The sequence below is a fragment of the Apteryx rowi genome, unplaced genomic scaffold, assembly GCF_003343035.1.
Source record: "Apteryx rowi isolate R43461 unplaced genomic scaffold, aptRow1 scaffold_717, whole genome shotgun sequence".
Classification (NCBI taxonomy): domain Eukaryota; kingdom Metazoa; phylum Chordata; class Aves; order Apterygiformes; family Apterygidae; genus Apteryx; species Apteryx rowi.
Genome location: NW_020451002.1, coordinates 273,070 through 341,702, shown reverse-complemented (window position 1 = coordinate 341,702; position 68,633 = coordinate 273,070). Strand labels below are relative to the sequence as shown.

Genomic DNA, 68,633 nt, shown 5'->3' with positions numbered 1-68,633 from the left:
CCACACACACACCTCCTCGGTGAGGGAGGGTCAGAGCTGTGGCGGCTGTGAGCGACCACCGAGGCTCGCAGCGCTGATAACTTGTGTTCATTTTGCATCTGCGTTCTGTTAATCTCAAATGCTCTAGAAGATTCATCTGCCACCGCCAGGTAGGTGAGTGCCGTTCTTATTTCCCAGGCCGGAAAGGTGAGGCAAAAAGAATCTGCTCACCGTTTCATCATGTTATAAATTAGTTGCTGAAACCAGGAAAGAGCTGCGAAGTTGCCTGCTGGAGTCACCTAAGTGCATCTTTTAAATCATTAGTAATTGCATTAGTAATAAAGCACATGTGAACATAAATCAAGAATCAACTTGAATTTTTGTCATTTTCTTCTGTCTGTGGGATGTCTCTTCACAGGTTTTACAGTTAGTTAACTTCCACTTCCCAAAGTATCACTTCAGCGCGGGAAGAAATGGTTTGTATAAGAAATGTTACCTAAAACAACTGTGCAAGTCTAGACCAGATTTTTTTTTTTTTTAAATTCTGTGCTGTTTTCCTAGTTTGTTCTGTTGTTTCTGGGAAAACATCAGACAGCTTCTCACTGGATGATGCTTTCAGCAATTGGTTAATGTTGCCTTTGAAATAAGGCAAGAAGTATTCTTCTGTGTGGTGCTGTGATATTTCACTGTTTCATGTCTTTGGCTAGGTTACATGTTTTCTTTTTTCCAGGGAATGCTGACACTTTATTCATGAGTTCCTTCCCAAATACCTGTAAAGCCACCTCAACGTACTTCTTCAGTGCTTAAAACTCTTCTCTGCAGTGATTACTACAAAATGTCCACACTGATTAGGCAGCTGAATCTCTGTGGTGATCGTTTCATGCACACTGGTGTCTTCTTGCTGTTTAGCATCCTCTTGTTCATCTTTTACTTAGTTAGTAAAACCTTTCAAGGTGCAGTAACTTCTCCTATATTTACAGCACCTCATACAATATTGGCATGCCTGTCAATAATTATTACAGTTCAAATAAATGTAAAAAATAACTAGGGAATATATCATGGACTAGAGTTCTTGAATTTCTTGCCTGATAATGTTTTCCCATTGAATGGGATGTAGTTTAGTCTTTTGTAAATGAGAGAATGATGCTACCAATGTCCATTTAGACATTTTAGTTCTATGAAGCACTCATGTAATATCACAATAGACTTTAAATACAAGCAGTTGGTGTATGATTTAGAAAGCAAACTGCAGTTTCCACGTTTTTAAATAGTTAAACAAAACTATTAACATCTTGCATAATATACAGAGCTGAAGTATTACTTCAGCACCATTTAAAAGTGTCTTCTTCACTGCATATTTTCTCTTAGAAATCCATCCACTGATGTATTATTGAGGCTTGTTCCTTAGCTTGTTTAGAATCAGAGCATCCAATAATAGACTACTTTCCTGACTTCATCTTGCTACTAAACTATTGGTCATTGGTTATCTCCRTTTTCCTCTGAAAAATAAAAGAGTACCAGTGAAATGCAATCAACAGCATGCACCAACGGAATTCTTACAGTAGGTTATTTAACATAGGTCGGATCAACCCTAAGAAAAAATCATATTCACTTAAGCTGGTCTCTCTTCTCATCTTGGACACATATACTGCAGTTAGCATTTTCAAGCTGTAGTTTTATGATGTAAAAATCTTCAGCAGTGTTATCAGTTTGTGAGATTACAGCTCTTCCCAGTCACTGTTCTGCAGTGTGCTACCCAAACTCTGTATGCAGTTGTGTTGTGAGCTCCTCCAGCTTAAATCAAAACCCTTCAACACTGGGGGTTATTCTTTGTCACTTCCCAAATCCAGTTCAAAGTGCTACCATGCTGTGCTGGTCTTACTGGGGGAGGGAATATAGCAAGTGATAAAGGAAAAGGAAATAGGAAAATCTTCCACTGGTAATCTAAACCTGTCAACTTTCAGATGTCATGATGGTTTCCCAGGAATTTGCTCCTGAAAATGTTACTGTGTAGAATAGAGAAAAATAAAATATTTTAGCAAAATAAAATCTTATTATCCTAAAATAAAATTAAGGGCCACCCTGGCAATATTCTCGGGGAAAATGTAACATTTTTAAGAATGGAAGATTTGGCAAAAAATAAAAAATCCCCCAAGTTAATAGACAGTATTATTAGTATTATGATTTCTAGTCACCTAGTAATCGTATACTGTGTGCTTATGCCATTTGCATGTTGCAATATGCACTTGCTTCTTTCACTATCAGCAGCAGAATAGGTGTATCTAAATCAAAGCTGATTGTGTGTGTGTTGGGGAGGGGGAGGATTAGTTAAAGATCGCTGACTGGAGTTTAGCCACCTTACCTATTAGTAGCATTTCATGAATACATTCCTATATTGTGTAGGAAAAGTAAAAACATAAAAAGAARCAATATTTGTAGAAAAAATATACTGCATTTCAGTCATAAATAGTTGGAATCTGACATAAGGCATGTGTACAGGTATGCTTTAGTGAATGTATTTTGGTTCACCAGAATGGTTTCTTCCTCGACAAGAATCACAGAGAAGCTACAAGACACATGGCAGAAGAGTGGAAAGTTCTAATGTGTTGTCGAGAACTGGAACTGCTTTCAGGCTTGTTTCCCTTCCTGATGATGGTGGGAACTGGAAGAAGAGCAAGAAGCTGGATTCCCAATTGTTGTACGGGACAGCAGCATATTGGAAGGTGGGAGGGAAAAACAAGTGGTTTATGTAGGAGAATGGCTTCCTGAGATGTCAAAACTGAATGAAAATTTGAATTCTTACTGAGCTAACAGAATGGAATTCCCTCCTAGCAAGCAGGTCGTCAAACGGAATAGATATATGCACAACTAAGTCCCTAGCACTGGAGCATTTTCGAAGAGGTCATTATCGTATTCCTTCTGTCCTTCGTGCTAATTAGAAAATAGTATTGATAGCTGTTTTTTTAAGGAAATTGCTGTTTTGTGACAAACAAAGTTTAGGTCAATTTCGAATATTGACAATCTGTTTAGAGGGAAAAAAATCAATTACTTATTTTAACATTTTTGATTATTTTTGTTTAATATTTAAATATTTTTATTTTCCTAGTAATTACATAAATATATACGTGTCATTTAATTATAGCGACTTTACAGAATGTTAGTTCTGTGGGAAATAGAAACCTTTGTTATCCATTATATTGAAAAATATGATGAGAAGAAAAACATGAAAATTTCAGGTTTTCAGATAGACTGTTTTGAGATCAAGACATACCATATTCAAAATAATATAAAATTGCAGGTCTTATATGCTTGAGAAGAATTCATGGTCTGTGTTGGGGTTGTTCATGCACCTCCTTTCTCCCTTCCTCCTCCCCTATAAGGACAGAAGATGGGGTGGGGTAAAGTTAGCTGCAACCCTACCTCAGTGTCCCCCTTCTTTTGGTAGTCAGAGGAGCTCAAACACCGAAGCAGATGGATCTTCTAACTGCTAATTAGAGAAGAAAACTATGTTCCTGGTTTTCATGTCCCCTTTTCAATTGGATGGATGTTTTGAAGCAAAATCTGGAAGGATAGCATAGCAAGGTAAAATGGTAGAAAATGTTTTAAATTTTTTAAGTTTAAAATCTCATTTAAATGTTTGCATGAGATTATCACATAGAAGTCTCATATATTTGATGGAATGGGATAAAAAATGACACCTCCCCAAAAGACCACTTTGCTGACAATGCTTCATTTGGTGCTCCCTCTCTGATAATTGAAATGAAGAGATGTGAACTGAAGTTGCTGTTTTTGAAGTAATCAGTGAGGATGGCCTGTGATTCTGAAACTGTATTGAAGCTGCAGATATCCATGCATGCCGTAGTTAAGAGACTGAAGAAGCTAGCTGAGAATAGAAATCTGTGGCACCAATAGATTCTTTCTCAGCATTTGTAGATGACGGTACTAATAAAGGGACTTGAATAGTCAGTGTCTAGTGCTGACTGTTATTCAAAACAAATATTTAGCTTCAAGTTTACATCATCGAAAGGAACCCAAGATAAGACTTGAGCAAAGTAGCATGGCCATGGTGACCAAGAGACAGCAACTGGGTACTGTTCTTATTTCACTGTGAATGATCTGAGTTTTGTGTGAGAATTTTTTTCTGACTCTGCTTTTCCTCTTTTCTGTCAGTGTCATAGCTGAAATCACATTGGACAATATAACTAGTCTTAGAAACCTGTCTCTTAGTCATATGAGTTGTTCCTGTCTGTCTAAATCCAGCAGAGAACCTTTACCAGACTGGCTAGAAGAGCACCTTGGAGTTTTCAGTATTGTAATCACCTACGGTCTAATCTGGCCACCTTGGATATGATGGCCTTATAGTGCTCACGAGAACTGGTTATGTAACGGTGTGATGACCAGGGAAGATGCAATCTGTCTTTGACATCAATAACCAGAAATCCTAAACAGTGGAACAAGTTTGAGGAGAAAAACAGCTACTATTTTCTGTCTTAATTTTTTGCCTCTGTTTAAAAAAAAATAATAATAATAATAATTTTTTGTTTCTCCTGTGGCAATCCTAATCAAGGGGCAACTGTGTTTGGCTTATAGTTATGCCGGGATCTTTTCTAATATTTAAGAGAGTACAGAGCATTCCATCACTGATGAGAGTTGTTTTGTAAATAACTGAGGGCTAAATGAGATTTTGATGCATATCCATTGGTTTCAGATCCAAATTGGTGAATCTGGTATCCATCTATTTTATAAAAAGGTCAACATTTTAAAAGAAATATTTTCTTGTATCACTCTTCTTTTTTTTTTTTTTAGGGGGGAGGGGGAAGGACTTTAGCAGAAGTGGAGGAAAGCGCTGAAAATTCTATTGTCAAGATAAATGGTGACCACTGTGTCCAGATGCTGTGCATCCAGATGCTGAGCCCATAAATATGAGACCAACCTTTGTGCTAATACACTTTGTTCCTGGCATTGTGGCAGATCAGTGATATTTCTAAAGATCTTCTGTTTCATAACCGAATAATTTAGATCAGTAGGGACCTCTGGAAGTCATCTGATCCAACCCCTGCTGAAAGCAGATCCTATTAGATCAGATTGCTCAGGGCCATGTCCAATTGAGTTTTTGAATATCTCCAGGAATGGAAATTTTGCAGTATCTCTGGGCAACCTGTTCCACTGTTTGACAACTGTGAGATATATATTTTTTTCCTAATATATGATTGGAATTTCCCATTTTGCACCTTGTGCGCATTGCCTTGTCTTCACTGTGTATCTTCAAAAAGTGTCCAAATTCACCTGCTCTGTACCACTGTGTAGCCAAAGACAGCAAAAAGGTTCCCTCTCCCCTTAGCCATCTATGCTTAAGACTGGACAAACCCATTTATTTCAGTATGAATAAATTATTACAATTCAGACGTTCATGGTTGTCTTTCACTTTTACCAACAGATGAGCTTTGACTAAACTTGCATATTTCTTTCTGAATCATTTGCTTCTACCTCTATCTGATAGTTACTTTTCCTAAAGCCTTGGCTATACTTAGTTATTGGTCAGGGAACCTACCTGCATAGGATTTCATGGAGTACTCATTTTGTGGTCTTGCTCTTAGTCAGGAAGGAGCATCTTTTGTATACACAATGGTCAGTTCCATTTTTAAAATTTGTGGACTGTCCTTCTTTGCCTTTACTTTGGGATGTGTGGGGGATTTTTTGGTTTTTTTTTGTTTTTTTTTTAATTTATGATGTTACTTGGAATATTTGATTTATGAATATTGCAGGTTTCTATATTTCTCAGTAATTGAACTCATTAAAAGAAAATTTTTGAAGAATTTGGCAGATCTTATGTTTCAAATGTCTTTATAAAAACAGTTAGTTCCTAGTGTCCAAAGTGCTCCTAGTCTTTATTAAACTATTATTGTAATGAAATTCAGATATGTATTTTAAAGTTGGTGTTGAAAATTTGCTAAAATAGTAGAAATTCGAGGAAAAATACTTACTTTCTTGATTGAATCTGCCCAGAATAGAGGAAAAAATAAATGATATAATTTTAAAAATTATGCTGTTAGATGTTACAGCAATGTTGATTGTAAATTTCCATAGGATACTGTTTCAAAATTAGCTATTGAATTATTTTTGACCTGCCATACTATCGGCAACTAATAGTCTGAGATTGGAGGATAGAATAGTATCAAATGTGTTAGAAGTTGTATTGGATATTGTATCATGCATCTTGCTTTAAAATACTGCTAGAGAAAGGAATCTTGATTTTTTTTTTCCCCCCCTTAGATGGAAACTTGACTAACAAGATTTCCTCCTTGTGCACTTTTATTGGCTCTGATGAACAATGAACTGACATTTTCCATTCAAGGAGGTAGATATATGCAGATGCAAATGCAGTCTCACCATACCCATGAAATGAGTTTGGGTTTATTGTTAAACTATTAATAGTGCAAAATTGCTATTAAATATTCAAGAAAAAGAAATTAAGTCAAAGATAGGTTTCAATGCATACAAATTTTTACTTTCTTCTGTTGTGTATGTTTTAAAAACAACTTCTGATTAGCAACAAATGTGTAATATGTAACAGTGTTGAATACTTCTGTGGGTTTTAACTATGTTCTCTGTAGCTTTCAGCTGGTGAATAGGAGATAGTTTACAGCAGTCTTACATTACTTTGATTATCCTCCTTCACTGCAAAGTTGTTTAATGAGTCTGTGTTTTACAGAGTAAAGTTCATATCCTGTAGGTGTGAAAAATATTTGTAATTCCTAAATTGAGGATGATGTTTTAGAAGACATCTTCAGCTAAGCTGTACTTACTATATGGTATAGATTGATCTGTAGAATTTAATCTGAACACTTTCTTAATGCTCATTTAATTTGCCATGTGTAAACTCTGCCAGTAGTGTATTTATAACTTTTGTGTTGCTGAGAATAATATGATATAACCTTGAGATGAGAAGAGATACATGTGGGACTTGTTCTAGAAATGTCCACATGAGATGATTTTCCATTTACGATTACTAGTTGTGATCTTTCTGTTAACCAGTTTGAATCCATGTCAGTTTTAATGCAATGTGTTGATAGAATTGCTTTGCAGAAGTCCTATGAAAACAGGCACTGAATAGCAGATATGTAATTTTGGGGGTCATTTGGCAAAACCTATTTTCCATAAAGCAGTACTTATTACACTTTAATTTTGCAGTGCCCTTGAACTCTCTGCTAAGTATCCCCTATATTAGCTTTTCAGTAATTTCTCCTAAGATCAGTGTCTAATGTTCCTGGGACTGCTCTGATCATCACCTTCTCACTTCTTAAATACTGGTGCTAACCTTTCTTTGCTAATTGCTTTGGAAGTGATCTTGACAAGGCTTTTTTCTTCTTGTGGTTCTTCTTGATTTTTCTTTTTTCTTCAGCCATAGTATTTGCCTTTCTACTATGAAAACTGAATTTTTAAGTGAAATTTGTAATTGCCAAGCCTGTTCTTCTCATCTTCTTTGACATCTTAATGTTTTCCACAATCCGGTTTTAGTTTGTAATCTCATTAATTTAATGCTTTTCTGATTAATTAGTTAAAATAACCTCAATCCTAACTTCTTCCTTATGCTCTTCAGAATGCTAGTCATTGATCCAGTTTGTAATGTACTGGATCACTTCAGTAGTTCTGTTATATACTTCATTATGTTGATTGCTTCTAAGTGCATGGCATGCTGTTTTGACTTTGCTTTTGCTGATGTGGGTATACAGCATGATATATTACAAAGTTTCCCTGTAAAACTGATTTCTGTACTTCTATGAAGCTGAGAAATGGTAATTTAATCAAGCATTGTGAAAAAAGTCTTAATTCTTGATATACTACTGGAAGGAGCTTGATTTCTCTAATTGAGAGTTATCTGAGAATTGGATTAAAGCAAAAGATTTTTGCTTTAATAAAGTTGTAAATAGTCCTTAGGTGAATATTYAAATAACAGTGAGCTACCTGTTATTAAAGGCTACAAGGCTTTTTTAAAGGTATTTTTATATTTTAAGAATTCAATTTTTTTTTCCAACTGTCTTGTTTTCAGTCCAACACAGAAAGCTATTAATAACCCACTAGCTATAGAAGCTGGAGACAAAAATGATCCACCTGGTATTTTTAACGGTGTCCTCTGAAATACAGGATGATCCCTTTAATGCCCTAATGTGCTTTGTCATAATGAGTTTTAATAATGCCCTAATCCCAGGACTTTTGATGCGAAATGTGTGGCTATGCTTCCATGACTGCTGATGTAGATCTGGATCAATTCCCAGTAAAAGTTTCCTCTGAATTAGGTATGAGCTGATATTCACACTGCATCTGGATTTGGAGCATTCAGTACAGTATTTGTTTCAAGGTGTCCTAGTGGACATGTTGTTTGATATACTGCACTGAACTTCCCATTCACTTACCTTGTGCACTGTGTGACAGTCTGGATATCTGCATGTTTCTTGAATCAGGAGCATTGTTTCTTGCTTACCRTGGACCATGTACAGTGAAATAAGTACATTTTGAGGAAAACTACTTATAGCTGGCTACATTGCTAGATGTTTTCTTTGATGTAGATGTGAACATGTATCTTCCTTTTCTGTGCATTGTCTTGCACTGCAACAAGAGGGATGATTGGTACAAATGCAGAAAGATAGTAATGGAAGGAAATCTTCATAACAGCAAAGGTAAGGTTTGTGGAAACATGTGCCAAGATCAGGAAGATGACTGGTATAAAATTACCACTAACAATTGAAAAAAGGATTGCTGTGGAAGCCAGCAAACTCTAGTCCTCATTATTCTGCTGTCAGTCAGCCGCAGCAAGTCAATTTGGGAAATGATATATTCAGTTTGGGAGGCTGTTCATAGTGCTTGAAGATATTGGACAAACAGAAGTCAAAGCAGCCTTTACTCACAGGGGCTGACCTATCTGGTGAATCTACTGGTAGAATACCTCTATCTTCTTATTCTCTGACCGCACTAACAGGAAAGATGTATTTTTCTGTTTTACTTCTGGCCTTTATGGATTATCTTGAATGCTTTTTTGCCATCGCTGCTCGTTTACGTGACACGTAAACTGTCTTTCACAGGTCTTCGCTGGCAAAAAGCATGCCAGTAGACTGAATTTATTTTTAGGATGAAGCTAGGGTCTTTGAATCTGCCTGATACTATTAGCTTTTGAAGTAATTCAGTGACAACTCAAGCATCTGCTACTCCCTGAACAGCTGCTGAATGACAATGGAATATAAATTTGGTCAGCTAAAGGCAAGGTGCGATACTCTGTCAGTTTTGAAGCTGGCTACTGCTTCTTAACAGTTACTTGATTTCCTGCTATATGCTCCAGTGTGTTTATGAAAAGATGAGCATAAACAAGAAAAGGCTGGCGTATTATGCTAAGACAGGTACTGTCAGTGTCTACTGCAGCTCATCAGTGACATGCAGAAGGACTGAATTGTAAAAGCTACCTTGACATACAACTTCATGCAAAATACTTGACTGCTACTTGCTGTGCTGTGACACAATGTGATGATTTGAAAATAAATTATCATTTTGTATGTCTCTGCACCTCTGTTTTCTGCAGTTTACCCACATCTTTGATAATGCAGCTTCACGTGCCTGGCAAATATATCCTGATACTGTTGCTATATATTTTATAGACATGCTGACCTCATGGATGGAGTCAGAAACCTATGCTGCATCAATAAAAAAAAAATGTCCTGTCTCAGGAGGATGTTAGGGAGAGGTTACAAATGTGGAAGACGACGTGTGATCATGGATTATTTAATAGAAACTATGGGCCCTGCCCTACTTTGTTACATGGAATTCTCTGGTATAAAGCACTGTTGCTTCCATATCCATACTTTTCATAATTGCTGTTGCGTTAGAGTCCAAAGTAGCTGGGATAAAGCATGTAGAGACTACATGCATAGAGGGAAAGGAGTTGCATTGTGTTTAGATACTTGTCTAGAGCTGGATGGTAGTTTGGCAAGCAAACCAGCCAGGCAGACAAGGTGTTGGAATGGGATATACTTCAAGGATAGCTTGATGTAAACATGGCAAGGCTACATCTTCCCATTGGTAAGAACAGCTCTTGAGTACTTACCCCAAAATGGCAGCAGACTTTGCCTGGTCAGTTTTTGGGTCCTGATTATCTTTTCATGACACCTGTTTTTTAGAGAAATGACTTTTCTAGCTTTGTCTCTCACAAAGGTCTGGTGTTCTTATTTTTCTCTTCTTCCTCACAAGAAGCAAATTGCCCTTCAACAAAGGCAAGATGCAGATGCGCTTGCAGAAAGTCTGTTGTATCAAGGTTTATAATTGCATTCTGATCTGGGCTACAGTAAAGTTTCTCATGAGAGATGAGGACAGCTATGTGATCCTCTTGACTTTCTCATGTACTTGTGTCAAGTTCTGAGTCTCAGTTGTGTACTGTATCAGGTTCCTAAGACTACCACAATAATGTGTTAAGAGTAGATTTTTGTATATTGCTTACACTGACTTCTGGAATAAGTCTTTCCTCTCAGCCACACTGGGGACAGTGCTGGAAAATATCCTCACTGACTGCTAAGTTTCCATAATGATTGACTTTGGGTATGTCTAGTAGATAACACCTGGCTGTTTAACAGATCTAGTATTTGCAATCAATGTGGTTTGGTAGCAGCCGGAAAAATTCCCAAGGCTGGTGAACATGTAAACAGACAAAAAAGCAACAAGCTTGCTTGTTAAGAAAGATGGTATCCTTTTTAAGAAGTTTGAAGATAGGGACTTGCAGTATTGATGATGAAAAGGGAGCAAGAATAAAATGATGAAATGATTTATGGGCTGTCTGATACAGGTCTAAGCATAGATCTCTGGAGGTGCATAGTATCAAATCTAACATGCATCTAAAAGAGCTTTTAATGATTTTGACATAGCATAGTACATTTGCACGGTAGTCACATGGCCATGAAGTTTATGATCTGTTCATAGGTACCTGAAAATGATTATTCTCTTGTAAAATCATAATCTGCTTTTCATTGTCTAGATGATATATAAGGATGCAGAGTAATTCCTGTGAAGAAAAAGTAGTTTGACTTTGTGTAAGGATCCTGGGTATGAACTTTTCTAAAGGAAGAAGAACTCAAAAGAATTTTCAATGTCTTTAAGATAACATTCTTGCCTCTTCCAGGAGTTTATATCTAGCTTCTAGGATTTTTTTTTTCCCCCGTTGCCCAAACAATGTCTTATTAATGAATAGTTTCCTCATTGCAATAAAAAGTGATTCACAAAAAAGTGGTCATATCTTAATAGCAAGTGATATAGGTCTGGACATAATCTAATTCAAGTTACACCTGTGCAAAGAACAAAGTTTGGTATATCCTGAAGTAACTAAATTAATGCTATGCCTCTGTAAACCATTCTGCAGTCTTAAGAACTGAAATGACTTTGACTTTTTGTATCTCATCTCAGAGTACATCTCCGAAGTGAAGAGTTCTGAAATTAGTGTTCACTAAACTGATTAAAAAAAAAAAAATTAGTCTTGGAGTAGGAAGATATTCAAGAAAAGAACTGTGCAGTAATATGTGGGGAAAACAGAAAGGAAGATACCTATTTGAGATATATTAAATTTTGAAAAAAGTCATTTTTTTTGTTAATTAGGAAAATTCTGTCCTGTTTGAAAGGCCAAAACCCACTTATTTTTACTTTCAGGGAAGCTTTGAATTTTAAAATTGTTTGTTCAATGGTAAATGATTGTTTTTGGAGTAACAGATCTATTTACTTTTATGTTGATTCCCAAAGGATAAGGTTTCTTGAGTAAGTATCTTCATATATGACCTCAAGAATTTTACAGATTTTCCCAAAATGTTCAATACAGATACCCTAAAAACACAGAATTTGAATAGAAGAGTACCAATGTAAGAAAATAATTAGAACCCCAAAGTACTACTTAATTGTGAATTGGGTTAAAATTTTGAGGAGTCTTTGTGCAAGTTTTCTGTAAGAAACTTTGAGTGCTTTCTCCTTCAGAGTTGTCTTGGAGCCTGGTAAGAATCATTCTTGTTTGATTGCCTGCCTCCATCATACCATTAGCTGAAGCTTCAAGCTTAAGGCCGAGATCTCTTTTTTTTAAAGTGACATGGGATTTTGAGACAATTTGAGTATCTTGGCCCCTAAATAGCTCTTATGCAGATTTAAATTCTCATTAGCCAAAACTGCTAGTCATGCTGGACAAGGGTTGACAGTTATGCCCCATGTGCAGCATCCAATATGTTCTGACCCTGCCTTTTAAGTGATAATATCTCTTGCTGCTAGTAAAGCAGTCTGAGAGCAAGCAGAACTCTCCATCTGTTCTTAAAAAAAACAACATAAAAATTACAGGGTTTACAGCTATTATTCCTTAAAAGGTTATGTTGGTATTTGGATCTCTGTGGGTGTCAGTAGTATTGTTTGATAATGTGGTGTAACTGGTAACCATATTTTCCTCTGGAAATGTCTCTGTCCTTATAAATAGTTCTCTTTAGTTCTAGTCTTCTGTATTGGGCTATGAGAAGACATGGACTGATCCAGAGGTATTTGTGTCATGCCATTGATGCTGGGACATCTGATAAAGATAGTAAAGTGGAGTTTTTAGTTCCTGAGATAAATTTCTATAGTTTCTCAATCTGTTTAGGACAGCTATTGTTTTTATGGTGTGTTTAGTTCTTACGTCCAATGTCTTAGAGTATTTTTGGTAGGTGTTGGTTACTAGTTACAGGGAGACAAATACCTCCCAGATAAATGGGTGCTTGACATACATGAAATGACAGATGATCCCTTTGATCTGTTTTGCTACCCTGAGTAAAGACTTTTCTGCAAAGGGATTTTGTCCTTTTACATTATTTTTCAAGCCTTGTGAACCACAGGTAGGCATTTACTTGCTCAGATATAAATGCACCTTCTTTTCCAACTTCCTTTCTTCCCTTTTTTTAGGATGAGAGACTGTATTGAGATTTAATTTAGGGCTTTGAGTATAGGGCTGAGATACAGGAATGTTTGGTGCTGTTGCCATTAGTGTGTTGCTTAATTGCTCAGTGTGTTGATTTATTCACCCTTGATGCCTATAATAAATATTTCACGTATAATTATCAAGCATTAATACTTTCACATTGCCAGTTATTTGTAGTAATTATATAATGAAACGACTTCTGGGAGCGAATGAATAGCAGTACATTTTGACTGACAATTGTGTGTTTGCTAATAAGTAAAAAGGGGGATAATGCTCTGGGTCTAAAAAATTGCTAGACATTTTTATTTATCTTATGTGTATGTTGTGTATGTAAATGCATATATGAGAAAGAGCTGGGTGGATATGTGTCTGCATATGAAAACCTATTTATTGGTAAATTGAATGGATTCCTAGTAATGCAAGTTAGTTACTTTTTGTAGGGTAGAGAGAAATGAAACTGTGTTATGTAAAGTGTATATTCATGTTTTCTAATTTTTTTTCTTTTCGTATAGACCCGTGATTGTGAATCCATTTGATTCTTATGTTTTGTTTTTAATATCTGTTGATGAAAGGTTTCATTTTTCATGGATCTTCATCTTGGAAGCAATTAAAGTTCACTAGCCATGAATTCAGACATAGTAATAAATATTGAACACATTATAAATGGATATTAAATTAATTTGAAATACTTCATTTTAATTCAACTGAAAATTTGCTTTTTGTTTTATCAGCAAACACATATCTCTTCATGGTGCAAGCTCGTGGTATAATGTTGAGAGAAAACGTAAAAACAATAGGACACATGATCAGATTGTACACTAACAAAAATACTACACTGAATGGCACAGGTAAGAATATTTCTTATTTAATTTTATTTTTGAAACAGCTTTATGAAAGAAAAAAATGGCATAGCCTGATTATGAAAATCTAGACCCAAGTCCTACTTCTCTGTAACTGGAGTGAAGACAAAATAGTTGCTGTTTATCAGTTTACTTTGAAACTTTAGTAGGAAAAATAAGTTTGTCATAGCTGTAACAAAGATATCTGAATTTAATTGTTGTTATTTTAGTGTTGTATTTTTTTTTAACTATGTTGTTAGGAATTTGTTATTTGAAAAGTTTATGGCAGTCACCTGCATGATGATATATTACAAAAATCAGTGGATACCTTAAGTTTTTACAAAAATCAATTCTTCTTTTTAAGATTATCCCGAAGGAAACAATTCTAGTGACTGTCTTGCTCAAACAACAATGTATCTTCCAGAAAACTTCACTTACTCTCCTTACCAGGCTTGTCCAGAAAAGCTGCCTTACATGAGTAAGTTTTAAACCAACCTTATGTTTATCTAGTAAATTGGATTGCATTTAAATAAAAATGGGATTACTTTATATGAAATGTAATTGTAAACCAGTGGAAATACACAGCAGAAAATAATGAATAAATTATATTTGAGAGTGGACAACAGTGCTTAGCAGAATTCTATAACTCTTGTATTTTTAAACCTCTTGACCTCTTTGCTAATCATCTAGTGATTTTTTTAAATTTTATTTTCAAATCATTTTATTTTTTAGAAATTAGATAATACTAAATACTTTTAATAATACATGGGATTACAGTACCTGTATAGAAAAAGCCTGTTCTGAAATGCATATTTTGAGGAAAAGTTAACAATTTCTTTCTGGAAATATTTTTCCTAATACAAAGATTCATGAGACAGAAACTAGTTCTCGAATCTTCATCATATGTCTTTAGGCAATCATAGTTACAACAGTATAAAAGAAGCTGAACAAGATCATGTAGTGAAGGGAGAGTTGATGGTGATAAGAAAGTTCTAAAGCTCTAGTACTTTCATAAAAAGTGAAAAGTTGTTGATTTCAGGAGAAGGTAAAGTTAAGTTTTTCAAACCTAGATGTTTCAGATCCCAAGCATTATGTGACCCTAGTTCTTATGCAACCTTATGCCTCAAATGTAAACTTTTAATTCAATTTCATAATTCAGCATGAAACTCCTTAACAGGTGAGTATTTTCAAATAAAAGAATTAAGTACTTTGGCACCGTTTTGTTTTGTTGCATTTTTTTTAAAACCAGTAGTATCACAGCTTTCCTAAGTAACAGTATCCCAGTGTAAATGGAACATTTATTAGAAGCAGGTGTTGTGCCATTAAAACAGTTACACAAATTGAGATAGAAAGAGATTCTTGATGTAATTCAGTGGTTTTAACCTGATTTAATAAAGTGACTGAAAGACAGTTAGTGTGACTTTTCTACCTTCAGTTTCTGTAGACTACAAAGCGTACCTTTGTTTGGAAAACTTCTTAAAAATGAGGAAAAAATACAGTTCCTGTTAAGAACTGTAAAATTTCATATAAATTCCCCTATCCTGCAAGCTTGTCCTTCCCCAGAAAAGAAAATTAGGTTCAGACAAAGCCCTGGGCCTGGGCATTTGCACTCCTCAAGTTTGCGGAGAAAGCAAACCTGCAAGACCAGGAGGTGTTAGGAGACTGTGGATTTGAACATAAAAAGGAAGAGAAAAATGGCTCCTGGTGGCGATTGCTTTATCTTGTCCTTCACAACTCGTTTTTTGGGAGATTTTTATGTTGAAGCTTTATAAAATTGCAGCTCCTTGTATAAAACAGTGTTCCTCTTTAGGAACTACTGTTGACATGTGAGTTCATTTACTTTTTCTCAAGAGTTTTTTCTTCTCTGTGAGGAATTGTTGTTACATTGTCTGAGTTGCTGTAGGTTGCAAGGGGTGATTAAGTAAAATTTTTTTTGTGTCCTATATTTGGAAGAAATCATAACTTGTGTCAGTAATGCATGGAATTGAGTTATTGCAGATGTTTTATAGACAGACTTCATATTATATTTTCGAGGAAAGTTCTAATAGCAGCATTAGTATAGATCTCAAAGCTAATTAGTTAAATTGAAATGTCTCATTTGGTGTCAGAATGTTCCAACTAGAGAAGGAGAATCAACAACTCTGTAAATAAGTGCAAATGTGTTGCCAGAAGTGATTGTTAACTAGTATCTGGCAGTATCTGTTATGTTAAAATGTTCATTTTTAGTTGTCATATTTAAAACCAAATGACTAATCTACTGCTTTATACAGGAGAAAATTTGGAGTAGTTTCTAAAGATATTTGGGACACCTTTCAGAATCCTTACCTTGTCATTTAGGCAAACACCTGACTTAAATTGTGGGCTGTCATTCAGCATGAGCAAGTATGCAAATAATTATTTAATATATTAATTCAAAACCATATCATACCAAATGATGTTGCTGACAGCCAAGCATGTCACTGAATTGCTGACCTTTTTTTCTTATAAGAAAAACATGTATCTTACATGTCTGATCAACAAGTAAAGAAGACAGGTTTAACAAGTCAGTAGCTACAAAGAAGAAATTATTTTAGTTTTTTTGAGGACTGATGCATGTGGTAGAAATCCTTTCTGTATATCAGCATAGGAAGAATGCTTTCCAACTGAATTTTGCTTTACTGCATTAGTAGTAGGAATGTATTTTGATTAACATTACTACCTAGTTTTACATAATGATTTTAATTCACTGAGATAGTACTGATAATAAGCAATTCTGTTTTCTCCAGTGGCTCGCTTAATTACTACTGTATTTCCAAAATACAAATAATTAGTCCATTGTCATTTTTAAAACACCATGTGTTAAGAGTTCACCACAGAAAGTGCAGATTTTTATTTCAATATTTCTTATTTGGGGGGGTATTTTGTTTATAATTTTTAATTTTTAAGCTGTGGTTCAGATATGTGAATTGTTATTAAGCAGGTTTTTCAGATTTAATGTTGGTTGTCATGCTTTTCAGAGGAGAGATTCTTGCAAAATTTGGAATTCACAAACTTTATATTTGAAGTGCCTACCTATGTAGAAGTCAGCTGGAGATTGTTTCAAAAGCTCATATTTTCATTTTAAAACAATTTTGTCATAACAGAGTGCTTCTACAGCTTCTGTGCTACTGTTTTTAGCAACAAAAAAGTTTGTTTTTCTTGAGCTGGATGGGTATTTAGAGAACAGTTGTTTGCTTTGATGGTGGAAATATACGATCTAGTAGAATATAAAATTGAATATAGAATATAAACTTGAAAAAGATAATTTTCCAAATAGATTAAGTACTTAATCTACTATTAGTATCATTATTAAACCTAAACTATACAGTACTATTATTAAACATTTGATTTGAAGTATGTGAAGTAATTTTTCATGTCATCTTAGCAAAATCTAAATCTGGAAGTTAGTTAAATTATTAGGAAAACCAAAACTGGCAGCAACGCTAAAAGAATTTTTTTTCCCTATTGTTTTGAATGGAAAAAAAGTTTCCATTACAGCTTTTTTAATCTCAACATAAACATTAATCCAGTGAACAGCACAGTAGAATTGCTTATTACCTGTGTTTCATTTTAATACCTCCACCTCGTTCTATAAACTTTATCTCTTTCACTGTAAGGATACAGCCATATGTATAAAGATACAGCCAAAAGTATGAATCAGTTGCTGTTGCTCATGAGCTTACTTGTATAGAAAACTGTCTCTAGCCAAATAGCAATTAGCTACAGTGTGGTTATAGCTTTATTTCAATTGCTATATGGTGAGCTATAAGGAATATCCAGATCACCTCAGTACCCTGGGGTTAAAAATACCTACACCATTTCTATACAGATATTAACTTTTTTTTTTTTTAATACTAGTAAAAGTAGTCCAGAGGAGGAAGTTCTGCTCTCTCCAAATGTTGTGTATGCTAGTGTACTGTCAAATAGTTAAGTTAGTCCTAATTTTCAGCCTGTGTTTACTTTTTTTTTTCTGCAAGTTAGTCTGATTTTTGCTTGCCTTTCTCCATTAGATTTGGCAAACAGTTGGTTACCATCTATGTACTGAATTCTTCTGTCTTGGAAAAGACTTACATTTTTGTCAGTGTAGATAAACCCAGTTCTCTGAACCTTTCTAAAGTACATTGTTTCTAAACCTGTTGTCCTTCTTGATTTTGTACTGTAGACTTTCTCTAACTTGATTTCCTTTTAAAGAACCATAACCACCTAAAGCCTGATAGCATTAAGGAAACAAACAAAGCCAGTAATCACCTTCTCTGTCTTTCATAGAACACCTGCTAATGTATTCCAGAATGGTATTTTCCATTTTTGTAAAATTGCATTGCATGTTATTGTCTCATATTAATGTGTGAGCTATTATAAACCCTCAAAATCTCTTTCTGCATACTGCAGCATAGCCAGGTAGCTCCCATTTTGTGTGTATGCTTCATTTCTCCTTAACTAGCAGTCCATATCTTTCTTTTTTTTACTTCACTGTATTGATTTCTATACCTATCTCCAATTTGTTGAAATTATTTTGTTTTTGATTCTGTCTTTCAAACTGCTTTCTGTTTCTTCAGCTTTCTTTTTTTTTTTCAAATYGTATAAATTTATTTTTTAATGCAGCATGCTAGATGTGAATGGAAGTAGGAAATACTAATACTTGCAGACCAAGCTTGAGATGCCTTCTCCTGCCTCCCTCAAACTGACAATGAAACATCACTGATTTTAAAAACTTCTTCAATGAGTTCTACACCTTTTTGTTGATTATTATATGCATACCATATTTTTCTCTGTATTAAGTAATAGAATGTTGTGCTGATGTGTCAAAAACTTAGTCATAAAGCACAGCAGATTGTTTCCCTCTACTCTGCTAGGCTGATTACCATATCAAAAAAAAAAAAATGAAGTGGCTTTGATATAATCTATTTTTGAAAAAAAAATCATCCCCTTTATAATATTTAAAAAAAAACCCTGATTTTATAACAATTTATTTCAGAAGAACTTTTTTTACCATAGTTATTTCTGTAGCATGTAAATCCTAAGTGCCTTTCCTTTAAAATATATATATATATATATATATATATATTTATATTGATCATTTTCCTGTGTCCTTTTGGTAGTACTAATCTTTCAGAGATTACTATGGCTAATTTTTAAATACTCTGGAGTGTTTAAAACTCCCCACCAAATTAGATGTATCTGCCTTATCTAAATATTCTTTAACCAGTCCTGGCCTGGGCTCCTATCTTTTTGTTATATTTAAACTCAGCATCTGGTCACAGCTAGGCTTTTCTCAGAAGACCAAGGCATCTGAATCCTTTGCATCATGTGTCGTTTGCTTCCTTTTCTGATGTAGTAATTGACCTTTATTTATCTTTATTTTCCTATTAGATTCTATAAATCGACGAGAAGATTTTTGTTTCTTTTCTGTCTTTTGGTAACTTAAATTGATTTTGTGGTTTGTGGGTTTTTTTGTACCTTTTTATACTGTATATACTGGTCTTTTGTTGTATGCCTTAGTTTCTATATTTTGTATGATTTTTCATTTTCAGGTTATTGAAGAGTTTTGAATAAAACTGCAATGATCATCATATATGCTTCTTTTTTAACTCTGTGTAGGATTAGCTTGTTCTGGGATATTTTTATACAGTCTTTTTCAGGAACTGCCAATTTTCCTTCTCCTAAGAAAACGTGGGTTGTTTAAATCTGCTTTTAGAATATCTTTTCCTTATGCTGCTGTTCTTGATCCTTTTCAAAATTGCCTTCTACATTTATATTGACAATTAGTTCTACATTAGTAATCAGATCCAAACCTAAAATGGCTCTTGTAGTGTCTTCTACTGTCTTCTGAAACCAACCATTATTCTCCAAAAATTTAGACCTTTCCAAAAGATTTAGAAAGTTAGTCAGTTCAGTGTTACAACATGAAGCAATCACAAAATACTTTTCTCCTGTACACATGGATACAGGGGAGAAAATGGGTGCAATTTCTTTGTGCCTTTAAAACTCCAACCCTCTCCAAAAGACTTCTGAATTTTAAGAAAAAATAAGTAGAATATTTTATGAAGTTCAAATAGTTATTGCAAGATTTTTATTTGATGTTCTAATATAGTAGTTGCTGAAGAGCAATTTGAGCTTTTGGTTACTGGGTATTAGACTGCTCTTCTCCCTGAATTTTCATGATTCCCTCTGCTTTTCCTTTTCAGGGTAGACTATTTACTCTAAATCATTTTTTCTTGTTTTGAAGTTTATGCACATGCATAAGCTAAGTGATACACAGCTCTTAGTTGTCAACTAACTGGAAATATTTTCTCATAATAAACAATAACTTGAATTTTTTGCTACCATATTATAGTCTATACTCATTATCTTGCTTTTTTTTTTTCTTTTTTTTTTCCTCTCTCTCTTCAGTAGGCATCTGCAAACGGTTTTCCCTTTGGGCTAATTAGTTCTATCAGTGATACTTCTCAAATCAATAGTCACTTGCTATATATTGGTCTGATGCAGACATTGGTGAATTAATAAGTGAAGGCTGTTCATGAACTGTGCATAGCTATTTAATATTTAAATTGAGGAAGATGGTTGAGTATAGTAATGGTGCATCTCCTTTTGTGTCAAGGTGCAGGCAGGAAGAATTTGATTATCAATTCAATAGTGCAGATGGTGTGAAATCATTAAGAATGATACTTAAAATAAAAGGTGACTTCCAGTTTTCTGGAAGAGGTACAGAGTTCAAATTATTTTGCTTGTTTTACCTCTGAAATGAGGTAAGTATTTTGTTTGCAAGATTTGTATGGGGAAACACTGACATTCATTCTGTAAAAGCTAAATATTAAGAGGAATGCTATAAATTGTCTCTTCTTTACCTGTTGGTAGTATAAATAAATTCCTTATGTTATTTGGCTATGATATAACTTAYAGAATTAGATCTGTTGTCTTAATTGAAATGAATAAATATAGCATATCTTCCTGTACTTAGGAGGCCTTATCAATGTGAATATGAGTGAAATTAGTTTTGATGAAATTCAGGAAGTGTTTTCAAAAGATTTAGACATTAAACCAGGAGGACACTGGAAACCAAAAGACTGTAAGCCACGATGGAAGGTGAGATAATGTTTCTTTTCTTTTTTTTCCTTTCCTGTATGTATACAAGAGTAGTTGACAGTTGCAAGCACTCAGTCTTTTACTACTATATATTTTATATGTATATAGTATACTATAGTATATGTATTATATGCTGTTTGTGTTCAAGAAAAGATTAAAGCTTGGAGAAGAACTTGAACTGGATTGTCGTGAACTTTTAGAAGTTCATGAACTTTGTTATTTTATCATGTGGATATAAACTTCTGTCCTATGTGTACGTTGCTTAAAGTGTTCTTAGAAGCAAATGAACATACAAACAAAATTTTATAGCTTTCATTTCAAAATTATTCCTTCTTTTTTTAATTGTTTGAGCTAAATTCCAAACTGCTTTCCTAGTGGGAATGAAAATGCTGTAAAATATTAAGCCAATTTGAATATAAAGTTGAAAAGTTTATGTAAGTCACAGAAGACTTATCTGTATTGAAATATTAAAATTTAAAAATGTTAATATAATACCTTGACATATATAACTTTTTGAAGGTGGCAATCCTCATTCCTTTTCGGAATCGCCATGAGCATCTTCCAATTTTTTTCCGACACCTGATACCTATGTTGCAGAAGCAGCGGCTGGAATTTGCCTTCTATGTTGTTGAGCAGGTAACAGCATTTACTTGAAATGTGACTCTTCAAGATTCCTTAGTAAAGAGGTTTTGACATTATCGTCAAGATTTGGATAAATCCAAAATTTAACAAATTGTTACTCTGCTGTTTTAATCCATTCAGTGAAAAAGGAAAGTTCATCTCCGTTCCCTAGATTAATCTATAGCCAGAGAGACAYTGCCTTTCTTTGAATACAGGGTGATATTTTATAGCTGATAACACTGCTCTGTCAAATCTATTGCCTTTATAAGTTTTTCATGGTGAAAAAGTATTAGGTTTTGTGCATAAAAATTGAAAATGGTCATTTGCAGAAGGCCATTTTACAACACGCACTTATTTAAATCCAGTCAAAGCCAATAGCTTTAAAGTATATACTATCTGATTAACAAAAGTGAAAGGTAAGGGAAATGTCCATGATATAAAGTTACTCACTAGTACCTTGGCTAGGAGTCTCTTCAGAAACAAAGAATGGATATGGAGGGAACCCCCCCCCCTTTTTTTTTTAAGGTGTTGGGGGAGGGGGGGAATTCTGCAAGCCACAATCAAGGTGCGAAGTAGCTCAGAGTGTTAGCTTAAGGACCATTGTTAACTGTACAAAGTAGGTAGCTGTTCCTTAAAGAAATTACTGGTCTTATTTTTCATGGGCTGTCTTATGCAATATTTTCAGGTGACAAAAATGAAAAAAATTGCAGAAAATAAAGAAAAGGGTCTACTATATTCTATTAAAAAATTGTCATGTATAATGCATTTGTTATATCAAAAGGTCTTGTAAATTATATGGCTTTTTCTGAGCTTAGAGAAATCTTAATTGTTCCCAATTGAAATGTGGAGATTTAACTTGTACTAGAAATAAAAAGAGTTGAATCAAAGTGTTAAGATCTCTAGGAAACTGGAAGTATGTTCTAGTGTGATGTTAACTATAAACATGTAATCAAGTTATAAGCATTTGCACAGCATCTGAAATTCTTAAATAGTCTGTTTTCACAAGAAATGAAAGTGTTTCATATTTAATATGTATCAGCATTTCTTTAACTGGTAATGTCATGATATACTGATCAAGAACACCCATATATTGATACTTTAGAGTTACTATTGCTGCAAGTTGCAAGTGCTGTTAAGTTTTGTGCAAGAGCAGACCTTATAAACTTTTTAAATCAGAAAATGCAGGTGATGTAGTTGGTGCTAACCAGAGTTGTTGTTCTGGTTAGAGGAATAACAGGCATCTTTCTCAGTGTTTTTTTATATGATGGATGATATACTTCTTATATTATTGGAGTAGTTTCTCTTTGTTCTTGATTCTTAAAATTTCTCATTTGTTTTGTGTTTGAAGACAGGTACGCAACCTTTTAATCGTGCAATGCTCTTTAATGTTGGCTTCAAAGAGGCTATGAAGGATGTTGTTTGGGACTGCATAATATTTCATGATGTGGATCACTTGCCTGAAAATGACCGAAATTATTATGGATGTGGAGAAATGCCACGTCATTTTGCAGCAAAGCTGGACAAATACATGTACATGTAAGTAATTAGCTTTATTCATATTGTTTCTTAAAGACCCAGAAACATTCTTAAAGTGTGTTTTAAATCTGTGATAATATCTACAGGAGATGAAACCAATAATACAGCCTCCTGCCATAGTCTTTATGTAAATGAATATCTGATCATATAAAAGGAAGACTTAAGTTTAGTGACTRTATCTAGATGTTGCTAGTTTAAAGATATTATTTAATATTTTCAGTGTTTTAACTTGATGACCCAATATTTGTAGCAGTGAGGTTAATCTTAACAAATTATGGCTATCTGTGTCAAGAGGGAAAAATTTGTCTCGCTTATTAGAAAACTTTTCTGGTTACATAAGCTTTTGCTGTGTTTGTTAACAAAGTTAAGCAGATGATAAGAAAACAAATGACATTTGCAGCAAAATATCATGGGAAAGTTCTTAATTTTCTCATAAGTGTACAATATATTTATGGTTTGTACTGCTTTTTAAACAGAAGATTTCTCTATTGCTTAAACCATTTCATATCTTGTATCCAATCTGTATTGAAATTTGATGAATGTAGTTGGTCCTGCAGCTTCCTTACCTCTGTTCCTTCTGCCATTTCATATTAATGGTGTTTCAGTTGCTTTTTTTAATATTCTGTGAGTACTATCTCAACACTCTTTCAAATCACTTCAGATCATGCTGCAGTTTGTTACTTCCTTCATGTGGRTATTTGCCATCCTAAACATGTATTTGTGAAGCTGATCAATTTTAATATCTGACAGATCAAAAACTATGCATTAGAGATGTGACTGCGTATTTAGACTTAAGGTTGTCAGTCACCTAGCAATCAAAACTTAAAGGATTTTATTTATATATTATATATTATATATTATTCAAATATAATATATATTATATAATATATAAAAATATATATATTTAAAATCTATAAATGCTCATGTGCATGCGTGCGCACACACATGTGTGTGCACACATATATATACCTGCACACATAAAAACCTCAAGCAATTCCGTAATCTGTTATACCCTGGGTTTTTCAGAACCCCTGCAATTTCAGTTAAATATTGGAAGGGATATATAGAAAACTAATTTAGTAACAACCTTCCCTAAAAGCTGTTAAGATTTTAGTGAACCCTCTATTTTCACAGAGATCAAAAATTACATGGCCATTTACAATGGCCATTTATTTTTTTTCCCTGCAGTTGTATGTCCTTTAGTGTCCACAGTGGCTATTGTGGCCTAAGCAATGGTAAATCTTTCTGCAGATAGTCCTAACTCCTTGCGGGTTCCAGATTTGGAGGCATCAAAATTACATTCAGTTACTTTTATCTGATGAAACTGCGAGTTGTTTCTGAAACAGAATCCATTAAAACAAGTGTAGCAGCTTCTGGGAGAAGGACCAATGTGGTCTGGTAACTACTCTTGTAAATGGCCAAGATGGAAGTAACTGCATTGACAGTATTTTCAGAACTGGAAATCACACCACCGGGGCCTTAGTATATTTTGTTATATAGCTATCTTGGCACTTCATGTTGGCCAACTACTTATTATATTTAATAAGTATTTATTAATAGTCAGTGTATGTGTACTGGCAGAAAGCCTATGTATTTTCTTGATTGGAAAGTTTAGCTTCTGAAAACTGCAAAGCTCAGGGTTTTTATAATAATACATATTTTACTGCAATTGAGTATGTACTATTAAATGGTTGCATTTTAATTTTTCACAGTTCTGTAGAATATGGACATGAATTCAAATTACTAGATTGATGGATTACTTATTTTTTTCAATTGCATGAAGGGAACTTTTTCAATAGAATGGAGTCAAAATACAAAAGCTTGAAGGCTTCACTTTACTTTTCATTCAGCTTTAGGTCTAAAGCAACCATCTGAAGTATGCGGTAGACTTCTGTTTCGTGTGATGATACTAACTTGAGCTACTGCCTAATATTACCTTTTATGCAAATCAGACAGTACTGCACACTTTTATTTAGTTTCCTTATGTCTTTGTTAATGCCAGTGATCTGTGAACCAGCTTTCCTTGGTGGATACATTCAGCATCTGTTCCTGTCCTTAGTTTGAATTTTTTTCATTCTTTTTGTTTTATTGAAAGGAATCTTTTAAAGAGAGGTTTACTTATCTAGGTTCAGCTAATAATAAAAAAATGTACCTATCATTTTCAGTCTTCCTTACAATGAGTTCTTTGGCGGTGTAAGTGGACTGACAGCAGAACAATTCAAAAAGATCAATGGGTTTCCAAATGCCTTTTGGGGATGGGGTGGAGAAGATGATGATCTTTGGAACAGGTGAGTGTTCAGTGCTTATGTCTTTCTTACCATTCTGTGATATCCACCACTTGATGGTGATTAGATTTTTTTTTTTTAATTGTTTTATTTTTTTTTGCTTTAAATGAACAAATTCCAACATTTTAAAGGGTTCAGTTTAGAAATATCAGAACATACTATTTAGAAGATATTCTTTCTTCTTGGCTAACTGTGGACAGTTAGCAGGCTTTTCTGAGATAGGTCTAATAATAGTATTAAGCATATTTATGCTCATTCCTTCTATTCCTCTGTGCGTTGCCTTTTGATTTTCATTTCCAGTTATGTTGCTGCTAACATTATGGAATACCATCTCACAGACTATACAGTAAACTTGAATTTAAGTATCTTTCATATCTTAGGAGCAGTGTCCAATAAATTATTCTGTCACTATATTGACAGTCACAAATTGGACAGTAAAACTCACTGTATGGATATTAGTAACTGCTTACAGAAAAAAAATTTTTCCAGTTGTTTTGGGTTTTTAAAACTAGATGCCTGTATGAGTTTGTTTGTTTGTTTATTTATTTATTTTAAAGGACAGATCTTGCAAGCATAAGTATAAAAACGTACTATTTTTATATTTTCTCATACTGTTGTGCCATCAGAATAAAGCAGGAAACACTAAATATAAAATGATTAATATAGCACACTTCACTGGTTTTGCCAGCTTTATCAGTTCCGGGCATAGGAGTCTGTTGTTTTTTCTCTGACAAAAAGAATCAAAGAACAACACTTTTGGGTTTTGTTTTTGTTTTTGAAACAGAGGAACTTTTTTATGAAGAGAATGTCAGTGAATGCAAAGAATCAGCTTTAAAAGATTTGATGCGTATTTTTTACTCTTGCTATGACTTTTAAAAACATCTTTTTAATATTCTTTATACAAATGTTTATATTTTATACTGTAGGGTTCACTATGCTGGATACAATGTAACAAGACCAGAGGGAGATTTAGGGAAGTACAAATCCATTCCTCACCATCACAGAGGTGAAGTCCAATTTTTAGGACGGTAAGAGAAACAGAATACTGTTCAAATACTAGAGCTAAAGGTATAAAGATTTTTATCTTGTATACATCTTCTACACATAAAAGTAAGCAGTCAGTGCCTGTCAGTACTACTCCTTTAGTGCTAAACTCAGTATTTTCTTAAAACTTAGTATATTTGGCTGTGTGGGTTTTGTTTTATTTAACCAGGAGAGAGACTTGAGTCTGTGTGCCAGAAGATACTGTTATCATACTCTCTGAAGCAGAATGTTATTGTTCTGTTATTGAAGAATACTATTGTATTGTAATACTTCTCTGTTCAGACATTAGTGTTGGAAGGGCTCCCCTAGTTTGTATATTTAGACATTCTTCAAAAGGAAGCAGTACAGCCTGTGTAAAAGAGACTTTAAAGCTCAAGAATTGGTTTCTTCCATCATATTTCTTTCTTTTCTTAGAAACAGGTCCTGTTTACATTCACCTGACCTTTTTATTTCTAAATTCCTCTCTTTTGCTGCAAAGATGCAAAATAGTTTAATTGGCCAGTAGGTTCTGGCTGCCCTAAAGTAGAATAGCAGCCAGAATATAGTAGTTGAGATATACCTAAAAGTTAAAACATATAACACAGAATAAAAGGTTTATAGTGAATGTTTAAAGATAATTAGAAATACTGCTTGTGTCATCAGTGGCTGTCTCTTTCTGAGAACATCTTTATTTAAAAATTATGAATAAAGCAGAAAGTAGACACAAATAATGTACGCTAGAAATAAATACATATGTGACTTGAAACTAAAGTGTACATATCAGTAATCTGATAACATAAAATTTTGGTTTTTAATCAACTCAAATTTAGATGTTTTCAAATGTAGGAGACAAGGTTAAAATTAAAATAGATTCAGACATTTAAACATACAGGTATGCACAGTGAAGGCACCTAAATCTTCTCTGACCTCTGTAGTGATGTATTAAAGCAAAAGAAGATGAAGAAATTGAATGTCCTTTAAAATCGGTTTCATTTGCAACCACAAAAATATATGCATTAATTATCTTCTGTCCTTATCATAACTTGTGTATGTGAATATAAAATGTAAGTGAGAATCTGATGTACAAAAAAAAAACCAAAAAACACCTCTTGCAAAAAGTAACTGGCTTTTAAAGCTCAGGTAGGTAACTTGGTAATTTCTAAGTACTGAGAGATACTTTCAAAATTTAAAGCATATAATATTTCACAATGAAATGACTGTTAGTGTCATACCTTAACATCAGTTAAACTGTTACTTCCAAATCTTTCTCATGTTTTCTCCTTCCAACTCCCTCTGCAGATACAAACTTCTGAGGTATTCCAGAGAACGTCAGTACATTGATGGGTTGAACAATTTAATATATACTCCTAAAGTATTTGTCAGTAGGTTATATAAAAATATAACTGTAAATCTCATACCAGAACTTGCTCCCATTAGAGACTATTGATGGAAATGGAATGACAAGCTACGCTACTGAAGTAAACATTAATACTGAAAGCTACTAATAGACACTACAGACACTATAAAAAAATAAAAATAAATAAAAAACAACAACAAACAGCAGCTTAGAATTAGGGATTTTTGACCATTTGATGATGCATATTTGGGATGAGAAGTAAAATGATTGTATGTACCATGCATTTTGTTCTGAAGGAAAAGCCAGCAGCTACCACTCAGATGTTTACAGCATGAAACTACTGTCCAAGCCTTCGTTCTCCGTGTTCTCTATCTTAACCACTCAATTAACTAAACTGCAGAAAAAGACCTGTAGCTTGTCTGGAAGTTGGGAGAGAGGCCTCCTCTTCCAGGAATTTTTTATACTGCTCCCTCCCTTCTTCCCATCCCTGTATTTAAATGAATGCTTTTGTTCCTTTTTAAACCGTGTTTTGTAAATATGTGATGTAAATTAATGTGTGTACATTGCTTTTAAATTGCTCAATATTTTATGCTTCAGTATGTATTCGAGTGTGTTCTTGTTTGAATTCTATAGGAATGTTTTTATTAGCATGAAAGAACAAGTGTAAAATATAAGTATGCTTAAAAAAGGTTATACCTTATGTGAAATGAAGGAAATATTCATTGTTGGCCAGCTATGACTGTAAACTGTTATACTAGTTTTGAGCTTTAGGCCTCCTGCATATCTATATAAAAGAATCAGTTTCATCTATGAACTTGCAAGAAAGCTTTTAACTTTATTTATTGCCAGCAAGATCCTACAATTCTCTGCCTACCATCTAAATCATATTTATATGCATATTGCATGTGTATTATGGAAAATCCTGTGGTAGTTGTGTATTATGATCTACAGGAACTCTAACTGCTTCCACGTGTGCCACTGGTGTCAGTGTCAGGGATTTTAATGCCTAAAACAATGTGTCTGGGTGCGTACGGTATTTTGGTATTGTTCTCTTTATCTCTCTCTCTCTTTTTCTTTTCTTTTTTTTCTTTTTTTTATCCTAGTAAACAGCACTTTTATTCCTCCAAAATCAGAAGAGCCAAAAATGTATCTTCATTGGAAGAATATTAAAGTTACATTTTTAAGAAAATAATAAAACATAGTCCTAATGCTTGCAGTGTGGGATTTTCAGAAACACACAGTGTTGGTCAAACTATTCCACTGATTATGATGGTATAGTGGAACTGAAATTAGGCCAATCCCAAGTGCTTTTTAAAATTCCACCTGTAATATATTAATATAGTTTTTTAAGGGCCTATTCTAGTAGAGTGCTGCATACTTCTATGATGCACTAAGTATCCTCAAGTCTATGACTTTCAATGAGATTGAGGTTGCACAGACCTACCAAGGATAGGTCCTGTCTGTTTCTCTATTTTTGTGGTGTTAAATGTATGAGCAATTAGGCTCTCTCCTTGGTTTAGAACGAAAACCGTATCTTCAGATTTTATGTTTGCTTGTAATGTTATGTTACCTAAAAGGATTCCATTCCTAAGCATTATTTTTTCCTAATATTTTTATACGTCCCTTGTTAATACTAAGGAAATGGACTGAATTGTTTATTTTCTATGTTAAGGCAAAGATATTGACCAAGAACTACTGAACTGTTTTGTTTGTCACAATTCAACTCTTTAAGAACCAAAGACTGACCTCTGCTCCCATGAAGAACGGAAAGCAGTACGTGATAAGGATTGTTTATCAATAGAGTGTTCTGTAAGAGTGTTGACAAAGAATACTAACTTTAACTCATTACTACGTGTTGGTCTCCTGAAATACTGCCACAGATAGTGTGGTGCTGTGTGTATTTGAGGGTTTTTTTGCCATAAACACAGCTTTTTTTCTTTGATATCCCAGCAGTAAATTTTGCCCTTAGCCATTCTTAAGTAAAGTTATAGCTTATTTTTAGACATCCCAAGTATTTTATAAAAATGTAATGATTTGACTGAAGTAGTTAAGAGCAGATTGTAAGGTATATTTTAAACCATATCGAAATGACCTTAAAATCTATTAGTTATCTAATATGCTTTAGCAATGATGTAATGCAATGCAAATAACAAAAAAGTAAATATAAAGTGAACAAAACATCCTTCAAAAGCATGCTTAAGTGGTTTCATTACCTCCTGATATATTTTTCCATAACTGAGTGTATAGAATATTCTGAGGCATATGGGTAAATACAAAATAGTTAATATACTGTATGAACAATTATATCCTCAAAATAAAATTGGTCTTATTTCATAACAGACTAATACAATTCTTTAAGAACTGATGAAATTAATAATTTTTAAATCCCTGATGTAATTTTGAAGTGATTTCTGATTTTCAGTACTTACGATTTCACACCTTTGATTATGGGACGTCTTTCAGTATTGTAGGTCTGTTCCTTTTTCTGAAGCATGTTTTTGTGCCCATTTGTTAAGAATGTGGGAGGCATTCTGTGAAATTAATGTGCAATTTTTATTCTAGTGCGTATATATATATATGTATATATACATATATACATCCTATATTACACATTAATATGCTGTAGCTGAACTAATATAACTTTACAGGTCTAAGTGATTAATCATGTGTGGTCTTAGAAAAATGTGATTTAAACCAATATGTGAATGGATTATGACATATAGCTCAGTTATCTTTAACATTTTAACTATTAGAGCCCCAGGGTGACATATGTTAAATTATGAAATGTTAACCAAATATTAACCAAAATATCTTTTATCACTTTTTTTGGAAATTTTAAAAGTTGCCATCTTAAATTACACCAAAATAGTGTATGTATACTACCTGCTTGAACTCAGTACTATTCTGTAGTGAATTTTAACATAGACAGTGCCTTCAAACAAAATAAATGAGATGCAGAGCTAAGAGTTGTGCACATTCCTTTTGATATTTTCATAATTCTTGTAAAATATAGAGAGAAGCCAAACACATTGGCTTTTCCATTCCTGACAAGGCAAATTAAGTACGTCTTCTCTTCAAGGAGATAACATGGAGAAGACAGAGGAAGTATTTTTCAAGATTCTGAAGGCCTTGCAAATTAACAAGTAAAAATGTTACAGAAACATTGACAGTGGAATCTAGCTGATAAGCTAAGACACTTTTAAGCCCACCTGCTGTATTTTAAATTTAAGAAGAATATAAAACAAAAAATCCATTTTGAAATAGAGATCATATTGAAAAACAAGTGCAAAATATATGTTCTTTTTGAATCTTGCGGGTCTATTTTTCTATCATTATGTTTACTAATGCTATGTTATAGTGGGTTACTAAGGAGCCAGTTATTTAAAAATATTAAAATGACACGCTGCATATCAGCAAGAGGAAGTGTACTTAAGATTATTTTATTTGTAGAGGTTATGTAAGGTAGGCTTAATGAAAAATGCACTGAAACAAATGCTGGGAATTTCCTGTGTACTATCATAGGGGTTTTTTGTTTTGTTTTGTTGTTCATGAAAATGTTTGTACTTTTTTATCATTGTCTTTTCTGAAATATAATGTTCTAAAGATTGTGTTGGTTTGTTTATTCTGAGGTTTTCTGTAGGGCATATGTTCATTTTATTTTGTATATAACCAAAGTGCTTATCTTTCCTAGTGTCCAATTCCTTTAAGTGACAGCAAAAGGGAGGGGAAGTTGGCCAGCAAATACATCAGGTTAGGCTGTGATGGAATCAAAGCATTAGGTTAACTAGTGTTTTCCCTTTATTGGTATTTATATGCTTTGCATCTACCTTCAGCTTTTGATTTTTCTAGTCTAAATGACTCAACTTTTTTGCCTACTTTTCCAAGGTATGCTTACTATTGAATGTTCTAATGGCTCTTCCCTATGCTTAATTTTCTTTGGAAGTAGTTTTCCTTCGATATGGATATAAAGAATGTGAAATAGAAGGATTCATCACTATTTCTCTTGACATTAAATCAGGACTTGATTTTTCTCAGGAATCATCAGTTATTCTTTTTACCTGTTCTTTGTATCTTTCATTTATTACAGAAGTGTCTAAAGGTTAGAGGTGTGCAAGTAATTTTGGGGAGTACTTAAACTGGGGGCAAGAGTACTTGCAGAATGCTATGATAATTCACAAATAAACTTCTACAAGTATGTTTTTGTTGCATATACTTTTGGCTGTATCGGATATGGTACTCCTTGAAAGTGTCACCAGTTATGGTATATTAAGAAGCAGAAAAGGGGGGATTTCAAATGTGTAGCATCTTTGGCATCCTTAAATGATATTCAACCTTGCTGTCAATTGAAAGCTGCTTTTGCATCCATATCTTCAAAAGCTGAATTGGGAGATGAGATTATTTATTACTTTGCGGCATCCTGAGTACTAGTCCCATGTTATGGGATACAGATTATGTTAAGTGGTAGTTTGCATTTCCTGTACTTTTCCTTATTATGAGACACTTTTCAAATATATTCTGTTCACTCCTTTGCAAGAAGGAATGCAGTTTATTAGCTTTATGGAAGATTTTGATTTGTTCTCAGAATCTTAGTAGTAGCATTTTAGTGCATTTGTTCCAATCTTGATCCATTTTTGCCATCTCTAAACAAGTGTTTCTCTGAATGCTTTTATTCAGAAGAGTAGTTGAAAAGAAAGTCAACACATGTTCTTTCTAAAGTTAATAAAATCAATAAACCACTTAATAGTTACTGTTAGTGCTTTACTATGAAAACTGTTGTGCAAGTGCTAATACTATTGCAATAGTCAGAAGTTAAGTTCTTATCACTTATGGAAATTTTAATTTACAAATCTAAAATTTCATGTTTAATATCAGTTTCTATTCCACTGGCTCACTAACTACTGCTGTAGTTGAGTAACAAAAGAGACTGAGGAGAGTAGCAATGGTATAATGTCAGTTACCAGCATCGTTAGCTGTGAACACCACTTGGAAAAGAAGAAACAAATACAAGACAAGTGAGAAGTATGAAACAGTGATATCTATTTACAAGCCTGGCTGGAATCATTCTAATCATTTAATCTGACCTCCACAAAACTTTGAAAATATCTCTTCTTGTGGTGATGGAACGACTGTGACTGCCTGTCATACACTTTTTCCTGTGGTTAAATATCCTTTGTTAAAAGCATACATGTCGTTTAAATTTTATTATTTATTGTCTTATCAAACACACTTATCCACACTGAGCTTTTCTTTATTGGTTCTTTATTGGGCTAAGCAAAATATGATGCCTACTGAGGCTCATTTTCAGGAAAGGAAGTTCTTACACCCTAGATTAAATTTATTTCCAGTGTGGAATATAGACTTAAAAATTCTCTTGATGTATAATCAATTTACCTGCCTTTTGTAAATCTTGCACCTCTCTTATTCATTACCTTACTCTCTTATTTCAGTTAACATAGAGGGCAAGACTGTCCAGCATTAACCTTCATTATTGTCTAGAATAAGAATGTCATCTCTTATCCACTTCAGGGAGGCAGAAACAAAATTTAACCCATGTGCTTGCTGCCTTATCCCCAAGAAGATGAAGAATGTCTGTTTAAGCAGCAGTTGTAAACTGCTCAATTATTGGTGCTCACTGCATCTGTCACAGTCCAGTAAATAAACAAAATTGGACTGCTGCTGTTCTGAAAGATGATGTGGAAGGACTGATGCTGTAAACGGGAAGGGAGCAGCCCAAAGAGTACAAAACCCTGTATCTGGTCCCAGTTAATACCAGGTTTGGACCACTCTCATCTCACCAATTTATCTGTTCCCTGCAGATTAAAGAGGTCTATTATACTTTGTTCTGTTCTAAACTGAGGATCCAAGCATTCAGAAAACGGTTCACACTTCCATTATCTTTAAAAATCTAAATAGTAAACTTTGTATGCAGCTGTAAAATGCTGGATCTGAAAAGGTAGGAACATCCTCTTTCCAGGAGACCTGAGAGTAGTCCATCTGTTCTTCAGGTGTCTCAAAATAGTCTTGGAAAGAACCACAGGCTTAAGTAGAGGCAGAAGAATGGAAAATCTTTTCATAAATAATGCATCTAAGAGCTCACTGGAAGTTATTGAGGAAGCTAGTAACTAGAGTCTTTCAGGAGCATGTTGTTACAGAGCTTTGAGATTGTGCATCTAAAAGCATTAATAAAATATTTTAAACTGAAAAGTAGGTTGAACACATGCAATTATTAATTGATGATTACACATATATGGTTATTCTTTGCAAGTGAAAATATGGAAGAAAATGAATACTCACATCAGCATATTGATGGAATGGGTTCAGGCCCAGTCCCTTTCAGTAAAAGGCTGTATCAAACTCAATCTTGTATATCTGTGTTACAAATTGTTCTTTAGTTGTGAGCTTGTGGAACTCTCCATTTTCACTGGTTTGTCTAGGTGATGGCAGAAGAAAGCATTTTTATATTTTGTTTAAAAGCCTGAGAAAAGTGCACTACTTAATTGAACTTGAATGATGATGTGTAGCTTAAGTAATATGATGAATAACTCTAATGATCTGGAATGGCTTATGTCTATCTGCATAATGGATGCCTCACAGAGCTTGCCTTGGCATTTACTACTTCCATGATCACCACTGAAGATGGCTGCCTGCCATGTTACTACTCTGCATGGTTTGAAGGTAAGCCAAAAGCTGATGTTATTGTTCATAGACTCCTGGCAGAGTCTTGGAGTTAATGAAATGAACTTCCTCCTACGAGAGTGTACACAAGGAGAACTTCACTACTTCATTAAACAATGTGTAAATTCTATGATATACTTACTATGCTTAGTAAATAGGATCGACTCCCTTGATTCCCTTCCATAGTTTTCTTCCTTTAGTTGAGTACACCGATTTATCAATATAAATATTCTTTTCAGTCAGCTATTTGAAATTTGAGACCTACTGTTTGAAGTTACTCTAGGTCAACCTGTAGTGTAGCCTTACAGAGTTCCCTGATGTTTGTATTCATTAGTTGGTCTTCTGTCCTCAACAAACAGATGATTTTGTTTGATTTACAGATGCTAGCATTGCTATCTAAGGCCATTAGTATTGGCTTGAAACTGTAGACCTTTGAACACCAACCAATTTGTGATTCTAGAACCAATGTTGAATTCTGTCTCTCTAGTATATCTCTTGGTTGAAACTTTATATTTCTGTGAAATAAGTTAAATAATATTAATATTACAATCAGGTCATCCTCAGACAACAATGTTGCTAGTGCCTGATTTTAGTAGGCACAAACCACTACTTTAAGTTCTTGCTGCAGAATTTTCTTCTGAACACATTTTATTCAAATAGCATGCAAAAAAAAAAAAGGAAAAACTGAGTATTATTTATGTCATTGTTCCAGTACATTATATAAAATCTGTGCTTTAATATAGCTGATAACTACGAAGTCATAGAACACCATTTTCATCTTCAAAAATGCTCTATAGTCAGCTACGAGATTTTTTTTGATGCATTCAAGTATCTCTATTTTTTTCCTGGTCATGGTTTAACCATTGTTAGATAATTTCCATTTATCTAATAAACTTTCTCAACTAAAAACAAACATATCTTTAGTTGAGAACAGTAATATTTTGGTATAGGCTTTGGGAATCGATTGTTATTATTCTATTGTTTGCAAACTAATAAGGCTAGAAAAATTTCTGTCTACCTTGAAGTTAATCACTTCTTTGATTTAGTATTAACATGCTTTTTCCACACCTCATCCTAAGGTTACTTTGTTCTTTGTATCAAATGTTAAGTATGTTTTTTAAGGCTCCAATGAAGCATCCAGCTGTTCAGCCCAGTATCTTTATATAAAGCCTCTAAGCTTAGATTTTAAGTTAAGTAAACTGAACACCCACTTAACAGAAAATTATATGTGTTTCCACTGATAGAGTATGTGTGAAGCTATCTCCTCACCTGAGGGCTGGGAGGGATTTTTATTTAAGCAGGGCAACATGAACAGATGTGGTTTTCCTCTCCTGCGAATATATGTAGTCTTCACCTTAGCTACTCTTTTAAGGACACATTGAGAACACTGTTGCTTCTTGCAGCCCACTGTTCTGCTATACCAAAGAGCCACTTATGTACAGTTTTTTGTGGACGTTCTACAGGTGCATCTGAGGCTTGGATGCCACTACTGAAATTCCTGCAGTATATCAACTTTAGCCCTTAGGTATCCACAAGAATAGACTGTTAAGAGTCATGGAAAGGTCTTGGGTAGGACTATGCAAATATCTCGGGGAGATGAGTGTGGGAGTGGAATGTTGGCTGAATAGAGAAATACATAAAAGAATGTTTATTTTTGATACCCATTAACTTTTCTTTTTTGCAATTTCCTTTCATATTATACTTCTTAAATAAGTAGAAGTCACCTCTGAGTTTTGAAAATATTAGTATTTAGTCAAATTGAGGGCAATTTCAAAAGAAATCATCTTCATTTAAAATGATACAATGACTTTTTTTTAAGTCAGGGCAATGTTTAGACATCTGGGAGTTATTGGTGGTGGTGGTGTATTTGTATTTGTTTTAATTTTAGACATAAAGCTTTTTCCTTGACAGAGAAGCTATTATCCCAAAATTTTCTTGTTTTGGCTGGTTCCTTCTCCTTGAGACACAAGTGGCCACCAGTTGTGTTGTGTGATATGTTCAACATAATTCCATGTTTCCTTTTTAAAGCTGTAGTCTTGTAACAAATGAAAATCCATTTTGAAAGAAGAAGTGTCCAATAACTGTAGGATTCTCAACCTGAGTCTTTAGTTTCAAACAACTGAAAGAGTCTGCCTGACTCTTCTGGGAATAATGCAGCGGTTCGTCAGTTGATACTAAAAAATAATACAATCCTTTGTAATTAAATTGAAGAGAAAGAATGATTGAATTAAAAGATAGTTTTAAACTACTTTCTTGAGCTTGCAATGACTATAAAGCATTATAAAACAACTTTGTTTTAGTTTTTCAACCATATTATAGTTAAAAGACACGTCACGGCAAGTAAAATGTAATTAATTCAATAGCAGATTATTTTGTCTCTGACTAAAAATGGCATCTTATAGCAGAGAATGTGAAAGTGTTTTTTTTCAATTCTTTGGCCTCTTCCCAGTGCCTTTCCCTTTTCTTATGCATTATGTTGGTGTAATTTACTTTGAATTTAATAGTTCTCAAGATCCGTCTGCAGCTGCTTTATATAATTTAATTGGAACATTTGGAGCTGGACTTCCCCAAACTGAGTCCAGAATTTTCACATTAAGAGGATGCTCGGAATCAGCAGAGCCCTTCAGGTAGGAAGAGAGGGAGAATTTTTGTATTGTAAGTTAGATAAGTGTTGGGACATAATGAAGCAGTAGGGAATCTTATCAACAGAATATACTCTCTTTTCCTCAACCACGTCACTGTATACTGTAAAAATGTAGCCTGAAGGTTGTTGGAGGCAGTGTAAACAGGGAGGAAGATGTCAGAATCTTGTAGGGAGGAGCATAGTCCTGTGTGCTGTGGAAGCATTTGTATCTTGCATGAGAATACCCTTTTCTTTTCCCATTGGGATGGTTCATCTACACATCATCTCCAGGATAAAGTTGTAACTAAATCATGAACAGAAAAGTTAAATCATCAAAAGTAATAAGAATATTTAAAAATCTGGCAGCTCTTCCTCCTTATTTTAGATTGGCAATTACAGCATAGCTTTCAATTTGAGAGCCTCTGATGTGGTTATGTTGCCAAAGACTTGTCTTAATTGTGCTGTAAACTTGATAAGCACCACATACAGACTCTCCTATCACCATTTTGGTCAGACTCATCAGCCCTTGACAACTATGCTGGGGGTAGGAGACGAAAATGTACAAAAAAAATACTTCAAATGTGAGATTATTGTAGTTTCACTCCCAACATGCTCATCACAAACAGTGGTTAGCAAGTTAAATCAGGATTTTGACCTTCTGTTATCTAATTCTTTAGATGAAAAGTGGGAAAACAGAGCTTTTGTGGAAGGTGCTCATCAGGGATGGTCTCATAATGATGATGATTGACCTCCATTTAATCATTGCAAAATGAATCATCATGCAAATGGTAAAAACCTAAAATCCTCTCCTACATTCCCTCTTAAGGCCTGTGATATATTGAATGTTCTCTGTGCCAGGAAACCTGTCCTGCATCAGACGAATATATCTGTGTGTAACTGTACAGACTGTATGCCCTGACTCTTCATGCTCTTTTCTGGACTGCACAGCCTCCTTGCTAAAGTTTCTTTTGAAGGCATTGGCAAGGAGGTCTCTATTGCCAACACCTATTTTCCTGGCTTTTCCACCCCAAGAGCTCAATGGAAGTTGTCTACTTCCTCACAAAGACTGGTCAGGTACTCCTTTTCCCAAACATCAGAACTTGAGAGGAGGAGGAGGAGCTAGGGGGAGAGAGGGATGAGTCTGTTCTAGGAGACTTTCAGGCTGAAGAGTCTGCATGTCTTACTTCCTTTTCTGGAATAAATGAGCCTTCTGTAAGTGTGGGGGAGAGTAATGAGATCCTAGCTTTGGCTCCATTCTTTGCTTAAGTCAATGAGCGTTGAGATTCCTGCTCACTTGCATGAGGTAGAGCAATAAGGGAGAGGATTAGAAAAGAAAAGGAGTTACTCCAGCCTGAATCTCTTCAGCCAGTGTATCTAAAACCAATGTGGAAAGAACTGCTGGGTAGCCCCAAAGAATGCTAGACTCTATGACCCTGCCAGAACTGCCCTGAAATCCCTCATGACAGGGGTTTGTTCACTGTGTTTTAAGGATTGCAGTTGCCTTTCAACAGGCCTGAGGCCTTTGTGTAGTGAATATATTTTTTCCCTCTTTGTCTTGCACCCTTTTTCATGTGGTTGCTGAGTCTGTATAAGTAAGTGCCTCTTATCTGACCAGAAAGCCCTCCCATTAATGGCTAGGGGAGGAGAAAAAAGAGCCAGAAAAAGAGCAGCAGGAAAGAACTACAGTCAAAACGTACTGCAAAATCAAAATAACTGCAATAAAATGGAATGATCATTTACACCAAATATAGTAATAATAATAATAAAAAAAAAAGCTTGGGCTACATCAGTACGAAGGACCTCAATTCTAAAACACCAGTGGTACAGCTTTGGAGAAAAATTCCAGGCCAGCTAAGAAAACAAAAAACACAGAATGAACAGCCATTTTGCCTGTCAATGGGAAGCCACAGTGTCAGCAAATGGAAACTGATGGGATGAGTGATTTTATATGAAGGCCTTTAAACTGGAGCTGCTTATCAAAAAGCCCATATGACTTTCAACATGCTTTTTCTTACTATTTACTTAGTAAACAATGAGAAAATAAGTAACCTGTACAAACATGAACCTTGTCTGTGAAAATGTCTGCTGTATCATTGCTTGTGGAAATAGTGTGAATACTGCCTAACTCAACTTCAGGGATCTGTTTTCTATGAAGAGAAGTCTATTTTGTTTAATTTTTCTCTCTTTTGTTGAAGAATTATGCTCTACAGATATCAGTTTTGAGAAATATAAATTTCTTCTCAAATCAGAAATTTCAGGAGGATTTCTCTGTGGCTATAGCATGTTTATCAAGAGATTTCTCTGTGTTGTCTGTGAGCTGCAGTCTGGTAGCCTGGCTGCTGTGATGGGGCCTCAGGAATCTCACTTTCAGGGTCAGCAAAAGGTTAGGTACTTTCTGGGCTACTGTTATTNTTCTTCATAAAAGGTAAGTCTAAAATGAGTCTGAACTATTTAGTTATCTTATGCATTCCCCTGAAGGAAAAGTTACCTTTGGCTTCCCCCATGGCAATCAGATGTCTGCATACCCATTTCTGGAGCACATTTTAACAATATTTTAAGTCCTGTCACTTTAGTTGTGTCTTAGATTCACTACAACTTCAGGACTTTACCTGTGCAACTGTAAGTCAGCACCCACCAGAAGTATCTGCTTCACTTTAGGGAAATGTCACTTTTTAAAATGTGACTTTGTCTTTCTGATCTTTGGTTAGATGCACATACTCTCTTATTAGGTTCATCCTGCCTCAGGTAGATAACTACCTGCAGAATAAAGATTTTAACCTGATTTGAGGTGGATCTTAGTTGCACACTTTTTTTTTTTTTTAATCAGTACACCATGACCATAGGAACATATTTATATCCTATTTAGGGGGCTGGACAGAGCCCACAGCAAAGAAAACTTACTGTTTTCAAGCTTCAGGATTATAAGGATCCCATGAAAGCTGCATGCTTTGAGATGGATGCTATTTTGGAACCATCTGCATTGTTTACAAGAGTTGTGCAACTGTGGTAGAGTCCAGAAATCAGGGAGAAGACTAATCAAATAAAGAATTGTTAAGGGTAAACTTCTGTAATGTATGAATTCAGTTAATATATAGTCATCCCAGCAGGCTCTCAGTGTAAAGAGAGAAACTCCAAGGTCAGTGGCAAGTGAGTACTTGACTGTTTCTGAAAGGCATTGTTTCATTAACAGTCTCTGTAGTTTCTGTAATCCCATTAAACAACAGTTCTACTTCAGGATATTTTAAATGCAACATGCCATCAGTCTACAGAAGTCACTGCCAAAGCCCTCAAACTCTCTGATCAGTTTATCAACAAAAAATATTTGGATCACAGTCACTCTATAGCTTACCTTTTCCTGTTTCTGCAGTTATGAAGAGAATATTAAGATGATGCTTCTATTTTAGGAGGTTTTTATTTTATTTTATTTTATTTTTTATAAAGGCTATAGATTTGACTTCATAGAAATTTGAGTGTACCTGAATACAGTAGCCATCTAGATTAAAGATCAATGTTGTTAAAAAATGATGCTAACTGAAATAATTCAGAACTCCCTAGACTCCATGGGCAGCAGCCCTTCCGTTTGGCGCTGGCAAAGTGCTGAGATTTGTCTGAAGTTTTAAGCAAAGATACACAGATTTTAACTCTTTCAGCTCTTTGGAGATACATACTTTAACAATCCTTCTGCATGTTTATTCTGCTGTTAGGTATTCAGAATTCCTCCTGTGACCTCTTTGGTAGGGAGACTGTCTCTTTTGTGTGTAAACTATGAATAGCATGGATCACTTTCTTATTTTGAGTCAGTGTGTTTGGTGACATATTTAAGGTAGCACAACTTTCTTATTTTGAGCCAATGCATTAGGTCAGATTTTTTAAGGTAGTGGAGGAAGTCGGCACAACCAAATTGGGTGTTTATTTGCTTCCATATGCCATGCATGGCTTCCACATGTCCTGTTCATTGAACACAAACCATGACTCTTTAGAACATAATCCAACTTCACTAATAAAATCAAAACTGTTTTAAAGAACATTTTATTGACTTGTCTGAATTTCTGCCAGGTTACAAAATGATAAAAACTAGTGTAGCAAAAAGATAAGCCATGAGCAATAGGAAAAACTTTCCTCCTAAAAGCTTAAAATAGTTCTAGCAGAGGAGGATATTTGTGTAATGACAGTACATGTTTATTCCTGGGGATCACTGACAACAGCAGTGGTTGAATATGAGAAAGGACTGAGGAGAGCGGCAATGGTGTAATGGCGGTGACCGGAATCATTAGCAGTAAACACCACCTGGAAAAGAGAAAACTTGTAGTCACAATGAACAGCATATGTTCCAAACTACCTTAACAGTTAGATTTAGGAAGCATGCTCTATCTCCTGTGTAAAAAACTTTGCTGATTTTGTTCAGTCAGTTCAGTTCAGTTTTAACTTTGTGAAGTAGGTAGTCCTAAGAAGAGATGGTTCCCCTGAGAAGGTAATTATTTCAAAACTAAAGATTATTGAAGCATTCAAAGGTGACTCAAAGCCTGTTGAAGTCAAGGGAACTCCCACTGATTACATTAAGTTTTAAAGTTCCAGTTTGTAAGGCTTGCTGAAGATGAGGAATTTGAAAGATTTGCACCCAGGTCTGTAAAAAGACTTGGCCGTGGTGAGGCTAGGAGGTACCTAGCTCCTGCATCAGGCAGGCATATTTCTAGTTAGTGATGTGAAGTGGGAGGGGGAGGGGGAGGTAACTCAAGCAACCAATAAGAAAGGTAGACAGGTGAAATCCCATCTATTAAATTTAAATACAACCTCTGTGTGAGGCCTCCAAGCAAGGCAGGCGGCTAGAGCCCAAAGCTGCTTTCTGAACTTCAGTGCCTGTCTTGTTTTTAACACAGCTGGTGATGGGGCAGTTCTTAATGCAAGAACCTAGCGGCTGGACTTGCTAGAACAGGGAAGACTCAGGCTACCCTTGTCTTGAGGAAATTCAAATTTTCAGCTCTCAGAATCAGGAGCTTGGGACACCCAATTCCCAGAAAAGTGCCTTCATCTAGGTTGAGCTCCCACTTTCTTCAGCTCTCTTTAGTCTAATACTTGAATTATTTTCTGCACCATGACATGCTTTCTACAAAAGGACTAGAGTTCCCTCCCACATCCCAGTGTTGCCAAAGTCCTAACTGGTGGAGGTGAGAGTTGTAGGCTTGAATTACTTTGTACATAGACAGTCAATGAACTTTGCTCACTTTCTGGGCTTGGGCACTGACCCCTAGGCTATTATGTCAAAGGACAGCATCCTCAACAGCCTAACTGGAGTAGTCTCAGGCAGGCTCTTTTAAGAACCTTTTAGGTGAAATACTTAAGCCTCAGCATCTTTCAGGCATCCAAATAGTTAGGGGATATTTTTGAGAATTGTTTATTAGACATAAATCACCTGAGCTGTACCTCAGACTTTTTTGGATCTGGGACACAGGCATTTATTAGTCTTTAAGGAGCTTTACAAGCTTGCAATTTAAAATGTTTTGCAACATATTCTCTAGTGTTTTCAGACCACTGAGTAGACTATTTGCGGAAATTTAAATTTAATGGTATAGTAAGCCACGAGAACATAAACAAAATTTTTGGAAGTACTATGTAAAGACCATAGAATGGAATATAATAAATCACTGTTGGCCTGAAAGCAAAGAAAGGCATAAGATACAATTATATTGAAGGCCACCTTAAGAAATCTGAGTATCACTGAAACCATTAGCCTGTTTTTCTTTTACCACTTTGGTTATTTCTTTATATTTTTATGTATTTTTTTCTGTTGCATATTTCAGTTCTGATCATTGTTTAAAATGCACATAGAAAAGACTTTTTTTCTTTTCTAATTATAGATCATATTAGAATGATTTAATCATTTCAGGTGAGGGAAATGAGGGAAATTTCCCTTATTTAAAGAGTTCTTTTCCCATAAGATGGGGATTTCCAAATCTCTATATTCTTTCAGCAAAAATAAAAGCAGTCGATTTTTTTTTCTTTAAGATTATATGCTKTTGAGTAATGTACCTCTTTTTGGATGAAGGTCCCTACTGGTGTAAATGTGCATAGAACTACTTTGAAAGAGCTGAATCCATTCATATTTGCACAGAAGCTGGCTACTTGCTTTGGCTTAGTTGATTATGAACTGTCTTTATTTACACAATCTTATGTGGTAATGAACTATTTCCCTGAATAATGTTGGTCCTTCAATATTAAAGGACTGTATTTGTTCTTTCCAGCTAATGCCACTACACAATATAGAGGTCATTAGGTATATTTGCAGATACTCACATCAGCATATTCATGGAATGGAGAAAGGCCAAGTCCCTTCCAGTAAGAGCTGGTGTCAAACTCAACCCGGTACAGTCCTTCTACAAACTGTTCTTCTGTTGTGAGCTCATGGATCTCCCCATATTCTGTGGTTTTCCTGTAATGATAAAATATCTCTATAAATATTTCATACTGTCATTTCAGATGCATAACAGAAACAAGAATATTAAATAGCACAGATGCTGCACAGCCAAATTTTACATTGAATAGTCTACAATTCTATATTAAATTCTACATCCAATCATCCAAAATAATTCCCTCCTTCTGTGTAGTGTATGGGTCCATACTGCAGAGAATGTCCTTGCTACCAACTCATCCATATACATCACAAATCAAAGCTGGCTGTCTTTTTTTGGTCATTGCTGTTGCTATGGCAGGGATTATAGCTAAGGCCCCTGTTTTAATTTTGTGTTTAACTTGTACCAAGTGTCCTTTGGAACCAAATGTTTAGTGTCTTGGGAAAAGGATGGTCATGATGAAAAGCAAGATGCCAAATCCCAAATTATAATTAAAGAGAAAATGGAAATTTTAGTGGGAAATGATTTTATTCACTAAATACTAATCTCGAGGACTAAAGGGTTTATATCTGAACACTAATGCATTTTTATGTGACCCTGAATGCTAGCATCTTGGAACAGTGATTTAGCATCACAAGATTTTACTAATTTGAATTAAAATGCCTTGGTCAAAGAGCAGGGGCCTTTTCTACTAGGTGCCATGTGAATGAGCAATAGGAATTTCCAGCTTGGAGAACTTATGGACTCAGCTTGTAACAAAACACTATGAGTGAATGAAATTCAGAAGCAGGAAGAAAATAAAGCTGGCATTGCATCTTATTTGTTTAAAAAAGAGCAAGCTTTGTATGACAACTGTTTAAATATTTACATATTTATCTCTTAAAGCCCTTCTTCCTGTTCTCACTACCTGTTTGTTGTATTTCTGAAATTTCTTATCCATTTTTATATCTATTTTTATATTTTTTCTCTGGAAGTTTTTAAGGAACATTTCCACCCTTTATAACTGCCTAATGTAGTTGAAGGAAGAATGAAGAAAACCTTGGCTTGAAGAATTAACAGGACTTGCTAGTCCTATGGCAAGGAGTAGAAAACAGAAGGGTGTGAGGAGGAAGAGACAGAGGGGAGAAAGAAGGAAGATACTGCTTGTCAGAGAAAGAATTGATTGTGCTATTGTGGCTTTTGTTTTATTTCCCAGCCTTATCCCTCTTCGTTATATTTGCCTGTCTTTGGTTAATTGCTATGAAAGACGGAAATTCTGAATGATGGAGCTTTTACTTTAATTAAGAAGTAGCAGGATCGAAAATCCTATGGTAGGTCTTGTGTTTTCTTACATCTGAGCTGTAGCCCTTTGAAGTCTGACAAATGTCTTGCTGGTCCAGCATAAGTGAAATCAACTTTATCCAGAGTAGACTGAACCCACAGGGAATCCAAGCCCTGTTTGAAAGATGGCTCATGGGCAGTTTGTGACATGCACGCGTTTGTTTTATTTTTTTTTAAATAGTACTTCTTGGCTTAACTTTTATTACCTTAAAAAAAGGCTGAAGAATTCACTGGTGAGTGCTCACATATCTTTGAAATTGTGAAACAGAATTGTTCAGATTCTATAGAAATGTTTACAGTACAAGTTAACAATTCACATGCAACTGTTTATAGGTTGGATAGTCAGACACAAACCAATTAAAAGGAAAAATGGTGTCTGACCCAAAATCTTTGTTTAGGTAAGCAAATGAATTTCAGTTTGAGAAAAGTGTGGGTGCAGCTTGAACGGTGCTTTCTATAATTGGCCATCCCAATGTTGCAGATGTTAACAACCCAGAACAGTCAGGCAACTGGAAAAAGAGTTCACTTAAAGATTCTTGTCCACTACTCATAGTTAAAGGCACTTTCTTAATTTTAGTTATTAAGTGACATCCATCCAATGTTTGTGGTCTTACAGGCACATCCTTCAGAATTACTGCTGTGTTGATAGCCAACAGGATAAAGTGATTCAGAGCCTTGACAAAAAAAGCACAAGACAGAGGATTCCCTACACTAGGCCCTGGTAGCAAGATGCTATGAGTGATTCCTTTGGAGCATCACTTGTGTACATCTGTCTGAGTAGGGGAATAAATTCAATATGGTTGTTCATCCTTAATAAGTTGTGGACCACCAGCATCTGCTATCAGATAGACATGCTTCCAAATTAAGACCTGAGTTTAAAAAAAAATGTGTTTTTCCAGCAAAGAATTTGCAGAGCTCTACCTAAGATACTATGGCTGCAGCCTTGATCTCAATCTGCTGTCCCTTATCCTGATTCTCTTTTTCACTGTCTGGACTTTAGTTGTATATTGTGACCAGGTTAAATCTATACTAGTCTGTGCAATGACATTTGTCTATTGATCTATTGAGAAACACACTGTGTTGCAATGAAATATACCTTCAGATCTAAGCAGAATGCTGAGGAAATACCTCTACAACATGAATTATTGTCTGGATTTTTTTTTTTTTAATGATTCAAAACCTAGGTCATGTGAGAACTATGTTTTGTGAATGCAATTCTTGAACTATATGGTGAGATCTAGATTTCCAAAAACATGAGAGAAGTGAGAAGATCAAAGCTAGTCATGGGAGGAATATTCATATAGAACCCAAATCACATGCTTCCTAGGTCTCTGAGCCCTAAAGCTCTCCTCAGTGTCTCAGCTGGAGTTAGCTTTTATGGCATATTTTTGGCTGAACTAATTTTGAATAAGCTGCTTAATAAAGTCAGCTGTTGCTATTCTAGCTTTCTCCCTGCCTTTTAAATACTATTATTCCAAATTTAACAGTTGCTAGGTGCTTTTGCTTAATTCCGTAAAATGGGTTAGCAAAGTAAAAACAAAAAATACCAAAAAAAACCAGTACAAAATAACAGATCTATAGATACTTGTACAAAACAGGACACTTTTCCATATGCATCTGCTAGGTACCCTTCATGTAACTTCAAAATATCCTTAAGCTAAGGATATAAATCCTGACAGGAGTAGTTACAGCTAGTTTTCCTTGATTGCATTCATATTTTCAGCTGGTTTATCACAAAGAAACTCTGGCTTTCTCAAAAGAAGAAAATTGCAACTACATGTGAAAACCTAGTTCAAACAAGTGTCATCTGCTAATGTCAACAGCACCTCTAAAAGCAGCCTGAGTTAAGCTGCAAGTCAAGGGAAAGGTCAAAACCTTCAGGATTAGGGTTTAATGTTCTTTCCTTGCCTTCCCCCAGCAAAATGATTCTCCTTTGCCTATGGTTAATCTTCTCAATTCATTTTGAAGAAGTGATTTGATTCTCTCAGGGGTGTAGTGACCTAAAGTATGAACAACACTTTGGTGGGTCCTGGCTAAGAACTGCAGGATTTGGCTCCTTAWGCTTATTAAGAACAACATTGCAAAGTGAACAGAACAAAACTGTTCTGCTCAAAAAGTGAGGGCATTTAACACTGATGTTGCACTTATGTTATTCCTCTGTAAATTGTCCTTTATATTACATGTTCAAGACCACTTGATGAAACATCTGAAATAATCTAGATTTCCTAATAATGGCAGAAATAATCACCAAAGACAAGACCTTAGGCTTGTTTTTTCTTTCCTTGTAAGCAACCTGCCATTCTTATGGGGCTTAAAATATATAGATCCGAGAGTCATGTTTTACTAGATTAACACTCAAGATTTGGGAGTGGGAGGCATTAGTTTCTCCTCAAACCTCCTAAGCTCTTCTGTTCCTTTGTAATGGGATAAAGTTTTTAGTTTTGAGTTTTATAAAAAAACAAATAAACAAACAAAATCCCCCTCCAGATGGAGACAAAGGTATCTCCGTCCTTGCAGTCGTCTTCTCTGTTTCTTTCTTCAGCTTTTATGTAGATCATTCAGTTGAATTCTCTGGTGGCTCATATCCTTGCTTGCACTTGTCATTCTGTGCTTGATTTTCTTGCCGTTACTACAGATTTCTCTTGAATTATTTAAAAATCAGATTCAATGAGATGTTACAATGAAACTTAAATGCCTGAATATCTTGCCTATTTGTACTTTAGTAAACCATATCCCTCCGTTCTCTGTACTGTTCCCTTAAACTGAAGATAATAGTATTTGCTTGTCTTTCCATGATGTTTTGAGAATGTTTTGTAAATATTAAACTGTCATACCAAAAAAAGCCATGAAAGTCTACAGATAAGATGACAAACAAATACTATGGGCATGTTTCTGTGTTGTGTTACACTGGGATTCTTTTAAAAGTTTGAGTTAAGAAGTTTCTTCCAACTAGCATGTTTGTTGCACTGGAGAAGAGGGTTGATGCACTTGTTATTTGCATGTGTAGAGACAAAGCTTACAGAGAGGATTTTGTATGTTACAGCTGCAAATAAAACTCTTGCATATCAAGATAGTATCTTAGTCTGGATTACATATAAAATTCTGTTAAATAGGCTTTTTTTTTTCTTTTTGTAGAAAGAGAATATAGTACTGAAACTAGGAGAAAAATATTTACATATTAAACCTATTCCCTTACAAAGATAAGATGAGCATTTCAAAGTGATTTTGCAGTTAATATGTATTTCAGTCCTGGGCATGTTCCACTCATTGGTTTTAGACCAGAATTCATGTGCTTTTAACAGTGATAGTGACATGTTTGCTAGAAAATGCATTGCTTTTCTGATCACAGCTCCATTCCCCTTATTTCTCATTTATTTGCCCAAGGCACCTGGAAAATGAGTCCATAACAACACATAACTTACCCAACAGCAAAGTCCTGCCAGCTTCCATCTGCAGCCTTTTTAAACACTTTAACAGCTACGTTGGCTGCAGGACTTCCTCTGACTGCATCCAGCACTTTCACCATCAGAGGGCATTTGGAATCAACAGAACCATGGGAGACCTTGGGGAAAGCAGGACACATTGTATAGGAGCTGTTCACCAGCCCCCGCAAAATCTTCTTTCACAGAGACGATGAATTCTTATTGCACAATTAATATTGACTTAAAAGCAAGTTATCTGCCAAACGGTATTCAAAGCTAGTTCTATTCTAGTTTTATCAAAACTTCTATTCCTTACAGTAGAGTATCTATCTTCAGTCTCTTTACAGACCATGTTATGTTACACACACACACACACACACACACACACACACACAATTACATATATATGCACAATATTAATATAATGGTATCTTCATTACTATATGCACCGTTCCCATCACTTATCTGTAAGTGATGCCCTGGCCCTGTTGCATGTGGCCCTGGGGAAATATTATAAGGCATACACTGTTGTCTTGTATGTGAGCTCTTAAAAAAATACTAAATCATTATAAGTGCAGGCAGAGAATCTTAACTTAGGCAACTGACAGAAAAATACCTAAGATATCCCTAGGGCTGAAAGAATATTGACTTCCTAAACTTTGTTATGTTATAATGAATTCTTAGTCATACTTCAAAAATATCTTTTTATTTCTTTAGAGATAAAAAAGGATATTTGGTGAAGAAGGTAAAGCTACCACCATATTGAAGATATAGGACATGAGTCACAAAGTGACAGAAATAGAAAGAAATAAAGGTCATGTCTCCTAGATCCCAGACCCTTTCATAAGATCCTAAAATAGATGACTAAATGGCAAAAGGAAAGTTTTAAGAATTTTGAAGAAGCTCCTTGAAAAAATTCTTAGTAAAATAACATTCCAAAAAAGTCTGATGGCTGCAGAATTTCAGGGGTGGAGAGGATGCTGGTCATGTAGAAAATTTAGATTAATGTTCTCATAATCATTGAGTTTGAATAAAAAAGACTCACCAGTGGTGCAGCTTCAGAGAGAAATACCGCTCCAGCTAAGAAAACAAAGAATGTGGAATGAAAGGCCATTCTGCTTGCTGTTAGTGAGTCTTGGTGCCAGTAGCTATGAGCTGATGAGATTTGGGATTTTATACCCAATCCTACAACAAAACAGGCTGCTTACTGGGTGCCCATATGACTCCAAATCTGCTGATTCTGATTATTTGCTTAGTAAACAGTCCAATCCTAGAGTCCATCCACACATAGCACTGCCATTGCAGTCAACAGAAGTTTGGCATGTGGAACTACTGCAGGATCAGTAGAGCAAAGAGAATAAGTAATGGACACAAACATGACCCTTGCCTGGGGAGATTAGACCTGTGGAATGCCCTCCATGAAATAATGCAAATGACCTTTGTTTGCCCAGAAGTCCATTCAATTTGAGATATCTTATTTCCCTTGTCCTCAGATTGTGTGATAACACCTCAGTCTTTCTCTTCACCCACTCCATGTTTGTTCCCAATCTATTTAATGCTTTCTGAAGACTAATTTCCAAGGATAGAAGCAGCCTCACCATAGAAAATTAAGTTTGTTCATCGTTTGGCTTAAGCAGTGCTAATGGGCCATGATGGGAGACAGGTTCCCATATCTGCCCCTACTTCTTTAAAAAGAGCAACGTTTCTTTTTGAAACCTAATTTAGATAGAATCTGATACCATGCTGCCCCTTATCAAAAGTAGTAGTAGGGAAAGGCTAGTCCTTCTGAAGTCAGCAGAAAAACTTCAATTAACTTCCCAATTATCAGTGGCACTCATGGTAGTATAACATAAATAACAGCTGATTTCCTAAGGTGAGGATCCATCTTTTCTAATTTTCAGCTAGGCATTGAGGCTTCCTCTTAGTTGCAGGGAAGAGACACAGAGAGAGATCTGTCCCCTCTGGAAGGTAGAGGTCCAAGCAAAGTGAAATGAGTCATCTCTCCATCTCTCTCGCTTCATGGACCCCAGAGGGAGCCAAGGCAACTAGCATATGCTAGTAGCTTAAATTCACATCTAGTTAATGTTCTAATTGTCAAACTCTTATTATATTAGCAAAGTTATTTTTTGCTCTGAAACGAACATTTAAGTAAAGGGAGTTTCAGGTATGAACTCAGCCCCAGCCTAAATTGAAAGGGAGAAGGTACAAATGGAGGGTGTAGACATGGTGAAGCTGAGTTTCTCCAATTGCATCACCTAAGGATTCTACACACTGTGCTAGCTGAAAGAAACAACCCCCTTTGGCTTTTCCTTCCCTGCATGTCCTTCCTGCAAAACAACACTGAGTCTATGCATTTGTTTTCAGGAGGCAGAATACTTAGCTTTTACTTGATTTCTTGATACAGTATTCTAATGAAAAGCTATTCTGTCTCTAACTTGAAGAAGATTATGATAAAGGTCTTAGAAAGAAGTTATGGAAGCACTCCCCACTGTCTTTCATGCCTTTATTTTATGTAGTCAGTTCTCTTTAGGCAGAGCTGTTTTTTAAAAAAAAATCTATATTACAGTAATCTCCTGAACTGGAATCAAAGTGCCTTTTGTGCTTAAAACAGAGTAGGCTAATATGTAGGTAGCGTTCTGTGCTCATTTTGCGTGCATGTGAGAGTCAGTGCAAGAAGTCCAGCAGTGACAAATCATGCTGAGATCTAGTGCTTGTGGGATCCATTCAGATCCTGGAAGGGAAAATACTGCTCTTAGATCTGTGCATTGACACTTTGCTTCACTATTTCGTTCTTATTATTTGCAAATATCTCTCTGAAGCAGCAAAGATTTGTATGTCAGGAAGAGAGGTGATCTGCATGCTAGTGCAACTAGACTGTCCTCTTATCTGCTGTCAGCTGTTCGACAAGGAAATAATGCCAAGGAGCTAATGAAATTGCCACCTGCCTGCACCTGAAATTGCTCTGTTATGGGAGAGTGATTTCAAAAAGAAAAATCAATTGTATTTCTTAGGTTTTCCTGCAAGATGCCAGTTTCTGAAAACATCAGGTCTATGGGGATAGTATATTTCAACTGTCAATGTTATCTATTTTACTTTCTTCTTTTATAACACTGATCTTTTGGCATCTGGTTTTCAGAATGGACAAGGAGCATGGGAAATAGTAACCCCAAACATCAGATTTTTTTTCTCCTCCTTGATTTACTATTTTTTGGTCTCTCCCCATCCCACACAATCTAGATAGGGATGCTCTGACTATTAGCAGGGCCACCATTCTAGGGGTGATTAGACTCTGTGTGTGTTTGTGAATCCCCATTCATACATTTTGCAGATAAAGACATTATTCCTGCAAGATCTAAATATGAGTTGAAGGTAAAAGTGTTAATGTTTCTCTGATCTGGAAGGCCATGGAACATGCAGAATTTTTTTATAAAATTCTATTAAAATCTCACATTAACTTAATTTAAAATTACTATATCCTAGTAAAACTGATGATAGTTGGATCTTCCTCCTTCCATTGTCACCTTGAACCCTTTAGCACAAATAATGCCAATGAGGTGCTATGGGTAAATTGTGTGAAAGGGTTCAGGAATTTGGAATAGCTGGCCAAGGAGAAAGGTGAGTGGAGTATTAGCTGGAAAAAAAGCCATCTGTTTGGATTTAGAGGAAATGATGACACTGAGGAGAAGGTAGAGGCTCCTCCTACTTGGCTGACTTTTAAGTGTAGAAGGATGCAATGGTTCTAGAAGGACATGGCTGCAAAATTATCATCTTGATTGAGTTAGCATGTAATGGAAGAGTTTTTGACACTAGCATCTAACTGGATTCTAAAATTTTGAGGAGTGTACCAGCCTCAGTGAATGAAATCTTACTGCCTCGAGGGAAAACAAGAGCATGTGACTGTGGGGGGGAGGAGGAAAAAGGGGAAGACTAACTGCCAAGCATCCATGGTAATTGTCAGTCTTTTATTGTTAACACCTTTCAGTGCAATGGGAGTCCAAGGCTTATAACCTGAATAACTTATTATTTCCCAGACAAAAAAAAAAGGGGGGGGGGGAGTGAAATGAAAAGGGGCCAAGCACTGAGGGCTAAATAGGGTTGGGAAACCCTTGGCCTACTGAAGGAAGAGGGAAACTTCCATGAAGAGCAGGAAGCTGAGCAGCTCCCAAAGTCTTCTTTGGTTGGATACATGCCCAAAGAAAAGCAGTGCAACACACAGCCTTACACACAGGGAGCCCTACTGTGAGGACAGAGTAAATAGAGTCACTGAAAGCCCCTCAAAAAGAGATATTTAGAAAACCTGGTGTGGGAGAAGTAAGGGGGTTATATAGCTAATATGGAGATAAAATAAGGCTATTTGGGCAGAGGGAACACACACAACCCAGAAAAATGGTGAGCAGGAGCTATGGGGGAGTTGCTGAGACACCTAAAATAAAGGAGTAGCATACAAGGTGACTAGAGAAGAGAAAGGTAAAGAGTCCCTGGTGTGCACAGCAAGCTTGGCCTTATGGAAGGCAAGCAACATGAAACCCCCCTCAGTCATGGAAAAATTTAGATAATCCTAAAATATGTAAATGTTTTAAGGCTTATCTGAATTCCAAATCAGTTGAAGGTCATCTCTCAAGATTTAGAATTAATGCCTATTTTTAATGAAAACATACTCCCCACTTGGAAGCATTACAATGTTCAGGTCAAGAACAAGCGTGTCCCATTAATTCTCTTATTTACATCAAAGCTGTTTTCCAACTGCTTTACAATATACCTCTCTTTTTCTTCTATACACTTCTATTCACACGCTTATGCTTATTTTCCATAGGTAAGCACCTTGCTTTCTACACTATTCCCTTCTATTTGATTTCATTTAGAAAGCTAACTACTTCTACATGACAAAATGCTCAGGCTGGCTGGAATATCTGACTGACCATAAAAATCTGTAAATTATAGCTAGCTTAACTGCTCGTGTAACATCAGAGAGAAATGGCTGATAGATGGTAAGCCATTCAGTAATCTAAATAGCACATTTTCCAAAGAATTAATGAATTCCCGAGCACTATAAAAATCCTTCCTATATTATAGAGATGTGATAGATTCTTTCATTTTCCTGGAGCAACATTCCAATAGGACTTACACAAAAAGACCTGAGATTTACTTAATGAAGTTTGTCTGAACTTTCTGAACTAGAGTCAAGAACTCTTGATTTTTACTCCAGTGGTCCGCCACTAAATTGCTGTGGCAGAACTCTGGCAAGTCAGTGAGTGCTCAGTACAGTAGTTGCTGAAGTATGTGAGAGATTTTCTGTTGAATATCACTATTTGCTAGATTACGTGCCATTTTCCATGTCAGTAAAGCTTGAGATAATACTTTCCTAATTAAAAAACATGCTCAGGGAGGTTCATGTTTGAGCTTAAATTTCAGTTTGTAAAGAACTGCATAAGAAACAGTGGCATTTCAGATGTGTACAGTGTGTGCATGTTTGTCATTCCACTGCTCATTTTTATTTTGTATAAGGAGTATGTTTGTATTTACAGTTTTAATGATCATTCTTGAATTGCTTTGTTTGTAGGACTAACACTGGTTATTTGAATTGGAAACACTTCTATCTCTTACATAGGAAAATAAGAAATTCATCCTTATCTTGCATATTATATCAAATCAAGCTAGTTTGAAAAAGAGGAAGTTTAAAGTGTTAAAGGAGTTAGAAGAGAGATGGGTTGGGTTTCAAGTACAAAATCCCATTTTGGTCATTTCAAGGTTATGTCTAGGGAGCATTTCAAGGTTATTTCCAGGGAGTATCCTAGCCCAAAGTCCAGAAAAAGAAACATCTAAATAGATGACTATTGCTTTGGAGCATCTGTAATTTATGAATTCACGTGGCACCCATTCATGTGTGCAAGTTTTTGCCGTGAAGTGTTTAAACTCCAAGTTCACTGGGCTCTGATCGCTAAGAGGTACTATTTCGTTAGCTGCCTCTGTAGTCCCTGTGATCCCTCTAAAACAAGCTTCTGTTCTTCAGCTTTAATAGGTATTCAAGTCAACATCCATCAGTCTAGACAAGTGTTTGAAAAGGAACAAAATCAATTTATACGCAAAGCTAATTGAATAACCCTTGTGCCAGCCCTGATGCCTTGACCTTTCATATTGCTGAAAAATTCTTTGAACTTGCCATGAGATCAATGTTTTTAAAGGTCAGTTTCTTTGTTAGCAAAGTGATTAGATGAATCGGGTTATTAGTTTATTTTGTGTCCCATTCTTACAGTAGGAAGTACAAAGTAAATTAACATGATGCAAATGTTTCTGATAGCCAAAAGCAGTAATAGAACACATTCATTTCATAGGGTCTCAGCTAGGATCTTTTGAGACTGTATGAAACTTTTTAAAGAGAATCTCCATAAATGCTTGATTTTTTCTCAGTGGATTGAAAATGTCAAATGAATAATTAGATGAGACATTGCTGACAATGATAATCTTCCCCTAGCTATTATAATCATTATCAAAATTCTGTAGGGTTAGATTATAATCTTTTCTTAGGTTATATATATATTTGCTGAAGGTCCTATATCAGCTATTGCAGTTTTGTACTTTGCTCAGCATCTTGCTGTTTAAGATTGTAAAATGCTGAGTCAAAGGTTTTATTCCCAGGCACTTCATTCTGGTACCTTAATACAAACAGATGTGTGGAAATGCCTGTTTTTCCAGCATGCAGGTCCACCTGGGTAGTCTCTTCGGAAGCTTCTTCAAATTTGCACAGGATCAAATTAGCCATTGATTAATGGCTAATTATCCTGTAATGGCATTTACATTACTCAATTCTTTCTTTAATGGAGATCAGTCTGTACAGATCAAACAGATTCATCTGGATGCATCTGTTATGTGAACTGTAGGCTGAGTGCCCATGAGCAAGTTCACGCTCTACCATGTGGCCTGGGCTGTCCTGCCCTTCTAACCCTCCCAGTGATCTGCCCTGTTTTGGAATAAGATCCCCCTCTGTCCTGGAATAAAATTAACAGGGCATGCTGTTGAGCAGGAAGCTATCAAGTTGTAGAGACAGTCATGTGCATGGTGATCACACATCTATGCTTTTCTTTTTATTAATTGAACCAGTTCCTGCTTCCTGCCAAAGGCTTTGACGAAATTCTGTGCTAATCATTTTAGCTCACAAACAATGTTCCTGTATGTACCATGGGCTTCTCTGAACTTTTGCATCAGCTTCCAAGTCCATTTACCAGATTTACTGGTCTGGCAAAAACAAATGTATTTGTGCATGGCATGAAAATGGATTTGAGAGGAAGCCACATTGTATCTTTTGGAGAAAAGAAAGAAAAAGACATCCCAAAAGGGCAGGGACAGAGCAAATTATGACCCTTATGTATGATACAGTAACATCTTCTGTATTTTATTTTTTCTCTTTATGCCTTCCCCCAACTTTTAAGTACAAGGATAAAGTATACTGCACCATTTAAAGGAGAAAAAGTGTTGAAGAAGGCCTATACGCTGTTTTATTCTGCAACAATAGGATACACAAGCAGAAGAAAAGCAAAAGAAAAGAGGCAATAGCTGTTGTCAACCAGCCCACTGTTCCTAGACTAGCTGAGCTGAACTAAAAGCTGTCACTTTTGTTATTCCCAAAGCTGGTGTGAAAGCTAACTTTGTGAGCAAGGTAAAAAGTATGTGGTGAAGGAATACTCCAAAAGGTATCTCTGAAATTCTTAGGTTTTCTCACTGTATTGCCAATAAATGGAGCTAGTTTTGTACTAAGTGAGACAAAAGTGTTTTGTACACTTTGAAATGCTGTGGACTGCATAAATTGCATTAGCAGGACACTAACTAGCAATCATGGATTGGTATATTATGTGGGAAAATATAGTTTGTGTATGTTTTCGCATATATACATGCACAAATAAAGTCTCTTCTGTATGCATCCTGCGTGAAGTGCTGCCTGCCAAGAACTACTCAAATAATTGCAAACACAAACTTCTGCTTTAGCAGAATAAATAAAGGATACATGCATATATTTTTCTGATTAAGCCTCTGTGCTTATAATCCCCTTTACTACTGCCAGCCTGACTGGGAGTCCAAATTTTAATCATGTAACAGGAGCATGCTCAGGTTTATAGAGTGCAAATTTGTGAACAGTTCAGTGTGACATTTTCTAAGGATAAAAATAGCTGTTTCTTTACTCAGTATCTCTAAACTAGCTTCAGAAATGTCTCTTGTAGCACATAAATAAAATATATACCCTGCTGTGGGTAACACTTAGCTGTAGATATGGTCTTTGCACTTCTATTCTGGATCTACAGAGACAATCGCAGCTATTATAAAACATGTTTTTTTGCATCTGGGTATGCATTTCATTGTGTGTTTTTCTTGGGGTTCATAAAGCTTCTCTTTCTTGGTCTGCACAGTGCATGAGACCATCATGTGCTATTGCTGAGAAACTGTTCAATCATTAGACCTGTGTTACAACAGTAATGAAACAGAGGCTTGCTGTGTGTTTAGGACAAACTCAAACAGAAGAGCCACCTTATCTACCAGACCTCTCTTGTGTCAGGGATATGTAGTGTCCAGCTGGCGAAACAGCAGCTGGCGAAACAGCAGCCAGTCGGATCTCTCCTAAGGTTACACCACCCCCCCCACACACACACATCTGTACACAAGGAAGTTTTAGTTCTTAAATCAAATAGCTTCTTTTAGAAGGCTGGAGTCCATGCAGTGATTTTAAATATTGTGTAAAAGGCACAGTGCAAGCAGAGTGATCAGCAGCAGCAGCAGAGTGTGGGGCTATCTCAGAGGAATTCCCACTGCCTAATGTCATGGGACATGAAGGCCCCAAACAATTTCCCATGACTGTGCATTTCCCTGGCTTGCAGCAATTTAAGCAGAGCTGCCCAGCCCTGCTAAAATTTCACTTGATATTGGATGTTTGTCCACTGAACACTACATGTCAATGACTTAACTTCAGTATAAGTCTTTCACATTCTGGCAATTAATTCAAACCCCTTTCCTTGCTTGGCCCTAAAATCTATATTCTATAATGCAGATGATTATGCTGTACAACATACCAGTGAAACATGCCTAGGTTGTGTTTTACCTGTTGAGACATTTTTGCATTCACAAGTTGAGCTTTTTATATCTCTGGGGAATTCAGTGTTGTTTGAGTAAAGTCATTCAAGAAAGTCTGGAGTCCTTATAGTAAGAGCTGTGATTGTTTTACTGGTCTTTGTAACAGCAGTTCCCAAACCATGGCTCATGGACCACTCCTGCTCTGAGTGGCCACTGCGTTTGKGTAGAGCTGATCTGGGACCACATGAGGACCCCTGCTCAAAAGGGCCTGCCATGGGATGCCCTCCCTGTTTGTAGGGCAGCACCACGGTCCCTTCACTAGTATGCAACACTGCATGGCACCACACATCTTCCTGAAACTGCATCGTAGCTGGATACTGGATACTGATACTGGAGATCAACAGTGGGCCACTGGAAGCTAGCTTAGGGAAATATGTACTGGTAGACTAACTTCCTTTAATCCTCTTCACCTCTGTGATTTTCCCCTCGGAGTGAGTGTGTTTCAGAGGAATTTTAATCCCCTTCCATGTAGGCCAGAGAAAGCATCAAGGTTAGAAGCTTGTCCAAACCTAGGAGAGAAGTTACCACAGTTTATGTTCACATACTACTTTAATCTGAACTAAGTCTCAAGTGTAGCCAACTAGACAAGTACTTAGGATCTCTTGGATCTCTGAAAATGCTTTGAAATGACAGCTCAAAATTTTTATTCACTCTTGCTAATTAGCATTCTCCCTAAAGAGAGGACAAAAGACTTTGGATGATTTTTTCTATTCTGCTTTCCCTCACACAAGCTAAAGGATTTGCTCTGTCCTCAGTATTAGAATTCCCTATATTACAAGCTGCTACTTTTTACTGATGATTTCCTCTGAGCTTGACATTATTAGCTATTGGGCTCCTGGTGACAGGGAATAAGTGAATTTGAGCTGTTTCTTTAAGGATGATACTTAGCTAGTAGGTGCTTTAGTCTTTGAGAAATGATGGAAGAAGCATAGCCTGAGAAGGAAAAAAAACTTCTCAGCAAATAACCCCAACTCACATCTGTTATCTGGGGAATATTAGATTATAGACTGAACTGGAGGATTTTTTTTTTAATAATTATCAGCTTGATGAGTCTATTGAAGTGCCTCCTCAAAGTATGAAGAGTCATATAAAAAGGGGAGCACATACTAATTTTGCTCCTTTTTTGTACTATTACTTGAGCAAGGCTATAAATAGCAGGAAAAGTATGTAATTGTTAGTCAGATTCTTTTCCATTAAGCAATTTTGTGTGTCTTTCTTTTTTTTTCTTTTTTTTTAAATCCAGGGTTGGTATGCAAAAGTTGGGACAAACTCAGTACAGGAAAGCCCTGAGTTGTACATGTCTTAGTATACTGTTTTCCCCCCCACCTGAGGTGGCATGTGAAACCGGATATTGTATACATGTAACTAGCTTGTGGATGGAGTGTTCATTACATATTTTACTGCAAATCTGTATATAATCTATCAACATTTACCAACACAGATGCAATTGCTCTGTGAGTCTACCCCCACCCCCCAGCTCTTTTAAAAGTCAGGATTCCTCTTGCTCTTTGTTTTGCCCAACCACCAAAAAAACTAGAGGAGAGGAAGCAAAGTGCCCTGTTCTCCATGCCACTGTGGTCAGGTTGGGTTGGGAATGAACGGTTCCAGATATTTGAAGCAAAATTGTGTTGCACTACAAAGTGACTCTGTTAAACAAGATTCCTGGGTCTAGCATAGGCAGATCTTGTTTGTTTAGTTTTAGAGCAAAATATCACTGTAAAAATGGGGGGGGGGGGGGGGGGGGGGAGGGGAAGTCCTTGACTGGAGATAAACAAACCTGACAAAACAAACTTAATTTTTTTAACATGTAAATATTAAATGAAACGTTCACTTTAACAGCACCCTTGATTCTGTTGCCCTTTGCCTGGAATACCCTCTCCTCTCCGTTCTGTTGCTGGACAGCACTACTGGGCTGGGATCCTATCCCTCCAGGAGTAAAGGGAATACATTGCTTTAGACAGGAAGATGCTCTTGTTACTGAGGTCTTGTCTCTGAGGATAAAGATGCATGCAAAGAAAAGACAGCAGAACAGGACTATGAGGGAGAATCTGCTTCTGATTTTAATGACAAGTAGGGCATGCAGTCTTACCAGCTTCTCTGAGATGTGTCTGTCTGGGTGTCAGGCAACTTCTAATGTGTCTTTTAATTGCCTCTTTGGCCACAGATTCATAGCAATATTGCAAAAGATGTCGGCTTGTCTGGCTGCTCCAGGCTCCTGTTATTTAAACAGCAGAGGAGAAGAAAAAAAAAAGGCAAAAAGGAGAAAAAGAAAAAAGGCTGAGATGTAAAGATAATGGTGGTAGGCACTTAAATTTAATTTTTTCTGAGATGGTCAAGAAAAGTAGCTGAAGCTAGGAGAGGGCTGAGGTTGGCTGGCACTCTTTGTTGGTTGTAGGGTATCTCTCAAAAATCAGATGATGAAGGCCAGCAGCTCTGGGTGGGGGTTGTTGCAGTATGATAATGCCCTTTTGCACAATTCTTTTTGCATCTCTGTGACATTGTGGATCCCCTAAAAGGTGTGATGACTGTTGTTTTTATCCACTAGTTAGGAATAATTTCTGGTACAGCAATTTTGGTCCACAGGTTCCTTTTTCCACATTCTTCCTGCTTAGTATGTGTGATCCAGTAACACAGTCCCTGGATGTATTTGCTTGGTTTAATCAAGTGTTTCTGTGAGTAAAGTTTGCTAATTCTTATAAACAATTTTATTTGTTCTGCTGAGCTGGACTTTGGGCAACTTGAAATTCAGGCGTCTGCATAACAGTGCTGAAAGGCACAACATAGCCTGTACTTGGAAAATCTGTTGAGCCCAAGGAGGGCCCTTTTCTCCTTTCTCCCCAGCAAAAAGAGGAATTTTAAGTCACCCTGGCTTTCTGTCCTCAATTTGTAATTCTGTTGCTAAGTGGCAACGAAAGAGGATTACCGGATCATAGATTAACAGAAACCTCTGTTCAGTGCTCTTGTGTAATTATGCATTTCATTTACTTATTTGAGAAAAGCTTTTTACTTGCTCTAGTCTGACTCCACCCTTACCCCTCCATAAATCCATAATCCTTGGAGACTCGTTAGTGCCCTGACAAACGGACCCTCCTGCTGCCCTTCCTTCCATTCCCTCAGCGCCCGACTGCAGCTCTGCCTAACAAAGGGATGTGGCAGGTCCGTGCTCTTAGGCGGCCTCGGGAGCTAAAATCCTGCTTAACTTTAGGCCTTTTGAATGGTTTGTTTCAGGAGAAAACAGAAATAAGTGTATAAAATAGTTTAGAGAGTTCAGACCTTTCAGAAGCCTCCCATGTGCTTCCTCCATCAAGAAACTCCCCATTTCTATGTCTCATTTCCCAGTCAGTGCAGCTGCACTCTTTCAAGCAACAGAAGTGGACAAGCAGCTTCAGAAAGTGGAGGAAGAAGCCCAGGTGCCTAAGATAATTATCAAATGGTAAGGGTAAACCTCTGACAGAAATTGCCTACAGCGAAGTTTGAGAGAGAACCTGCGAAATGGCATGAAAAAATTAGGAAACAGAACAACTGGCTGACAATCAGGGCTGTGAACAGAGAGGGAGTCTGGGAAGGAGATATAGTTGGTGGCTGTGAGGGGTGGAGAGCCATGCACAGCATGGTCATTCACAGATGCACAAAGAATTAAGGCTATCTGTCGTAGGAGAGTATTCAGAATTTGCTTTAGACTATTTTCAGAAATTGGTTTAGACTATTTTAGGAAAAAATGCTGCACTGAGGGGAACCACGAGAGGAAAGGAAGACAGAAAAAAAGTGCAAAGCTGCACTGGGACCCATCCCTGAGAGAGAGGGCAAGGAAGTGAATGTGAGCAGAACATTCAATAAGAGGGAGTAAGGGGAGGAGAAGAATGACTTGGATAATTTGGAAGTAAAAGGTGAGATTTGTATGGAGGAATATTGGGAAAAAGCTGCAGAAGGGAAGGGCAAAAAATGAGTCTGTTAAAATCAGTGTGGAAGGAGAGTGGTAAAGAAAATGATATGCTTTCAGGAGGTGATGAACACAGATGGCCATGCAAATGAAACACAGAAACAGAAAATAGCAATGTACAGAGGAGCAGTTCGGTGGGCAGTCCAAGTATATCTGCTTTGCAGGGAGACTCGACATTTCCTGGGTCTCTTATGCACATTCCTGAGTGTCCTAGGGAAGTAACAACTCAGGAAAAAGCAAGGTTGAAGTAATCTTTTCATGGGCAGTCTCTATGTTTTAAGATGCAGATGGCATCAAGCATATGCTGCCCAGGTGCCTTTGCAGGGCCTCATGTTTTATGGACATACTGCTTTAAGGAGCACCTAACAAAGGAAACATCAGGTTTCTTGTGTCAAATTTAGAATTAATAAATACACATTGTCCTTTTTTCTGAAGACTTTTGTCATTCTCTTGTCACCTCACTTTGCCTTAGCTTTGCATGTAGCTTCTCTTTGGAGGCAACTCTGTGCTAATTTTAAACGAGACTCTGTGTTTACTAACATGGGTTTCAGCTAAGCAGCCACAGCCATTTGTCAGGGTAGCTGGTGACTAGTGGAGAGGGACGAAAAATGGAAATTCCTCTTGCTGAGATGTGCTGATTCAGCTGGTGAAACACAGGCAAACACTCACTTGGCAATTCCTATCCCAGAACAGATTTTTTCCCAGGTATGTTATAATACCTTTGTCAAACCCAAAGGAGAGATGTGGGTTTAATTTCTCTTCTCCTTAGCAGCAAGCTGCAAGAAGTGTTTGCTGCCCTAGGGGCTTTATTGTCTTGACGAAGCTCCTGAGTGAGGACAGGAGGTAGATCACTTTCCTTCCTCCTTTTGGATCTTCAACTCCCAGACCCAATTTTGGGAGGGATTTCAGTTTAAACAGGTGGAACTGACTTCAGCATGGCAGTGCCCAGGGACTTCTTCAAAAGTGAAGGGTCTGGGAGAACTTGCAACATGGAGATGCTGGAAAGCAGAGGAGACAGCAGGGTGAGGGGCCAGCATGTTTTCAGTGGTGATACACACAGGCCCTACTTTCAACTGCTGCCCACACCAACAGCCTGCTTTTGGAAAAAAAGGGATTTTGCAAAAAAGGGTTTTTTGCCTAAGGTCAGGTAGGGCTTTTCAGCTGAAGTCATTCTGGAGGAAAAAAATAACCTTCAAAAAGGTTCAAAATATAAAGATCATTCTCTTTTCCTACAGACAAATATATAATCCTACTGTCTTTGTGACTAGTCATCTGCAGTCTAAACTCTGTCTTTGGCCATAGTCGTCAAAATCTAAATTCCTTAGACTCATGAAAGCTAAATGGCTAGGACCATTGCAACCTGGCTATTTGTCAGAAGATGCAGTTATGACAGAGTGACTAATTTGACCCTGAGCTCATAATTACATACATTTCCCCATATGTTTGCTGTGATTAAACAAAGGCAAGCAATTCTGATTAGACTGAGAGTCACCCTTCATCCCAGGCTGAGCTCAGCTCAGAATGAACAGGAATTGCTAGGCTCTTTCTTGGTGCACTTGCCTAGGTATTGAGGGAAATACCTAGTGAATCCTCATGAAGCAAACAGAACAGTACACTGGTTGCATGAAGTCTAGTAAATCTGTTATGAATCTTCCAGCACTAATGGAATGGAAGGAACAGGCTGTGAAAGAGAAGCATCAAGAGAAGAAAAGTAGATTATGTGGAAAACCTACAAAGTAAAGGAGAGAGAAAGGGGGTAAAAAATGTACTGCATTGCATGATACATAACAAGACTGTCAGCTTTCTGAGGGAGGGTACATACTGTGCTTCTTAGTGTAGTTTTTGCCACTGATCCTTTCTTCATTTTTGCTGTTAAAAAAAAAAACAAACAGCCATTATACACCCTTTCTAAAGGTGGCACTGATCAGTTGTTCCTTTCCAGACAGGATGAAAGTCACACACAAACCATCACACAGTGAACTGGGATGTCTGTTTATTTTCCTGTAGCGTGGTTCATTGCCTGTGTATGCCTAGCACACTGGGAGTGCTACTTCAGTATAAAACCATGTAAAGTTGAGAGGAAGAAGAGTGAAGGAAAGGGGATGGAGTAGTACCACGAGAGACTTTGCTCTGGCACTGTGTGATGACAGGACCAATASGAAAACACACAGCTCACCGGGGGCAGCTTCCATTAGCCATGTGAGCCGCAGTTCTATTAATCAGATTGGGTTTTGTTTTTCTTTTCGTTACATCAATTCTAAAAACTTTTGTAAGAAAAATACCATAAGCGCTTCCTAAGGGATTTTTCCTTTGACAACAGGAAAGCATTGGTACATTGCCAGAGAACATTTTATTTCAGAGATTAATGATAATGCTGGCAAATCATTATTCTTTGGAAGGGATATGTTACCTACATGAAATGAAACACTAGAAAAGAGAGGCCATGTAACAATCTAGGACCTTATTCTCTATTCCTGTAGCCTTTATTGAGCACAGCTGGTAACTTTTTAATGGCAATAAAGATTTCTTTTTAATTGAGCTAAAAATCTTTCTTGATACAACTACCATGAAAAAGCTTAGCTACTTGTCTTTATTGTTCACCTCTTCATATTGTTGATTGTGAATACATTTTTCGTAGTTTCTCTTCTGTTGGTCCCTTGCAGGCATTTTTGTAATAAAGTGTTTTCTGGTGTCATCATGTGACCTGGACTACCTCAGGTTTGGCTGAGTCTCTGTCAAACTTCCTAATGTTACCAAATATTTTTGATTGCAGAAAGGTGTAGGACACGTGTAATAACAGGGTGCCACCTGGTGGTGTTAGTGAGCTACATACCTCCAGTTCCTATTGTTTTTTGGCTCCAGGAAATGACTTTTCTTCAAGCTTTGGTTTATGTTGATGCAGGTCAGAGTTGGCAGGTCTGAAGGGCCTCTCTTGCCTACGTGAGGCTCCGAAGGGCTGGCTGGCTCTGGCTGAACCCACGTCCCCAGGTGGTGCGGGGGCACGCCGGTGCTCGCCCCCGGCTGTCAGAGCGGATGTGGAAGCCCAGTTGCTGGCCTGGAGGAAGGCGGGTGATGGCCCCCTTTCCGCTTTGCTCTGAAATAGCTAATACGAAGGGGTCTTACTCAGTGCCTGTGAGGCCGGAGACGTACAGGAAACAACAGCATAAATACTCTCTGCAATACTTTCTACTGTAGTTTTACCACAGTGAATATGGAGCCCGACTTTCTTTTGTCATCAGCAGTCCCTAGAGAATAGCTCAGAGCAGATGCTCATTTTTTTCCCCATAGAAATGTATGTACATAGTGAGTTTTTGCATTAGAAAATACATTTTAAAGTATCAAGAAAAAATGGGTTTGAACTTTGTGCTTTGCTATACAGAAGGAAGGATTTAATGGTTCTGTTTCAAGAAATGCATTAAACCTTTGGTGGCTCTAGGAAAATAGCTGGTCATCTGTTGGTAATAAATATAATAATCCAATTCAATTTTCAATAACACCAGGGAAAATGCCTGCCATTCCTCTATTATTATGATTCAGAAGCTTATCTGTTGTGTCAGGGTGAGCCAGCCATAAAAAAGTAAAAATCATTCTGTCACCAAGGTAGAAAAAGAAAGAAAAATACTGAAGACAGTTCTCTGTTCCCTCCAAAAGCCTGGATTTCTTTTCTAATGCTCCACAAACAAACTGAATGCACTCAGATAGGTCAAACTGTCAAACTCTAATTTTATGAAGTGATACTACAGACTGAGATAGAAAATTTAGCAGGGTACCATAGCAAGAGTTCATAGTGATGGTTGCCTTTTACCTCTAGTCTAGTTATTAGGCTAATTTTCATGAGAGGGAAGACCTGTGTTCAGCTGCATTCCTATCTTCCCTTTCTTTAATGAGACTGTCCTAACTAAGAGCTTCAAGGATGCTGTAAGACCACTCCTCTTGGACTTGTTTCATATGGTATCAAATATTAAATACTCATTAATTAAGAACAAGAGTGTAAGAATGATTCTCTTTGTTCAGGACATGTCCTTAAAGTCTGCTCCAGCTTGTTGCCTCCTCCAGTCTGTATTTCTTCAGTTCCAGCTGACGGTTGTTGGTTGCTCCGGAGTGGAGTAAGCTCAATAAGAGATTCCAGGGTATGTATCCTGGAAAAAGCTATCTGGGGCATTTAGGGGACAATCACACTTTTATCCATCTAACAGATCTGACACTACATTTTATTTTATGTTTTTTAACAGATGCCTGAAAAGCCTCAGACAGAATACTGAACAGATATATATTTTTGTTGTTGTTTTTGAGGAAAAATATACAAGCTAGGCATAGTGTAGGGAGAAGAAACCGCCCCTCTCCAGTTTACCAGAAGCATGCAAATTAAATATTCGTATTGATCTGTAATTCAGCTCTCCCATGTCTTGTTTATAGGAACCAAAACAGAGGCAGGTCAAAAAAGGTCTTCTTTGATTGTCCTATTGTGTTGGCAGGACTTGTCTGGGGCCAGATTCAAAAGGAGTGTGAGAATCTTTCTGTTGCAAAAGTCAAGCTTACTGGCTACAGGACAAAATGTTGCATACATCACAGATAATAAATGGCAAAACAGAAAGCATCCTTGCACACAGAGCAAATCTCTCCCTGCCAGTTTTAGCTGTGTTTGTCAGATGTGGGTTACATCAGGTGCAATGCATCATCTTGGAGATGTGATTTGGCTCTGTCTAAAAGCTAATATCCTAAGTACATAATTCCTTATACTTGGAAGCTCTGCTTTTAGTTTTCTTTTCAAGAAAGGATGAAAGGAGTAACTGATAATACTTGTCGATAGAAAAAAGAAAGAAAGAAAAAAAAATGACTTGCTTTAGACAGGCAATACTGAGAGCTTTTCAGGATTGGAAGAAATAAGGGAAGTTAGTAAGGCACTGGCTTGACCTGTGTGGGTGTTAGGAGAGGGTCATGACGGCAACCATCAAGGCTGGGGCTGAGTTTGACTGGAGGTAGCCCATGTATTGCAGATCCCTGGGGTCCACCCAGGGAACTGCTGCACCCCATGCCTTCATCTTAGTGACATTTTTCCCAGAGTCACGCCACTGGCACCGAACTGCTTCCAGCAGCTGTCCTGCCTTAAAGGCCCCCAGCCAGCCTGTGCCGTGTAGCTACTCCCAGGTACCCCCTTCAGCAGGATAAGGGTAGTCACGTCCCTCAGGGGGCCAAACTGAAGGCCTGAGGGAGGTCCTGTCCACCGGTACAGGCACTGTCCTCCAAAACTCCTGCACTGCCCGAGGGTTTAAACTTTATCCATACTCCAAAGATCTCAGATAATCATTAGCCAGGGAATCAATCAGGCTCATTGCATAATTACCAGGAGGTGATATCTCATCTCTGGGTTTTATTTGCTAGCGATAACACTTCTAAGAGAAATACTCTGATGAAACATTTGAATTGTAGTTCAGAAACCAGCTTGTAGAAGAAGTAGGAGAGATTATAAAATCCCCCCGAGCATGCTGCAGAACAACTGATTTCCATGCATTTTTTGTTTGTTTTGTTCTTTTCCAGAGACATTCACAGCACTTTCTGGAGACATTCCCACCGTTCAGCTGAAGGTAGTTTCTGTTATATGTGTCAAGGAAATGTGTTTCAGGGCAACTTTAAAATGAGTGATGTCACTCTTTACATATATTTCAGTAACTAAAAGAAAATCATAAAATAACTGGAGGGAACGTCTGCAGAGTGCAAACCTCTCTCTCCATGGGCTTCCCCAGCTACTACAAGGTAACAATGGAAGTTTGGCTCAGCATTTGGCAAGTCAAAAACTCTGCTTAGTATTAAATAAAAATACATTTTTCTACTGTGGTCCCTACCCTTATGACCCTTTCCTTAGAGCCTCTCACTGGCTTCTTGAATGGGGAGTTTTAAAAGTGAGGATAACCTCCCCACATACCACTTCCATGCAGTGGAGGAACAGACTCTCTCAGTTATCAGCTATATCTGACACGGGGATTTCCTGAGCTGGCAGTGGTTTCTGTATATTCAGTAACCCCCAATGCCTTTTTTTTTCCATGCACTTGCCCAGTGTTCCCTTGAAGCTAAGTAAACTTTATCATTCACAGCAGCTCTTGTTACAAGCTGTGTGCTTTAGCTTTAGTTATAGGTGTGGATTTCCAGAGTGCACATTTTCATTTGGAGCATCCTGTGCTAGGAGAGCAGTGGATGCAAATCCCTCTGGGTAAGCTCCCAAAAATCCTGATTCCTCGGCTGTATTCTGAAACCCCTGCTATGATACAAAATACAGGCTTGGCCTCCTCCCCAGGCTCCAGCTGACCTCAGCACAGGCAGAGCGAGCCAAGGCTGGGGCAAGCACAGTCTGCAAGCCGAGAGCCCTTGGATGCCTTGCCGCACAGCACCTGTGCCAAACCCAAAACAGTCCTTGGTGGAAGGGAGATACTTTGCTTGTTGTGTCAATAAAAATCTTAGGTCCCTCCCTGAGCATACCCTATGGTGCTGGGTGCAGCAGCGACTCTGGCATGCCAGACTGAGCATCTGTAGCAACTCAGGTCTGGATGTAAGGTCCAACTTTTCCAGCTTGTGTTCTTCAAGACAGGCTCAAAAACTGTGCCCAAATGGCACTCTGAGCTCTTGAAGGCTCTGCTCAGGACAGGCTCTTACCTCTACACACAGAAGTCTGACAGTGATTTTTTTCCCCCCACTGATTTTTCACCAAAGGCATCAGTTGGAGGAGTGTGCTTGAAAGCCTGAGACAGTGGCAGGAATAGGACAAGAAGGCAGGAAAAAAGATTTCTGTGACTGCATTTTGAATGCGCTGAAAGCAGAGAGGCCAGAAGAAGAAATGGTCAGGGAGCAAACCGCTCAGGAAGCAAACCACCCAGAACCTGTAGCTCATTAATCACAGTAAAAGCAGAGAGGGAAGGACAGATTTTTGGGATTCTTGGAGGCCATAAACACTTACCACCAGTGTCAGGCTCCTAGGGAAGAGCAGCTGATTTATTTTAACTCTTTCTGAACTGATTTATTACTGATAAGGCACAAGGTTTAATCTGAGATGGGGCTGGATGATCAAATGCCCAGGAAAGAACAGAGGTTGGAAGAAAATGCCAGGTCTTGATTAAGTCTAGCCTCACTCTGAATACACCTTGAAGTACTACAGTACTACTACTTTCTCATAGTCTCTGCTTGCCTCCCAAGGCACTCATGCTAAGGATGGCAGCAACCCCACCGCAGCATGTTGATTCATACTTGTGGAGCCTGACATCCTTAGTGAGGATGAGCAGGAGACATAAATCACCAGCCATTTGGATATAGCCCCTGTCACTCTGGTATTTCAGCACTAAGGTAACCATGTTCTGTTATTTTTAGATAAGAAAGCTTTAGACCACAGCAATCCCAGGCACAGGGTTATCTATGGTTGGATGCTAACCATATGCTTACACAACTGTAAATGGTCATTTACAAAAACACAGCTCTACTGGAAGCAATGTATTAATTGGATAGAC

General features: G+C 36.6%; 2 protein-coding genes and 1 pseudogene across 3 annotated transcripts; 1 reads left to right on the top strand and 2 right to left on the bottom strand.

The window, feature by feature from the left end:
* Window positions 1-8,203: 8,203 nt before the first annotated feature.
* On the top strand, window positions 8,204-27,786 carry LOC112976326 (beta-1,4-galactosyltransferase 6-like). The gene is given in 11 exon segments (XM_026087436.1): window positions 8,204-8,254; window positions 8,637-8,726; window positions 8,729-8,763; window positions 13,664-13,782; window positions 14,138-14,251; window positions 20,750-20,874; window positions 21,394-21,510; window positions 22,844-23,031; window positions 25,197-25,319; window positions 26,243-26,344; window positions 27,639-27,786. Coding segments are annotated over 11 exon segments (1,212 nt in total).
* Window positions 27,787-32,571: 4,785 nt separating this feature from the next.
* LOC112976330 lies at window positions 32,572-38,879 on the bottom strand (annotated as a pseudogene).
* Window positions 38,880-41,007: 2,128 nt separating this feature from the next.
* Window positions 41,008-49,308, bottom strand: LOC112976327 (transthyretin). 2 transcript variants are annotated; one of them, XM_026087437.1, is made up of 4 exons: window positions 49,129-49,308; window positions 48,084-48,223; window positions 43,286-43,421; window positions 41,008-41,281 (listed from the first exon to the last, which is right to left on the bottom strand). In XM_026087437.1, the coding sequence occupies exons 1-4, from the start codon at window positions 49,195-49,197 to the stop codon at window positions 41,174-41,176; spliced, it is 453 nt and encodes a 150-aa protein (XP_025943222.1). In that variant the 5' UTR covers window positions 49,198-49,308; the 3' UTR covers window positions 41,008-41,173. The 2 variants fall into 2 exon arrangements, with proteins under 2 accessions (XP_025943222.1, XP_025943223.1); XM_026087438.1 differs by having other exon boundaries at window positions 43,282-43,421; window positions 49,129-49,226.
* Window positions 49,309-68,633: the final 19,325 nt, after the last annotated feature.

Excerpts from the sequence above, each read along its gene's own strand:
- LOC112976327 (XM_026087437.1), bottom strand. The coding sequence starts at position 49,197 with ATGGCCTTTCATTCCACATTCTTTGTTTTCTTAGCTGGAGCGGTATTT. Across the intron at positions 43,422-48,083 it reads TGGCAGGACTTTGCTGTTGG|GAAAACCACAGAATATGGGG; the intron begins GTAAGTTATGTG and ends TTATCATTACAG. Across the intron at positions 41,282-43,285 it reads CATTCCATGAATATGCTGAT|GTGGTGTTTACTGCTAATGA; the intron begins GTGAGTATCTGC and ends TCTCTTTTCCAG.